Genomic DNA, 72,089 nt, shown 5'->3' on the forward strand with positions numbered 1-72,089 from the left:
TTCTGAAATACAGGTTATGAATTTCTAATGTTTAAATCCTTGGCCAGATGTATTTCAAATTCAAAATTTTTCACTTTAAGAAGGTAACATTATAAATATGTCATATATTACATACAAAGCAGCCCTCATCTGGGGTTGTACTATTTCTTCAGTGAAATTTAAGAATATTAGTACTGAGTGGGATAAATGGAAACCCATAAAGAGTTTTAACTTAGTTTAGGTGAGGTTTTCCTACTCAATGAGTTTGTGTCCAGTTTAGAAACTTGGCTTGTTCAGACCTTCGCCATTTTTGAATTGTCTTGAATGGACTGGGATTTAATGCATTTCCCTTGGTTCAGCGTATCCTCTGGTTCGGTGTATCCTCTAACACACCCCTCTCCTCTGCAGGGCCTGCAGTTGCTCCCGAGGGGCTGGGCTGTGGTGGGTTCAGACCCAGCCTCTTACTCCACCTGGACCCCTATTCCCGCTGAACTCCAGGCCCTGCTGCTGAACTCAACCCAAGCACTGGAACGATTTTGTTTCTGGTTTCCGTTTTTGGTTTTGGCTTCTTAATTTTTGCCTCCACTTTAAATAAAGAAGCACCTGAAGAAGTTTGAACTCCAGGCCCAGCACACCCTGGATCAGAGTACCCTGATTTCCCTTCCTGCTATACTGTGAATCTTGTCAAGCCAGCAAGATGAGACCTCCCCATCCTCCCGGAATACCTTTTCCCGCCCTATTCAAACTCAACCTGCAACACCGAGCTTTGTTGGTTTCCAGATGTACAGGTTTATACTCCCACCAGCAAAATTGAAAAATATGAAGTTTGGGGGTGGAGTCTCCTTTTCTCATATGCCCAGGTGGTGCTCCCTGAGATCAAACCTTGACCTTGACCCTGTCCCCACCCCGTCTACCCCTCCTGTCTGCACTTCAGTTCTGCATGGCTCAAGCGCCCTCCCTCAGGATGCCCAGCGTCCAGGTATGTGTTCTGTGACGGCTATGTGATTTCTGGTCTGCACAGCAAACCTCTGGGGTGGGGTGAGAAGTACCTTTCATCATCAGCCTACATTTTCTAATGTCATCCTCAGCGTTTCCAAGACATTTTTCTATGTAAGTTTTGGGGTGACAAGATTTATTCAAAGTGCACTTAGATGTGTAAGAAAGGAAAATAGTTTCCTTATTAACTAATGATGTGATTTGAGTTTTCTCATGAGCTCCCTAACCTGCTGGCTAGAAATGGGGATTAAATAAATTTTGTCCAAGTTGATCAACCCTTCCTATATTCTAGAAAGCCTGTTTAAGAAAAGTAATCCCTTGTGGAACTATGTCCCCAGTGTTCCAGATCGTGGCCTTCTCTACTCCTGATCCCTGAGATCGCAAATCAGAGTATGCGGGATGCTCACCATGTGCTTGAGATAGTGGAGCAATGGGCTCTCAGAGCCATGACACGTTCTCTTGCTCCTCTGGTTTTTGTGGTGTCCTTTGTCAGCCTTGCTGCTGTCCCTCTGGCTAGGTTCGCAGTTGACAGTAGCAGCTGGCACATGTAACCTGTGGTTTGGTCTCTCTCACTTGGTCAGGAAGAATGGCGTGTGTTGGCTGGGCTGGCCTCATCTCGCCTCTCACTGAAGCTGTAGACCTCCCTGGGTCTGAGGGATCCACGCCTACCTGTGCGGTGCAAGTCACTTTAGTGCCCCTTGTGTGCCTGATGGCAAACCCACGGTGCTCAGATCATTGTCTTTAAAGGCCCCCTTCAGTGCAGGGAGGAGCTTCAGGGCCATGTCTGTGACACAGGTGCCAAAGAGACTGCTAGTGGGTAACCAAAACCTCTTCTCTCTTTGTTCTGTAATAGTAGTAGAATTGTAGCGGGCCCTTCTATTGTTACACTCATAGTTACAATTGTAACTGACTGCCCAGTTAAACAACATTTCCCAGCATTCCTTGTGGTTAGGTTTGGTCAAATGGCCAACTTCTGCCTTGTGAAATGAGATTAGAGGTGACATCTGCCACTTTGGTGTCACCGTCTTGTGACATTGGGTGTTCCTCCTCCACCTTTTCTCTGCCCTGTCTACCAAATGGAACCTGGACGAGGCAGTTACACACAGTTGCTGTGCTCTGGGCCCCACGCAAAGCACCTACTGAGAAAATAACCTGAGTCCCAAATGAAGTCCCACCAGCCTGGGAACTCACTTCGGATATTCTAGGAGAAGACTTCTTTCTCCTTCAAATGACTGTGTACTTGAGCCCCTTGGATGCAGCAGTAATTTTCTAACAGAAGCTACAAGGAGCTGACTGCAGTTGGGGCATGCCACACTCCGCCTTACGCAACTGAGATGTATCACTTGGGCCACACAGTCCTCTATTCTTGGGGTTCCTCTCATCCTACTGATCGTGGCCTTTTCTATTCCTGGTCCCTGAGACTGAGCTCCACATGTTCTTATCAAGCCCCTTTTCCCTCCTCTCCCCATAATTGATATACACGTGAATGTGGGCTTTGGACTTCTTTTTCCTCTCACCTACATCCCCTCCCCTTCAGTAGCAAGTCTGACAGTCTAGCCATCCTAGGCGAAATAAGGAATAGCTTCTTCCCTTAGCGAAGGGGCTCCTTAATCTGAACTGTTTGGGCTTGGTTCTTACTGGCTACAAAAATTTAGAAAATCCTTTCTCTCCTGACAAAATCTGGCTTTCAAGTTCACTGTCTACAAAATCCTATTGTGACCCCTGAACCTGCAAATGCAAAAAGAAACGCTCCTTAATAGTTTTTGAATGATCACTTATCATATATACAAAAAAGAGGAAATAATGTACAGCAAGAAATTTACAGTGGTTATCACCTTATGATAAAATTGTGTAATCCTTAAAAATCTTCTTTGGATTCCCTTTCTTTTCTAACTTTTCTAAGACATCATAGACTATCTGGTTAGTTTTTTTAAAAAAATAAATAAATAAATAAAAGTTATTTTAAACATATGCCTGTAGTATTATCATCAGTCGGGAAAAGGCAAATTACAGTCTCTGTGGGAACTAATTTAAACTTGTCAGAGCAGCGAAATTAATTAGGTCTTACTGACATTTAACAGCCAGGGTGGCAGGCCTGATATAATTTAGCAAGGACTTAGAAAATTAGGGATAATAGCCTGCAGATTGTATCCCTGCAAAGCATGCTCACCTTGGGGGAAACTGCATCAGACCGTTTAGGGCTCCTAAAAGTGCCTCTGCATGTTAGTTTGTTCTTTTCCTGGAGAGAGGCATGAGGGACTTATCTCAAATGAAACACAAAGCCATTTTTGTTGGCTTTCCTCCTTTGTGTATTATGACAGTGAATTATTGCAGGCTTTGCTGGAATATTTCATGTACAGATCATTGTAAATAAATCCTGGGGTACTTTCTTCCCATAACAAAAAGGGACACAGAGCTCTCTTCTTTGGTAAGTCAAGTTCCTTGGCAAAAAAATCCCCCCAAAAAACAAACAAAAAAACAGAGTTTGATTTTAAATGTCCTGGAGAAAAGACGAACTGCAGAGTTTGCAGGGAGGTGTGAAACGAACTCCCAAGCTAGAGAGAAGAGAGGGGCTTTGTGGCCGTCACAGTGGCCCTGCCTGGCCTGGGCTGGGACAGATCTGGAGGAGAAGATGAAGGAGAGGGACCCAGCTGGCCTTGAGGAGTCGTGTGAAGCAAAGTGCAGCTGAACTGTCCCAAGTAAGAAACTTAAAACATCAGCTTTCTGGGGCGGGGGTGGGGGAAGGATTCACAGGAAACTCTGAACTCGGGACTTCTGCTTCAGGTAGGCCTGGAGGCGGCATCTTGTCCCTCGCACATGTGAAGCAAACAGCCCTGGCCCCCATCTCCCGAGGGCAGAGGACTCACTAAGCGGTTTTCATTTTTCACCGTGGAAACCTGCACAGCCCTGTCAGACAGCGAGTCAAAATACAGCAGAGGGGACTGCCAAACACCTCTGGGGCAAAGGTTTCTTTCTGCTGAGCTGCGATCCCAGACTATTACCTGTCTGCTGCCTTCCAGGCGGGGTCTTAATCACTTCCAGCTGCGCTGGCTCCCGCGGCCCCCTCGGGCCCCTCCCCGTCTGGCCTCCCTGCCCTCTGCCTCTGGTGTAGGAAAAATTAAGTATCCTACTTAAATCCCCCTGTAGGATTTGGGGATCCTGAGCAGGAGCCTCACCACAGCATCCATCTCCAGCCACAGATGACAGGGCTAGCTGGCCTCACAGCGGGGTGTCTGCTTTCCGCCCTGCTGGCTAAGTGCTTCTCCCTGCCCCTTCTCCCTGCTTCTCCCTGCCCCGCCTCAGTCACAGCTAAGCACACAAAGAAAAGTGGGTAAGTAGGTTCAGCCAAGCTCTCCTACAGAGAATGCTTCCCTGAAAAAGCCCCTCCTTCTTAGGGATTGGTTGCTGGGGCTAAATAAGCCCTCCCCAAGTTGTCATCTTTTGAATTGTACATCTTTCTGCTAGGGTGGCTGGATACCTCCAGCAAATGAATTCAACACAAAACCTTGGTGATCTGGGGGGTTAGGAAACCCAGAGAAGCGTGGATGGTGCCTGACGTTGGGCCACCATTACCCCATTCCCTATCCATGGGGCAGGTTCTCCTGCCCGGCAAACCAAGACTCAGGCTTTGTCACCCGCCGCACGGCGTGCCAGGTGGACACGCAAGCCTGGAAAGGCCTGGCGTCTGGTGAAATCTCGTTGCCATCTTTGGTGAGCAATGAGTTTGGGTCGGTGGACAGAGATTGCCTATATCCATGGTTCTCAAACTTGACCTTACATAACGATAGTCTGGAGAGAGAACTTGTTAACATACAGAAGCTAGACCTTACTGCCAGTTTCTGATCCCGTAGGTCAGGGATGGAGGCCCAGTCTGTGTCATACCAAAGAACTTGAACTTTATTCATCAGGCAGAGTAGGGTCCTTGAAGGCTTTAAATACCGAGGTTGGTGGTGGGGGGCATATGAAACTGAGTTCACGCTTTTCGAAGCTCAGACTGCCCTGCCGACTGCAGCCAGGAGCAGGAAGGCTATGGCACGATCCAGATAACTTTCACCAGGAGGCATTTTGTGTAATCTTACAGAACAAGACCCTGGCAGCAGAAGTGCACTAGGCCAGCCTCCAGAGCCCAAAAAAGGCGGAATGATGGGAAAGCCGGTTTAGAAGAAAACACACAGCAGGAGCTGAGAAGGCCTCAAAGACAATGTTGGCCGTTTCCCAATCTTGCCAGGGTCCGATCGGTTCCCAGAACAATCGGCTGATCTGGAGGGGCCTGCAGAAGGGACACTCACCGGGCAGGCCTGGCTGCCTCTCTCCCTCACCTCCCTCTCTCTCTTCTCTGCGGGAGATGTTCTTGGGGGAGTGCTGCTTAGGAAACAGGTGGTGATAATCACTAGGAGACCAGCAGTTTCCCTGCTTCATCTTTCCAAGTGTCGAAAAGACTGACTTATGAGATCATGGAGTGCTTTCCTGATTTGCGCGGCTCAGTAATAGTTGGCGCAGCCTGGTCGTTCTAATTTAGTATCTGATGTATAATTTTGGAAGGGCGTGAAAAAATATTTAAAGTCTACTAACAGTGCTTTGCTAGGGAGGCTAGGTCTAGGGTTACTGGCATACACACAGAAAGGGAGAGTTCAGAATTTTACCCCATATTCCAGATATATGAGTGAAGGTACGGCGGAATCTAGGCAAATTGCAATACTGACACCTAATAATGGCCTCACGGCAGTCTCCTGCTCATCAACTGTCTCTGGATCCCCCGGCTTTGATGTCCTCAGGCTTGCCTACCAGCTGTAGCGTTGGCTGGACTGGCCTATCTGAACCTGCTTGGTGTGTTTCCACCTTTGGCTCTGCCTAGACATTCCTCCAGCTATAGGACTCCTGAGTCTCTCCTCTCCGCCTTAAGGTCTCTCTCAAATGTACCTTTGTTTATAACTTTGCTTTAAACATACCCTCACCACCACCCCTCTCCCCTCTGACATTTCCTGGCTGAGCATGCCCTTTGGTCCTTTGTATTGGCTCTCTGGGTATTAGTCCTCTTTTCAGAAGTAACATCCTAGCTTTCCAGATCAATAATAAATCCCTTGAGGCCTATAGCAGTCAGGTCTCCGTTGTGTGAAAGTGAACACTGACACCCAGGTTATCCTTCCATGGCTGACATAGGCATGTGTTGACTCGATTTCTAAATCTCTGGGCCCTGGCACCAAGGGCAGGAACACTGCCGGCACATTCTCTCTTGCTCTTCATCTCTTGTTTCTGAAACTTGCGCCATTCTCTCACAAGGGAACCCTCAACAGTGATGGGAACTTGGCCATTGGCAGTTGGTAGGCTCATATCGGACAGTTGAGCCTCCAGAGAGGGGCTGCCTCCCTTTGTTGCTCACAAGTTAAAAAAAATCAGGTTGGCCTGGGTTAGGGACATTTCCACACTTGGACCAATTACTTAATTGTGACTGAGGTGATTTATTTCCTTACAGCTTCCTTCTTTCCAGAGAAGCCCGATTTTGACATCTCTTCACCGAATGGCTGTGCTTCAGAGGGACTAGCCCAGTGGTGGTAATCAGCCGGTTCACACCGGTTCACCAGAACTGATACTTATCTTGTGTTGAGTTCAGCGAACCAATTGTTAAAATGGCACTTGTAATCAGGGTTCTCTCTAAGGTGGGCACCTGGGCAGCTGCCCAATGTGGAAATCACAGATTTACATTCCTTACTCTTTTTTAAAGTTCATCTGTGCAACAGCGTATTCTGAGTGCCCGTAGTAATGTTCGTTCTGTTCACAGGTGAAAAAAATTGCGAGTGAGGACGCCAATCAAGAAGCAATATGGAAATATCTTAAATAACAGTTTTATTGTTTTTGTCAGGTATTATTTAATATTTTTAATTAATATTTTAAAACTCTTTCTTATAATCTAGTTCTGTGTACCTCTTTTACTGTCCTTATTTGAGTATTAAATTCATGAAATAATAAACTACCTTTTGGTATATCTTTTTTTATACTTAAAGTGGTCATTAGGTCAGAGAGCTGGTTGTTAAATTATTCGAATCTCACCACTGGGCTAGCCCCAGCTCCACCTTGAGGGGAGGTTCTGAATGGTCTCAGCTAGAGATTAGCAAACTTTTGCCACAAAAAAAAAAAAAAAAGAAAAAGGAAACACTTTAGACTCTGCAGGCCATATCTCTGTTGCAAATACTCAACTCTCATTATAGCGTGAAAAAGGCCATAAACCAGATTACATAAATGATCGCATGGCCATATTCCAACAAAACTTTGTTTATGGACACTGAAATTTTAATTTCATATACTTTTCACATGTCATGCAATATTATTCTTCTTTTGATCTTTTTTTCAACCATTAAAAAGTCATTCTGACTCCTTGTCTAGCCAAAGGTTTAGACCAGAGCATGTGCTATATATATAATTTGGGCCAATAGGAAGTTGGCTGGGCATCTTCTGGGAAAGATGTCTTTGTACTTCAAAAAAAAAATCATGGAAGACAGGACCTCTTTTCTGTTTCAGGATGATGTCTGGCATGCATACGGCTGTTGGATGTCCCAGGGTCATCTTGTAAACAGCTGGGAAGCTGGGCTGAGGACAAGCACACCACCTGCTGATGCTGGTCACGGTGAAAGGTAGACAGAGCCTGGGTCCTTGATGAAGTTTTTGAGCCACTGAACTGACCACCTTGGAATGGCTCTACCCACAGTCTAGCTGTTCTGCACTTTTGCAAATGCTTCTATTGTTTCAGCAGCAGCGCTGGCATTTTCTGTTTAATTGTAGCTCAAATCAGCCTCACTTCAGAATGCCCCAGAATCCACAAACCCCGTAGTATCTCACGACTGGAGTGAGTGGGAGAGAATACTCAAAGAATGGTCTAGAATTTCATTTTATATTTCCTCTTACTTTGTTAGACTACATCCTCAACATACCACTCACTTCAATGTTCTTCACTCTTCCCCTCAAACCCCATCCCTTTAACGTTCTTCTCTTTGTCTAGACACGGCAACACTGATGCTTTTAATTCCTGCTATTAGCTGAAAAATTTCCTGAGATTACTCCAATGCACACTGAAGAACCCTCAGGGAGGGCTCAGCATGACCTCGGGTCTCTCCTCAGCTCACCACAGGATGGTCCAGAGCACTCCCTCCTGTGACCTGTGGCTTCTGTTCTCTTTCCCTCTGTCCTCTGGATCCCGCCTCACAGCCAGGGTTCATTACTTTCTCGAGTAAAACTGTTCTTCCTGGGGGTCCAGCCCCGCCCCCTGCCCCCCCCCCCCCAGCACATCCCTCCACTCAGGGCCACTCTCCCTGCTCCTCTCCACACACTCAGGACCTTGCGTGTAAAGCTAGGGCAGTGTTGTTGTCCAATGGCTGACCACAAGAGATGGCACTGGCTCAAGGCCCAAGTAAACAGCCTTGAATTGACCTCAGACACTGAAGCCCTGAAGCTGCTGGGTTAGGGGCTTTCTCCTCCGTTTGCATTTCAAGCAGGCATCGGGCAGGCTGCCCGCACTCTCCCACCAGCAGCTGGGAAAGCCGGTCCTTTTCTTACTGGCTGCCTCTGTCTCCCTTTCCTCTCTGTTTATTTTCTCTGCCTGCGCACCTTGTTTTTCTTCAGGGGACCCTTATCCAGACCTGCCATATGGTTCTCCTTTAAACAAAGTGTGGAGTGTGCAGAGGCAGCTGGGGGGTCCCTGGCCTCCGCTACACCTGGGCCCCTCAGAGCTCGAGCAGCCGCCTGGCAGAGAGGGGCTCAACCCAGCTGCGGAGAGGGGAGGGGTGTCCAGAGAGAGTCCAAGGCGGGCCACACACCTCATTAGTTCATTTTGATTAGTTTCTTTTTTTCCCCCAGTTGTTAGAAATGGTGAACAGTGATCGATGAGGCAGGCCTGAGGTTTTTATCCCCTGAATTATATACAATTTGGCACGGTTAGACACACCATGGAGAGAGTCCATGGAAGGTGATTTGTATCTCACCGGGTTGACTTGTAAGATTACATAAGACTGCCTAAAACCCCGATTCCACAGACTTTCTTAATTTCTCCTGAAAATTCCTGAGGACTTATACTCTGATAGTCTTCTTTGCCTTTGGCTTCTTGTCCATCTGTGTAATTTCTTCTTCTATCAACCTGGGCCAAGAACAAGGCCAGCTGTGCACTTGACCGTGGAACCAGGCTAGGCCCTGGGCTCAGGCGCCCTGTCTCCGGGCAGGGTGGCAACTCAGTCTAGGTCCAGCTCAGCTCTCCAAGGCAAACCCGGGGGGAGGGGGGGTTATAGGTAATTTCTCTACTCAGAAAGTCCCATTTTGTAACGTGTTTCACCTCAGGCGCTGCCTTCTCTAAGTTCTACAAAGGTATGACCTAGAGTAGTTGAGTGTCCTGCATGGACCCTGACCCTTCATTGATTTCCAGGAAGGGAACATCACTCGCATTAGACATAAATGAGCTTCGAGTAAACTTAAGAGGCAGGAGGCCACTTTGCACAATATACAGTTTGTCACTGCTTTGTTCTGTCTTCCTTGTCCCTACCTCCTTTCTTTGACCGGGAGCTTTGAGTCATCCTTGATGCTTAGATCTGCCTCGGGAGTCTTGCCCACCACCTCCACTGAGCTATCCAATTATTTCTTTCTTAATAAATGCTAAGTTCTCCCTACAGGGATAACAGGTGAAGAACATTTTCTCTATCTCAATATGTTGGTGGTGACCAAAACCAGACAGTTTATCTTTGCTCTGCTGGAATTCACCGCATGTGCTACATGGTTAAACCGCATGAGTTATAGAACTAGAAGCAGAAAACGACTGTCCCCTGCCCCCTTACTATTGAATTTCACTCTGTGGAATTACATGTTCCTTAGGTCTCATGATATATCTGCTTATTGTTCCTTAGAAGAATAGTCACACTTCTGTGACTAAACTGTCCAGTTCACATAATAGTGAAAACGTGAACTTTCCTTTGAAGTGGAGGCTCCTCCCCCAACCCCACAAGGTTCACCTGCCAGTGCTCCCCCAGCCCCTTTCTCCCCGGAGTAGGCTGCCCTGGGTCCCCCAGGATTGGAACCGAGGAGGCCGGAGAGCCCAGGACAGGAGAGCTGAGTTTGCCTGGCCCCCAGGTAATCCGGCGTTGGTTCGCCTTGGCCCTGGCAGAAACTCAAAGCCAAATTTCTTTGAGCCTGATGGGTATGTAAATCCTTTTTTTTTTCTTTTTTGTAATGTGCATTTGTGGGTTCTTATGATAACCCTGGTCATGTCAGACCTCTCCGACTGAAACGTCAGCTGACAGCCGACACACCCCTCAGCCTCGCAGCGACAGTTCTTCTCCAGCCTCTGTTCCTCGTGGTTTCCCTGCCACCGGCAGGGCCCGTTCTAAGACGACCGCAGGTCCATCACTCTCCCAGGTGGCCCAGACTCGGGTCAAAGAAACATCATCTTTCGAGCTCAGACAATGGCCTGAGCTCAGTCCTCGTTCCTGCTGTCTGTCCCGTGTGCCTCACCCAGCCCTTCCCAGGCTGTCATTTCCCCAGCCGGGGTCCACTGTGTCCCCAAGCTCTCTCTGGATGCCGTTTGATCAATTTTTACATAAAAGACACTGGCTTTCGCTGTTTCTGTTTTAAACTTTTTTTTTTTACAGGAACTTTCATAATTCCAAAAGTAAACAGATTAGTATAATAGACCTATGATAAACCCCTGCGCCAATCCCTCAGCCAAACAATGATCCATAAAGAGTCAGTCTCGGCCCTGGCCGGTTGGCTCAGCGGTAGAGCGTCGGCCTGGCGTGCAGAAGTCCCGGGTTCGATTCCCGGCCAGGGCACACAGGAGAGGCGCTCATCTGCTTCTCCACCCCTCCCCCTCTCCTTCCTCTCTGTCTCTCTCTTCCCCTCCCGTAGCCAAGGCTCCATTGGAGCAAAGTTTGTCCAGGTGCTGAGGATGGCTCCGTGGCCTCTGCCTCAGGTGCTAGGATGGCTCTGGATGCAACAGAGCGACCCCCCAGAGGAGCAGAACGTCACCCAGGTGGATCCCTGTTGGGCGCATGCGGAAGTCTGTCTGTCTGCCTCCCCGTTTCCAGCTTCAGAAAAATGCAAAACAAAAAAAAGAAAGAAAAAAAAAAGAGAGTCAGTCTCGCTGGTACACAGATGTACTCCCCTCTCCACTTGTCCTCAAACACTGGGTTATTTCAAAGCGGTTATAACTTTTTGCATGAAATTCTTTGGTAACTATATCTAAAATTTAAGAACTCAGTTAAAAAAAACATACAATAAATTATTTTGATTTATTGACAGTAAATTAAGAATAATTTCATACCACTAAATAGGGTTCAAATTTCCCTTGTCACTTTTTGTTGTTATTGCTCTTCTATAGACTTTACTTTTTTAGAGAAGTTTTAGAGCAACAGCAAAGTTGAGAAGAAGATAAAGAGATTTCCCAGATGCCCCTTGGCCCCACACACGGGCAGCAGCATTATCAACATCCCTCGTCAGAGCAGTACATTCGTTACAACTGGTGAACCTATATCAACACGTAATAATCACCCCAAATTCCTGCTTTACCTTTGAGTTCACTTTTAGTGTTGCATACTCTCCAGCTTAGATAAATGTATAATAACATGTATCCACAATTATAGTAACACAGATTACTTTCACTGCCTTAAAAATTCCCTGTGGTCTGCCTACTCATCCCATTCCTCCTCCCGGCAATTCCTGCAAGCACTGAGTTTTGTTTCCTGCTTCCATAGTTTGGCTTTTATCATCATTTTAAAAAATGGTTATTTCTTCGACTCAGGATCAAAAAGTCCATATAATATATTTGATTGATATATTTCTTTTAATCTATAGGTTCCTCATTCCCCTCTTTTATCCCTTGAGATTATTTCTTGAAGGAACAGGGCCTTTGTCCTATACAGTTTCCTAAATCTGCATTGTTGCCGAGTGTATCCCTATTTAATAGGCGTTTTACCAACATTTATCATGTTCTTCTGTCTGCTGCATTTCCTGTAAAAAGCATATAGACTTAAAGGCTTGATCAGAATCCATTTCCATTTTTTTGCAAGATCACTTTTTAGAGCTGCTAACTTTCTATTGCATTGTATAATGTCTGATATTTTTTCTTTTTCAGAGGTTAAGATTAACCAGTGGGTTCAGATGTTATCAGCCCAATTCAGGCATCCACATTTGACATAATGCTTTTTGGCAGTATGATTATTACATAGATCAGTTGTTTCATGAGAACATCACCTTTTTATATCTGCTAATGAAATAATGAGTATATTCTTATCCTAATATCCATTTATTAACCTAATTTCTTCTATAAGGAAAGTTTCCCTCATAAATTATTTGGTTACCCTGGGATAGAGTAAGATAAATACTTAATTATTGTCTTTATTTACCAGTTTCTAGAATAATGAGTTAGTTCCCTATCATTCTCCAAAGACTACAAATTAGGGATTTATTTTTTTAGGGTTATCATTATAAGCTCGTAGATTTTAATATATTTGTTGTCTTTCAATCCACTAAAGTTATTATTTATTTATTTTGTATTTTTCTGAAGTGAGAAGTGGAGAGGCAGAGAGACAGACTCCCGCATGTGCCCAACCGGGATCCACCCGGCATGCCCACCAGGGGGCGGTGCTCTGCCCAGCTGGGGCATTGCTCTGTTGCAACTGGAGCCATTTTAGTGCCTGAGGGGGAGGACGTTGAGCCATCCTCAGTGCCTGGCCAACTTTGCTGTAATGGAGCCTTGGCTGCAGGAGGGGAAGAGAGAGACAAAGAGAAAGGAGAAGGGGAAGAGTGGAGAAACAGATGGGTGCTTTTTCTGTGTGCCCTGAACCCAGGACTTCCACATGCCAGGCTGATGCTCTACTGCTGAGCCAGCTGGCCAGGGCTTAGAGTTATTGTTTTTATTGCTGTTTATATTGTCCCATCTTTGGTCTCTGGGTACCACCTCAGGTTGGCTTGGATCAAGAATTATATTTGTAATAGGAAAAATAAAAAACTAGTAAAAAGAAATCTTTACAGGAATAAAAGAGTTTAGAACTACATCAATGCCCTCTAAATGTTTTTTCTCCCCCCAGGCTTTTCATGTGGTCATAGAACTAATTTGTCCTATTTCTTTCTTGGGACTTGAAGAACGAATATTTCAGATGTTCATAAGAATGATCCCTAGCTCAGAGAGAGGAATACATGGAGAGATGGCACACCTACTCAGTAAGTCAACAACTAGGGACTTTGCTATCCTGGCTACTTAGCTTGCCTTGGCTTTCACATTGGGAAATAGTTTGCCTATTAACCGCTTGTAACTTTATTGAAGTTTTTAAAAGGGGAACTATAGAGAATGTTGTGAAAAGTAGAGTGCCCTCTGCTATGACCAAGGAGGAAAAAAAAGAAAGAAGAGTGTGGGGTCAGCTTTAAATATTAAAAGTAATTCAATCAGGCTCTCTGTTTTCATTTGGCATAAATGTAGACGTCAAGCAGTGGAGACAGGGCTGTTTCCTCTTAGGTCTAATGCATATCGCAGGTGCATGTATCAAAAGATACTGAAATTCCTAAAAGCCCCACGAGAACCTAAAGCCACACTGGATTGGCTGCAGAACAGAATTCAAAATTGGAGTCAGCACTATAAAACTGAAGGGATTCGTTTTTAGATAGGAACTTTAGAAGAAAGATATTCCTGAAACTCAAAGTTTGCAAGCTCTGCAATTTTTATACATTTTAGAAGCAGTGTGTGAGAAGTCACAGACATCTCCTTTCAATAAGGTACAGCAGGAAATGTGCAATAAAACTCAAAACTGCACAAGTGCTTGCTCACAGGCACCCGGCACCCCAGCGCCTCACTCTACACCAGTTCTTCAAGCCACCTGCAATTTAAAACAGCCCTGGGGACACTGCTCACCAGACATGGGGAAGTGTCGTTTAAGGGAGGGATCTCTCTCTCTCGTATTTTCACTTACATACACATCACTTCAGCCTTCCACTCCCACATGCTCACTTCCCATCCCTCTGCTCCCCCTGTGCTGACACAGAGGAGGAATTCAGCACCTCTTCGAGTTCCCCCCCAAAGAATAGCCACTCACACCGAATCTCTAGTAAGTAAGCCAGCCTTTGCTAAACACTTCAAAGGGGAGATGGAGGAGTGGGTTTATGCTGCCATCTTACAGTGAGCAACTCAACAAATTCCTTTCTGGGTGTTTATGGTCTACAAAGTCCCTTCTCACAGTCACCCTCCACCCTGACCAATCTTCTTCCCCCTCTGCTTCTTCTACAGGAAGTGCCAGTCTACTCATTCTCTTTACTCTCTCACGCTAGGATTGCCCCAGGAAGTTCAAAGTCCTCTACTCTCTATTTGGCAGATCAACTTAGCTGCCTCTGTTCCTGCCCCTACTCTGGGAAAGTTATTGCAAGGGCTCCTCAAAATAAAGGAGTCTACGGTTAATAGAACCCATACCCCTTAGGAAGCAGATTCTGTCATTCAAATTCTTCCACTCAACAAATATTTACTGCATGTTTGCCATTTACCAAAAATTGTTCTAAGAGGTGAGGAAGAGTGTTATCTAAATAATGCATCACTTTGAAGCACAAAATTTTCTCTACCCTAGCAAAAAAAAAAAAAATAATATTTATTTATATTTATTATAAATAAGTTCAACTTAACCTATGCATATTAAAATACCAGTAGAAAAGCTACTCTCATTAAACAAAAACTATATATACTTATACTCATATGAATGTATATAACTATATGAGTGTCTATATTGTGTATTCTTTATTCTACTTTTCTATTTTTTTTCAAAATTTCTATAATGAACTTGCATTATTTTCATAAGAAAAATAATTAGGCAATCTTAGTTCATGAAAGAAATTTCATCTTCACACCCTACTTCTTCCATAAAACTTTTCTTGATTAATTTTATCCTCCTACTTTTACAGTTTTCTGCTGATTCTATAACTCTGTTTACTTTCACATTGTTTTCTTTGTTCACGGATGGTCCCTGTGTGTGTTAAAAATTGTCCTCCCTATTAGAGTGAAAGCTTTTCAAGAGGACAAGTTGGTCTTCAATTTCCTCTGTATTGTGTTGTCTACCTATAACACTACTTTTTGTGAGTAAATGCTTTGATTACATTTGACTAGGTCAGCATTTCTCAAACTGTGTGCCATGGCTCTCTAGTTCCTGGAGATGTTCTATAAATGAAGTTTCCTAGAAAAATAACTTCAGGAACACAAAATGCTTTATATCCCTGATGGAGATTCACCCTGTAGTATGCATGTTAACATACTAAAGGCTCTGAGATGTCCTGAAGTCCGTAACCATGCTTAACTACTTTAACTCATCACCTCCCAAACATATTTGATTTGAACAGTATATTTTTTTTAATGACTATAAAAAAAAAATCTATTGACTTTGGGTGTTTTCTGGGACACTTTATAGGAAATAAATGATTAAATTCTAGAAGACAGGGATAGAGATTATATCTTATTCATCTTTGGACTTGACATATCATAATATTGTCTGATATAACAGTGATAGACACAGTAAATGTTTTTGTGTGAACGATGAAGTACCTGAAAATGAGAGTCTATGAACTTATGCGATATGGGGTTGAACAGCTGTAGGCAAAGCATAGATCAATCAGGTTTTACAAATAAATTTTAGATTTTTTTAAACCTGAGTTCATATAAAACAACAGAGTAATGTATGAAAATGCCCAAACCCCAGGATGAAGGCTAAACTATAGACCTGGAAGGTTTTCTAAGGATATCATGGCATACCTGCCAAGAGTCATGCGGACACAGAGTATCCACCTGCCAGCAACCTGTAAAATCACCTAGCCTACTCTTCTCAAGCTGTGTCATGGACATACCCCCACTGGCCAGGGACAGTGAACTCACACTCTGAGGGAGAAGTCTGACTAGCCACATACAAGCAGAAAGTTTCTTTGAAGTTTCATACATTATCTTAAAAGAAAAATGTCCGTTCCACAATTGTTCCACAACATATCTGAATTTATTTGAATATAAAAACAATGCTTTACACTTTTTCGCTGAGAGGTACAACTCTTCCATTTGAGATGCAAGGACCCACTCCTCCTCTCCCATTTAACAATGATAGATTTCACGTCCAGAGAGAGAAAGTGACTTGTTCAAGACCACACAGCAAATCCCCCGCAAACCCGAGGTTGAAATCAGGTCTTCAGTTCCATGTTTTTTTCCTGAGTACATGTAGCCGTCAACCTCACACTACACCCACAAAATGCCATGTGCTCCACTAATGCCACTTCCAAGAATTGATCCTAAAGAAATAAGTAGACATGCAAAGAAAGAACCAAAGATGTTATTTATATTAGCATTAAACTAGAAACAACCCAAATTTTTAAAGATGGAAAATGGCTAAAGAAAGTCTACACGAAAGACCACTTTGTACCCATTAAAAAATAATGATTATAAAGAATTATACAATATTAAATAAGAAAACAAAATCTGGATTATTGACTCTGTAAAAATATTATATAGAATTTCTATGATTTATTTTCCTTTTTCGAATACAATACACCAACATATTAAGCACAGTCATCTTTGGGCAGTGGGTAATGGATGGTTTAAATTTTCTTCTTTATATGTTTCTGTGTTTTCTGAATTTTCTGTAGAAAACATGACTTTTATATTTAGAATCAAACAGAATATTCTTTTAAAATATAATTGTAATTCTTCTTCCTCCACACCCTCAAAATATCATAGAAAAATAAACATAATTTTTGGCTATTTTAGCCATGTGATGACAAATTCCTTTTCAGGTCCTTCCTTCTCTGTGTGAAAGGGTTGCCACAAATTGGGCCCCAGTTGTATCTGTTTTCACCCAAAGACTCTGAGCTGCTGGGAAAGGCTGGGAAGCTAGTAACGCAGGGTGCTCCCCACCAAGATAGTGTATCCTGAGCCGCTGACTATTCCCTTCCTGTGACGGGCTTTGTCCTGACGCTTCCTTCTCCCGCCTCTCTTCCCTGTTTCCCTGGTTGGGGTTTCACTCTAGAAGGAGCCCACGTGTAGATTGTGTCCACATGCTGTCGTTTCCCTTCGGTGGGGGTCCTGGTGGGTCTTGCTCTTGTGGCATTTGTCCGTGAAGACACATCATCATCCTGGGAGGCTGCAAATGCATGTGGAGTTTCACTTGCAAACTAATGAAACCAGACTCATTTCCAGAAAGGAGACAAACAGCAGCCTGGAAGGAAAGCGCCTCATGATAAACCATGATACACCATGATATCCGCGCACAGGGTATCAGTCAGAGCCTTGATACACCGTGATATCCGCGCACAGGGTGTCAGTCAGAGCCTTGATACACTGTGATATCCACGCACAGGGTATAAGTCAGAGCCTCGATACACCGTGATATCCGTGCACAGGGTATCAGTCAGAGCCTCGATACACCGTGATATCCGCGCACAGGGTATCAGTCAGAGCCTTGATACACCGTGATATCTGCGCACAGGGTGTCAGAGCCTTGATACACCGTGATATCCGCGCACAGGGTGTCAGAGCCTTGATACACCGTGATATCCGCGCACAGGGTGTCAGTCAGAGCCTGATCCACCGTGATATCCGCGCACAGGGTGTCAGAGCCTTGATACACCGTGATATCTGCGCACAGGGTGTCAGAGCCTTGATACACCGTGATATCCGCGCACAGGGTGTCAGTCAGAGCCTGATCCACCGTGATATCCGCGCACAGGGTATCAGTCAGAGCCTTGATACACCGTGATATCTGCGCACAGGGTGTCAGAGCCTTGATACACCGTGATATCCGCGCACAGGGTGTCAGTCAGAGCCTTGATACACTGTGATATCCGCACACAGGGTATCAGTCAGAGCGTTGATACACCGTGATATCCGCGCACAGGGTATCAGTCAGAGCCTGCACGACAGTCGCCCGCAGGGCTTGTGAAAGCACAGATGACTGGGCCCATCCTGAGTTTCTGAATCAGTAGGTAGGGGAGAGGTCTGGGACCTGAGAATTTCCTTTTCCACCAAGTTCCCAAATGTTGTGGCTACGTGGGGTAGGGGTAGGGGACGGGGAACACACTTTAGGAGCCACCGCTCTGCAGAATCGCAGGACTAATTAAAACAAGGGAAGGAGGGCACCTTGAACCTGTGGCATTTAGCCTACGAAGCTCTTGATTCACGTGCTTCTTTCTCTTCCTTAGCATAATTATTCTCTCCGCATTTCCCTGTGTATGTCATTCACTCATTTGGCATTTGAAGAGCACCTGTGATATCCTAGGGACTAAAGGTACAGCAGTAAACAAGACAGACAAGGTCTAACTCGGAGCTTCTACCCCAGTGGGAATGGTCTGCATTAACCAATTGTCACGTACATTTCCAGTATTGTTTGAGGACATTCTATTCTTTAGATGCCAAATTTGTGAGATTTGTCAAGTATAGGTAATGAGCAAGCTAGTAGTTGGTGAGGGTAGTCAGAATTTATAGACTATGTTAAAAATAGATGTGAGTAAGTAAAGCAGGTCAGTGTGAACACAGAAAGTGATGGAAGGACCAAGAGAAACCTAACTTTCACGAGGGACCACATATCTGTGAAACACGAGATAGCAGATGAGACATATAATATTTATAAATTTTTACTTTCTTATTAAATCATATTTGATATATAACACCGTGTAAATTTAAGTTGTGCAACATGTTAATTTGATACATTTATATATCATGGTATGATTTTTATTTTACCAGTAATTAGCACCTCTGTCACACTACATTATTGTCCTTTTTTTCTAGTAGTTAGAATAATTAATTTCTAGTCTCCCAGCAAATTTGGTGATTCTAATACAATACTGTTGCCTATATTCACTCTTTGTGCATTGTAACGATAGGGATCATTTTCTACTCATTGTGTTTATACCTTTAAACAATGTCTGTCCCTGTCCCCCTAAGCCCTTATCCCCTGCTGGAATTTTAAAAAGTCAAACTTAAAAAATCATGATTTTAATTTGGCCACCCATTGGAGATGCCCACTCTGTTCCTTTGTGTCCACTGCCCAAGAAACACAAGTACAATTCACAGGTGTTCACGGGCTCATTGACAAGCTACTGCTATGGCGAGGTACTTGTTCCTGCAACCGTCCCACAGAGCAAGTGTCTGTTTTGCCCCAAGTATCATCCACCATTGGGTCCCCTTGCTCAAACCTCAAATCTAGTCTTTGCAGCCACACTGTCGGTGAGAAAGGCGAACGTGGTGGAGAGGCAGTATGTGAGACTCTGGTCTTTGCAGCCACACCTTCGGTGAGAAAGGCGAACGTGGTGGAGAGGCAGTATGTGAGCGTCGCCTAACCCAGGGATCCAGAGCTGCGGGCCCTCCATCCCGCATGCACCCCCTCCTAGGCGTGTCATCCCAACCCACCCTTCCTTTAGCTAATTGCTGGGTATTTCCAACTGACTCAAGCCTCTTACTCTTGTCTGTGAGGCCTTCCATTCTGTGATCTCTGGGACAGTTTGTCTCACAACGCATTATGGAGTTATCGGTGGCAGCAATGTAATCTCTTACGAGAACCTAACAGGTATGCAACCGCAGTACACACACTATGTCTTTTTACATTTCCTTTCTTTCTGTTTGGCCTCACCTCATCTCTTTCACACAGCTTAACACAGAGCCCGTCTTTGGAAAGAGAACTGACATAAAACAAACCTGGCCAACAGCTACCTGGCAGGTCTGCTGAGAAAGGCAGCGTCAGTGCGTGGGCCTGGGCAGGCTCTGGTGGGGAGCATGCTCTTACAAAGGTAGCTGTTAGTATTAAGCTTCTACTCCCTGTGGAACATGACTGCATTCTAACACACAATGGAAAAATCCTAAAAGCCTCCCTTAATTACTGGTGAAGGATTTTCTTTCCTACCCACTAGCCCGAAATTATGTTGCCCAAGCTGTATCACCTAATGGGCCTTGTCACGGCTTTATTTCTGTTCCTTCTCAAGACCTCAGGATCTCCCTCTCTACCTAATTATTTCAGGAGAGAGCTTTTCATGTTGCTTGGGTATAATTAATATCCAACCCCATAAAATGAAGACCAGACCTGGGATTCATCCACTGACACCAGTATTTAGTCCTCTACTCACAACTACCAGCACTTAATGACAAATGCCATTTATTTTCTTCTATATGATCTATGTGTTGTAATTCAGCAGTCCCCCCACCCCAAAGATTAGCCCCCTTCTTGTTCACTGGAAAATCATAGGAACCCTCTTCCTATTCAAAATGTTCTATAGCCCTGACCTTCGTGAGTCTACAAAGCCACCATCTGTATTAGCACAGGAAAAACTGGAACACCTTTAGCAAGGTTTTGTTTTAGGTTTTAAAACGCAGCCTCCAGGGATCTGCCGCCTTTATGGGCTCAGAAACTAGGCTCTGGAACCTGGCTGAAAGCAGCAGTCAGAGGAGCAGCTGAAAGTTATTCTCCATGCAGCAGACCTTGGCAGGACTCACCTGTTCCATATGGTCTGGGCTCTGGCCTCCAGGAAGGACCCAGCTCAGTCTCCCCACTCGGTGTGCACTGTGTATAATCTCAGCATGTGTGTTTGAAAGACAATTGTATAGAAAAGATGGTTTGCTCTGCGTTTTTTTTCCCCTGTCAACTTTTATGTGAATAATTCACTGAGATGTAATTTAATATTTATTCTATTTATGTATTCTCTCTGTTTAGCTAAGCATGTGCTGAACTAAGAAGGACTCCAGGAGGCAAATGGAGCTGTTATTCTCAAGGGGTCAAGACATGGGAAAGACAACCCCAGCGCTGTGGAGGCCATCGAAGCACAGAGTCCTCCTTTATTCTCTGGCTCGCCACTTTGTTCCCCAGAAACCGCACAGACTCCTCTCTCAGCCCCAAATCCAAAGCCCTGACGCATCTAGAGACCAGCTCTGCCACCTCTTCAGAGCCACAGAAGCAAGCCCTGCTCGCTCCTGGCTCAGCCCAGGTAGAAGGCAGCCCGATTAGACACGGGTCTGATCTCGAGGTAAATGCTGATCCTGTAAATTTCCCTTGCGTGCGGCTGCTGTCACCTTTCTCACTTGATAGCAAGTAGAGAAATTTCAGTGCTCCATAACTGCTGAGGCACAGGATTTAGGTCCCTGCTGTTCAACCGAAATACAACACAAGCCACAAATGCTTGCTGGCTCTCAACAAATGTAATTTATGATGTCCAGGAAGCCGCATTTATCTATTTTAAATTTTTTTTAGAAGCCACATATGATAAAAGAAATAGATAAAATTAACTGTCATAACACATTTTATCTAACCCAATATATGCCAAATACTATCATTTCGACTTATAACCGATATGCATAATTATCAAGAAAAAATATTCTCTTTTATGCTAAATCTTCAAAACCTGATGTGTATTTTACACTTACAGCACATCTCAAGTTGGACTGGTCACATTTCAAAGACTCAACTGCAACACAGGACCAGCTGCTACCATATTAGACAACGCAGGTTTAGAAGGTCACACAGTGCGTGTGTGCGGGTGGGGAGAGGGGTATTGAGTGAGAAGTTTCAGTAGAAATCATGTCTTGTTTTACATCTCTGGGCATTCTCTCCTCTGCTGGAGAAGGAGTCTCCATTAAGTTCTATCCTCCCCCCTCCCCGCCCCGCCATGAGGCTGGCCCTTACCCAGGAAGCCTTCTTCTTCACCTGCCCACCCCCCTCTTCTGAGCACTGCTCCTCTCCCTCCCCCATGCATGCAGATCCCCTTGGACCTTCTTAAAATATTGATTCTGATTCAGTAGATCTAGAGTATTGCACTTCTAACAAGCCCCCTGGAGACTTCAGACCCCGGTTTGAATAGAGGCTCTGGAGGCTGATGCTTGTCCAGAGTCATGTATGTAATTAAAGGGGAGTGGTGTGTATCAAGGTGGAAAGTATATGCGCTTGGAGTCAGATCGCCAGGGTGGGGCACTTCTGCCCGCCACTTGTCTGTGTGAGCTGGGCAGGCTGCTTAACCTCTCCGGGGCCCAGTCTCCTTGTCTATAAAAATGGAGGTAATAGCCTGACCAGGCGGTGGCGCAGTGGATAGAGCGTCGGACTGGGATGCAGAGGACCCAGGTTCAAGACCCCGAGGTGGCCAGCTTGAGCGCAGGCTCATCTGGTTTGAGCAAGGCTCACCAGCTTGGACCCAAGGTCCCTGGCTCGAGCAAGGGGTTACTTGGTCTGCTGTAGCCCCATGGTCAGGGCACAAATGAGAAAGCAATCAATGAACAACTAAGGTGTCACAACGAAAAACTAATGGTTGATGTTTCTCATCTCTCTTCATTCCTGTCTGTCTGTCCCTGTCTATCCCTCTTTCTGACTCTCATTCTCTGTTAAAAAAAAAAATGGAGGCAATAACAGGGTTCCCATGCTGGGTGGTGCTGGCTCACTGGGAAACAGTCAGTGAGGGTCAGCCATTTGAGCTTTAGGATGTAAAAATATTTATATTGAGAAAGGAATTACATTTTCTTGAGTTAACCAGAAACAGGCCCAATGTTAACGTGTATCACCTGCTCAAAAAAGACTTCTCTAACCGATGGAGACAAATTTCTTGTTTCTCGAATGCCCGTATCTCAAACACGGCCTAATGCCATAATTATGGACTTAGTTCTCAGTCTCTCCCAATGGAGCTTAAATAATTTGAAGGCAGCAAAAGCAGCAAAGACAACATCTCACTCCAGTGCTGATTACAAGAGGACCAAAGCTGGTTTGACTCCATAAGAATCACTCTGGGAATTTATTAAAAATATAGATGTATAGTCTTCCTCCTGATATTTGGTTCAGTGGGTCTCATTTGGACCCAAAAATCTATATATTTTAAAAACTTCTCAGAGTTCGGCTGCCCAGCCAGGTCTGGGAACCACTGGATTTTTCCACTTTGTATTCTCAGAACCTGCCCAAGCCTGACATAAAGTCAGCTCCCCGTAAAATGTTTCCTGGATGAAGATGTCATTCTTTACATCGACACAATGAGTCAGTTTCCAAAGAGTCATCCCATATACAATCTACTGCAGGGTGGATCAGGCTTTGTGCAGACTGAGCCTATTTAATTTGCAGGCCTTCTTCAATAAAGAATTATAAAAGTTAGATGTGAACATAAATATTTGTTTAGAATTTTAAAAATCACAACAAATTCAAGTTGTGAAAAGCTGACCAACACTACATACAAAAGTCATTGGATACTTTATTAATTAATTGCCTGATATGCCTCTATATTACTTTTTCTCTAATTTTGTTGGCTGAATACTCTTTTGCTATATCTTTATATGACAATAGTTTTATAATATTATTTATAATATAACTTTCAATAGAGAAACAGCAATATAATTTCACCATTCCTCTAACATGGTTGATCATATTTTGTTTTTTATTATAGATGGTTCAGGATGTGTAAAACTTGTGGTTTTCCTAAGCTGAAATGACTGACAGTAACTTTACTACATTTGAAAGTGACTGAAAATCTAATAATTCTTGCATTAAACCCAAACTAAACTAACTCGGCTTCCCCTTAGCTGAATTTTCCAAATGTCTTTGGCCATTCCATTATTACCCAAGACAAAAAGAAATGTGATTGAATGTAAGCCAGAGTGGAAAGAAGCAGTGGTCTTAACCACTTGCTATTAAAGTCTTACTTGCGCAGTGTAACAGAAACATGATCCTGTGAAGACATTGCTGGGCTCGTGCCTTGGAAGGGGCCTCTGCAAGCAAGGGCCCCAGTGCCTAAGCTCAGGGAGCTTCACAGTGAATATACCATGCTCATTGTATTAGTTAGAGTTCCCTGGTTGCAAACAACAGAAACAACTCCGGGTGAACAAGCATTTATTAGCAGCATATTGGGGCCTCCCAGAACTCAAGGAAAAGCTGAATAACTATTTCGTGGAAAGCAGTTCTAGGATCCAGGAAATGAAAATAGGTAATTTTTTCATAGCTTCCTTGTTTGTTTAAACGAAATTGAAATGTTTTTCAGCCTTTGCTTTATTAGCTCAATAATGTAATTACAGACACATAATGACTAATTGGATTTCTTGTGTTCAAGTAACCCTTATTTTACTTAACCATGGCCCCAAAGCACAAGGGCAGTGATGTTGGCAATTTGGATATGCCCAAGAGAAGCTGTAATCAGGGCCCAGGGCCCATCCCTTGACCAGTGGAGGGTTTTGCGGCTTGATTGACACTTTCTCCAAGACTGGGTCCAATGGGAGAGGCCAAGTGACTTAGTGCCGATTTGGGTGCTGCTATCAGAAAATAAGGGAGGAGGGATAAAAGAAGATTAAGAAGGTAAGAAAAAAAAACCCATATATATCTATAGATATAGATATAGATTAGATTAGATAGATATAGATATAGATATATACACATATAGCCCACAGACAACAGCATGCTGATAGGCAGAGGGAAAGGGGGGGCAGGGGAGGTGGGCAGAGGGGGCATAAATGGGGACACAGAGAGACTTTGCTTTGGGCAAAGGAAGTATGATGCAGTGTGTAGATATGTTTTGTTGAATTGTACCCTTGAAACCTGTTCTGTGAACCAATGTCACCTCAATAAATTCAATTAAAAGAGAATAATGGGGAAATGGAGCTGGGCAGTCGCCTCCACACTTCCTCCTCTCGGCTCCCGTCAGACTTGGTGTGGCCGTCACCACATTACATTGGTAAACAAGTGTGAGTGTCATCTGTGTGTATGTGTTTATGTTTCCAACTGATTCTGTGCTATGCATCTTCAATTCTCACTTACAAATTTCTGTACCGCACTGTACATAGTAGGTATGTAGTACATGTTTATTGATGAATGAATATTGTGATTGAAGTGTTGGGGAGGTATTATTACTCCAGTGTTATTTCTGGAGCAATTGTGGTCAGAGAAGGTTAACTAACTTTCCCAGGGCGACGTGGTCAGAGACAGGACCAGATAACAGACCTGGTATGCAGAAGGAACTGACTGTATTCTCTTCCCATTGGAGTTTGAATCTGGACCTATTAGTAAATGTCTGGAAACTGAGAATCCTCTCATGAAAGGAAAGTCACAGGTCCTGGAAGCTTCCATACCTACCCACCCCCATTTCTGCTTCAACAGCATCCCTTGAGGACCTCCCAGATACAGAGAGGCCACCAGGCAGCAGAGCCATGGAACCTGGCGCCAGCCCCTCACCAGGGGAAGTTGCACTCACACTCTCTCTGCCTTGAGAAGCCATCATCCAAAACGCCTAATCAGAACGGATTGTGTGCCAGCTGGCAGCGCTGCTCCCCCAGGTGCTTCTCAGCAGGGCATCTTGTAACAGGAGGCCTAAGTCATAATGACATTTGCTTTTTGCAGCTAGAAGCTGCCTAGGCACCTTGAAGCATGGAGGAGCTGGCGGGGAGATCCCCAGGATAAAAATATGGCCAGGAGTCTCCACCGCTGGGCCCACGCTAATGCTTTTTCCAAGTGCAGCGTGGCAAGATCTGCATCGTGGCTACTGTTCAGTCAGCGGTTCTCATCGGCCTGGATCGGCATCACCAGGAGAGCTTGTTAATACACAGATGGCTGGGGCCCCAACTTAGCAGGTCTGAAGTGGGGCATTTCTAACCATCTCCCCATGGATGTTGATGCTGTTGGTCTGAAAACCACACATTGACCACCACAGGAGTCTCCCTCCATCCATGGGCGATACATCCCAAGACCCATAGAGGACGCCTGGATAGTACAAACCCTGTGTACACTGGGCTTTTTTCCTATACACACATACCTGTTCACTTAAAGGAGGCCCTTTACAGCTTCTCTGGGGCATATCCAAATTGCCAACATCACTGCCCTTGTGCTTTGGGGCCACAGTTAAGTAAAATAAGGGTTACCCGAACACAAGCAATGCAATAAGGCGACAAGTTTATTCCAGAGGGGATTTAATGCCAAAGTCGTATTAAGATAGAACAAAAACAGACTCTCAGAAACAAAGATCAAACTGATGGCTGGCAGAGCGGAGGAGGTGGAGGGGTGGGTGAAAAAGGTGAAGGGGAATGTTAGTAATGTCATTACAAGTTTGCACGGTGACAGATAATTAATTACTAGACAGTGAGGTGATCACATTGGAAGGTATACAAATGTTGAGTCACTTTATCGTACACCTTAAACTAACATAATATTGTATAGTTAAATACAAGAGACCATTACTCCAGGCAGAAAGTCTACTAGGTAATAGAAACTGGGGATTCAGGTGTCTCTATGTGTAGACAGTACATTGCTTCCTCCCACCATAACTTCCAAATTGCATTGCACTGCAATTTGTTGCTCTGGTTTGCTGAGTTGAGCATTTAGGCAAAGACCAACAGGTATCTATTGGAAGTATTGTCTCAACTCAGACTTCCTGCCTATGTAACTTGTTTACTATCCCAGAAAGACTGCAATTTGCACTTGAGTTTGAGCACATAACATGCAAATATATATTTCAAATAAGGACAAAACCAGGATTTTAAGAAGGTAGTTTAGTAAGATGTGAAACCAACCGCCTTTCCATTTTTATATGATAATTTGAAAGAGTCACTATTAAAGGAATTACGTGTGTGTGCTATATGGGTATATGTGTTGTGAATATGGGTACTGTATGTTTGTGTATATCTGTGTGTGTGTGTTGAGGGATTATTACGGAGGGATTATTATTACAGATGAGACTAATGAAAGAGACCAAGTTGTTCACAGTTTTCAAAGCCAGTCGCTGTTTATGCCTTTTGACTCTTTGGTTCAAGAAAAGCTTTCAGTACGAAGCTAACTTAGGAGGGTTGCTGAGTGAGCCAGAAGGGCATCCCAGAGAGAGTAATGGACTTCACCCCCAGTGAGAACAAAACAGAACTCTCAGCTGGAAAGGACCCCCCATAAGTCCTAGAGTAACCGAATAATGAGAGAGCTTGGATTCTCCCCTGAGGTGACATTGTCTCAACGTTCCAGCATGCTGTCGGATTTGCTGGTGAGGCCAGGCAGATGGAGTTACAAAAATAATCACCCGGACGGAACACTCCCTGCCATGTGGCAATGAGTTCGTGTCTTGACTGTACTTGCCGGAGGGATTTTACTTCCACACAAGATGAAGTGGTTCTAATGGCTCCCACTCAGCTCCATATGGCCTCTCGATGTTCATGTTCCCTGTGGTGGGCTTTTCTTTGGTAATGTTTCTTTCTCTGAAATTTATTAAGGGGAGGAAAGAAAGAAATAATGAAATAATAAACCCTTCCTTACCTGAGAGCCTGGCTGAAGAACTTTGACCACATCTTCAATAGAATAAGTGCTTCTGGAACTAAGATTGTGTGATGCTATTTTCTTCTAGTTATACAGAAACACACAACATAATGAGAAAGGCTGTGTCAATATGTATAGAGATCTGAAGTCATTAACAATATCAGTTACATTAGAAATGTTCAAATAATTAAGGCAAGAAGTTAAGGGTGTTGGGTTACCGGTTTTATCAGTTTCTAGCTGTAGGATCTAGCCCCAGTTACCTAAATTAAGTATTCATTCATTCATTCACTTATTCATTCAACAGACATTTATGGGGTTCCTACTATGGGTGGGGGATATAGTGGTGAACAAGAAAGACAGTGTCTCTAATGCATTTTACATTTCTGATGTGCTATAGAGACAATTAAAATATAAACAAATAAATAAATTAGAAAAAATATCAGCTATTGAGTGATTCTAATATCTTTTTTTGTCATTCAGATCATAGTAGAAATGTCGCCTCCATAAAGAAACTTTGCCTTTTCATTCTATAATTCCCTCTGTATTTGACCTAAATATAGTTGACCTAAGTACAAATGGAAGGACTGAATGATAAGAAAGAGCCAGCCATGAGCATATTGGAGGAAGAGCATTTGAAATCAAGGGAATGGAAAACACAACGTTGCTTAGGTGGACGAGAGCCTGGTGCACTCAAGAATGAGAGAAATTCAGCCTGGCTGGAGCCCAGAGAAGTGGGAAGAGGGTGATATAGGAGTCTAAAGGCCATGATAATGAATGAGATTTTATTCTGAATGTGATGGAAGGTATATGTCATCTATTGCGGTGTAACAAATTATGGATTGCTGCAATGGATTTGACGTTGGCCTCATACCATTTCTTAATCTTATTCTTGGCTGTTAGAAGAAGCCGAGAATTTCCAAAACCCTCAGGTTCAGGCTTCTTTTGTTTAACAATTCTTCCTTGATCATTATCACTTTCCTCTTATATTTAAATATAAGCAAGAAGTAGAAGGCAAGAGGTATCTTCAACAACACTCTACCAGAGATCTCCTTACCTAGACTGCCCAGTTCATTGGGCACATTTTCTACTTTCTATTTAATCATAGTTTAGTTGCTGCTTTCTGTCATGTGTATAAGGATCCTATTTCTTCTAGTTTCCAGTGCCATTTTCTTTTCTTTCTTTTTTTTTGCATTTTTCTGAAGCTGGAAACAGGGAGAGACAGTCAGACAGACTCCCGCATGCGCCCGACCGGGATCCACCCGGCACGCCCACCATGAGGCGAAGCTCTGCCCACCAGGGGGCGATGCTCTGCCCATCCTGGGCGTTGCCATGTTGCAACCAGAGCCACTCTAGCGCCTGAGGCAGAGGCCACAGAGCCACCCCCAGCGCCCGGGCCATCTTTGCTCCAATGGAGCCTTGGCTGCGGGAGGGGAAGAGAGAGACAGAGAGGAAGGCGCGCGGAGGGGTGGAGAAGTAAATGGGCGCTTCTCCTGTGTGCCCTGGCCGGGAATCGAACCTGGGTCCTTCACACGCCAGTCCGACGCTCTACCGCTGAGCCAACTGGCCAGGGCTTCTTTTTTCCCTTTAAGTCCTCTCTGGTAGCCTTCTCTATGGTTATTGAGATCATACAAACAGTCAAAACACCTTACGTTTCACTAGCACACTTTCTCAACAGTTCTTTCAGCTTTTATCCCCTTCCCAATTCCAAAGTTACACTTACACTTTGTTTTTGCTGTGGTAATACCCAAAGTCCACGTACCAAAATCTACACTGGTTAGCAATTGCCATGTAAAGTGTTTCTCAAAACCTAGTAGTGTAAAGCAATAGGTGTTTTTTTTTTGTTTTGTTTTTGACAAATTTCACATAGCTTCTTAGAGTCAGGAAACTGGGAGCCACTTAAGTGGATGGTTTCACTCAAAGTCTCTCATCAGGTTTTAATCAAGGTATTAGCAAGGGCTGAAATCATTTAAAGGCTTGATTGGAGCTGAAGTACCCACTTCCAAGATGGCAAATTGGTATTCGTTATTTGAAAAAAACCTTCCAGCACCTTGTCATGCAATCCTCTCTACAGGCTGCTTGAGTGTCCTTATAATATGGCAGCTGGCTTTCCCCAGAACAAGTGCAAGATGAAAGACACAGTGTCCCATGTCCTAGCTCTGGACTTTTCAAAGCATCAGTTCTCCAGTATCCTGGTGGTTGCAGAGGTCAGCCCTATTCATTGTGGGAAGGGAATGCATAAGGCATAAAAACAAGAAGCCAGATATCATTGAGGCCATCTTGAAGGTTTGCTACCACAAAAAGCCATTGGGTTTTTAAGCAAGGTAGTGACATGATTTAATGTATATATTTAAGGGTCTGCCTGCTGTTATGGCAAGAATGGATTTTAGAGGGGCAAGAGTAGGAGGTAGGAGATTAGGTCAGACCTGTGGTGGCGCAGTGGATAAAGTGTTGACCTGGAAACACTGAGGTCACCAGTTCAAAACCCTGGGCTTGCCTGGTCAAGGCACATATGGGAGTTGATGCTTCCTGCTCCTCCCTTCTGTCTGTCTGTCTGTCTGTCTCTTTCCTCTCTAAAAATGAATAAATAAGAAAAAAAAAGTATTTAAAAAAAAAAAAAAAAAAGGCCTGACCTGTGGTGGCGCAGTGGGATAAAGCGTCGACCTGGAACACTGAGGTCGCCGGTTCCAAACCTTGGGCTTGCCTGGTCAAGGCACATATGGGAGTTGATGCTTCCTGCTCCTCCCCCTTCTCTCTCTCTCTCTCTCTCTGTCTCTCTCTCTCTCTCACTCCTCTCTCTCTTAAAAAAAAAAAATATCAATAAATAAGGAGATTAGGTCAGAGCCCAGCGGAGTAGTCAAGGTGAAATATGTTTGACTTGGACTATGGAGGTAGAAGGAATAGAAATGGAGTCAGGATATGTTTTGGAGTTGTGTAACCAAGACTTGCTAAGAGATGTGGGCAGAAAGCTTGTAATGAGGATGGCACCTTGGTTTTTAGTTTGCCCAGTTGGGAGAACAGTGATTCTAATTACTAAGAAAGAGGTAAGCAAAGAAGAAGCAGATTTGAAGGAAACCAAAAGTTCAGTTCAAAATATGTATGGTTTGAGATACCTATTGAAAATTCAAGCACAAAGTTGCAGACAAGAATCAGGAAGAAATTACTCATCTTTTCACCCTTAAGTGTCACATCAGTTGTTGGTGCTGTGTGATATCTTACCAATTTGAGGAAGTTCCCTTTTATTCCTAGTTTGCTACATGTTTTTACCATGAAAGGATGTTGGATTTTGTCAAATGCTTTTTCTTCATCTGTTTAAATGATCACCTGGTTTTTGCCCTGTAATATAGCCTATTATATGAATTGATTTTCAGATATTAAACCTACCGTGCATTTTTAAAAATCTAAATCTCATTTGGTCATGTTGTATAATCCTTTCTATAATACCTTGCTAGATTAACTTTATTAGTATTTTACTGAGGACTGTTGTATGTTCATAGGAGTGTTAGTCTGTGGTTTTCTTTTCTGTGATGTTAACAGGACTATCCTTGTCTCAGAATGAGTTGGGTAATATTTCATCCTCTTCTATTTTTCAGAAGAGTTTGTGAAGAATTGGTATTAATATTTCTCTATATGGTTAGTAGAAGTCAGTGGTAAGTCATCTAGTCTGGGCTTTTCTTTGTGGAAAAATTTTAAATTATTAAATCAGTTTCTTTTCTTATTGTAGAGCTATTTAAGTTTTCTATTTTTTTTTTTTTAGTTAGTTTTGGTATTTTGTGGATTTTAGGAATTCCTTAATTTCATTTCAAATAATCCGGTTACTGATAGTATTTCTTTTTTATCTTTTTTACTTCTGCCAGCTCAGTCCTAATATCCCCTCTTTCACTCTTACGATTTTAATAAATTGAGTCCTCACTCTTTGGTTCTTGTTAGTCTAAAGTTTTGTCAGTTTTGTTGATTCTTTTTTCTAAAAACCAAATTTTGGTTTTGTTGATTTTCTCTATTATTTTTATTTTTTCATATACTAGGAGAGGTTTAGAGACTCCAGTCTTTGCCTTCCAGGAGAGAGCCAAATATACAACATCACATTGTACATAGCACTGTAGAGTCAGCAATCAATTTTCTATGGGTTCTTCCTCTGTGTTAAGTATGAGGTCAAATCCAAAGAATCTGATACAGTCCACTACAAAGGTCAAAAAAGATCAGGAATGTCAATGGGGAGAAATGGTTGTCCAATTCTTGTGCTGACTTCATTCCTTGCATCTTGAATACCCCGTTTTAACAATAAAACATTTCCACTGGGGAGTCTTACTCACTTCAAGGTACTCAAGACAATGGCTGTAAAATTTCTCCTTGTAAAAGTGGAGTTCCATCCAACATGTCAGAGGAGCTCAAGAAGAAACAAAAGTCTTACTTAAGATTTCCAGGTGCATATTTTAACAGTAGGTGCCAACCCAGAAATCTGAAGTGCTGGGAAAATAATTGAAATTACGATTATCCTCACAAAAATATAAGCACAGTCACGCCTCTTTGCACACCAAGTGTTTCTAATTACCTCATTCATGTGCCGACTGTCTGTCTACATAGTTCTCTGTCCTCCCCTCAGCAGTGATCGTCAAGACAATATGTCATAACACCCACACCTAATGCTTTGGATTTGCCTCTTTCTTCTACTACTTGCTGAATTCTTCGTCAAAACCCTGAAATCTTGACAGGAGACTGGAACGTTTATCAAGTGCTTACTGTACACATGCAGGGCATTGGGCTAGGCACAGTAGAAAGAAATCTCAAAGAAATGAAACCCCCACAATAAATGCAGAGTTTGGGCAAGATGATATACTGGAGGATGAGCTGGACACAGACCCTGCTCAAAATCCAGAAAGGGGAAAAAATCTGCAACACTTAGAAGCATGAGCGAACTGTCCAAAGTACATTCAGTTTCTGTATGTGCTGGTATAGGTGTTTTTTTTATGTTTCTTCTATAATGTAACAGTCAAAATTACTCTTGGAGATAGAGGAAGAAAGCACAGTAAATACAGGTACTCTCTGCTAGGACAACAGACAATGAAACTTCTACTGAGACGCGTTCTTCTGACAAGTGTGTGCCCCCCAGTTCTCTTTGTCTCCTTCCCCAGTCCCCAAGCTTTCTAGTCTCTGTTGCTGGAGACAATGCCTGGGTAAATACACGTGCCTGGAAGAACTCACTTACGATGCAGCTCCTTGCTTCAAGTCAGTTCATATGGCATGGATGCCGGCTCTCCATTTTAAACAAGCATTCGTATAATTATGACGTAGCCGATCCCAGGACCACACTTGGAGTAACGTGGATTCTATGAGGTCCTGCTCTGTGTAAGGCATACTCTCTGTCCTAGAGGAGCTTAAAATTTAGTTGGAGAGCCGAAAACACAGTAACAAAACAAACTATGAAGAGAGAGGGAGAGCAATATTTATTCACTCAACAAAATGCTTTATGTGTTTACGAGCCTGGCAACTTACCAGAAAAATAACACGGTGTTAAATTGGGTTCTTCTTGTCTCCGTTGACCTGGCGTGTCAAGATAGAGATGCCACCTTCCAAAGTGAGATGCAAGGCCAGTAGGCAGGACTGGCAACAGGAGTTGTGGGAAAGTGGGATTTTCCCGTAACTGACCACCAGTTTGCGACCTCCGACGCAGAGGGAAGTGGTTGGGGTGAGAAAGACTCTGTGTTGCTGGTGTGCTGGGAGTCCTACCTACCTTCACCTCCAGGGAGGAGGTGGGCGCTTCCTCTTTTACCAGAAGTCAGAGAGAGAGACTGTGAGGCAAGTTAATGTGGGGTGCTGCAACCGGCGGCCTAGGAGGACGGGGTTCTGGGGAGTGCCTGAGGAGTGGAGCGAGTAGGAGGAGATGCTGTTTGCGGGAGGGCCTCTCCTGCCAACGGGGGTTTCCCTCTCCTGCCTGGGTTTCAGGGCACTTTTCAGCCAAGGGCTTGAAAGTGATTAATTGCAGAATTCCTCAATGCCCTGGTGAGGTAGTTAGGTATCATTATCCCTAATGTCCAGCTGAACAAACCGAGAAGGTTGGCTGCACTGACCTAAATCACACAGGGGGCAGGTTTGGGAAGAGAAATGGGCTGTCACCTCCTGCAGCCCGAGAGGGAACTTGGGTGAGGTCTCCCTAGAAGACTCCTGGTGACGGGGACAGCACTGGGAGCATGCCTCCTTCAGGTGCAGCGGCTCCCGGGGTCTTCTGTCAAGGTCGCAGCATGCAAGCTGGGAGCAGCTACGTGAGGAAATCTGACGGAGGGGAAACTTCTGCTGAAATATCCTGTTTCCAATTTGCACCTGGTTGGCAGTCAGAGATGAAGAAAATTGTGCTGCTTTAATTGGCAAGGGAAATATGCACACAGGAGACTGAGGTTTCCTGGCTGTGTTTTAATTTTTCAATGAAACAGAGAACTGTATGTTGGAAGGACTGCTTATACACCTTAGCTTGCAAGCCTTTGGCAGCAGCAAACTATGTCCCTGGAGCTCTCTAGAAATGCTGCCCAGGCTATGAGGTGCTTCAGAACTGCAAAACAATCAAGCAAACACTGACCTAGCCTGGGAGTGGAGTGTGTGTGTGTGTGTGGGGGGGGGGGGGTGGACACAGAGATAAATATAATCAAGTCTCTAACCTCCAGAGTTTTACTTAACAGATTCTAAAATCAGTGAGATAATAGAAAATCTTATTTAATCAATACTACCTGTGAAAAATTATTGAACTTGTCCATAAAGTATTGCATCCGTGAGTTTTATAAACAAATCTGTGAAATAATTCTAGTGCCTTTTAAATTTTACAAACCCTGGGGTTGGCCATGTGAAGACAAAAGCAAGGTCATGGGCTGTGTGAATGTTCAAACTTGCCCACCCGTAGGACAGCCATCAAAGACCTAGCTGTGGATGGCAGGTGGGGTCGGAGGGGAGTGTGACATCATACCGTTATCTGCTTAGATCTGCTGCATGACAAACAAACCCCAAACCCAGGGGTTGAAAGTAACCGCCATTTATTCTCATGTAGATGCTGGTCAGTTGCATGTCAGCTCTCTTGCCCAGGCTTGGCTAGGACAGTTCAGCTCTGCCCCACAGTTTCTTCTTCCTTCCCCTGATACTAGCAAGCTAGTTTGGACATGTTTTTCCATGGCAGTGACAGAGGCTCAAAATCACAAGACCATAGAGCAGGGGTCCCCAAACTTTTTACACAGGGGGTCAGTTCACTGTCCCTCAGACCGTTGGAGGTCCGGACTATAAAAAAAACTATGAACAAATCCCTATGCACACTGCACATATCTTATTTTAAAGTAAAAAAACAAAACGGGAACAAATACAATATTTAAAATAAAGAACAAGTAAATTTAAATCAACAAACTGACCAGTATTTCAATGGGAACTATGGGTTTGCTTTTGGCTAATGAGATGGTCAATGTGCTCCTCTCAATGACCACCAATGAAAGAGGTGCTTCTTCCAGAAGTGCGGCGGGGGCCAGATAAATGGCCTCAGGGGGCCGCATGTGGCCCGTGGGCCGTAGTTTGGGGACCCCTGCCATAGAGTCATAGAAATAGAGAGGACAGAAGTATCAGGAAGAGCTTTTAGTTATATGAAAATAGGTAAACTTACCTCTAACCTACAATTACCTGGAGGTCAAGAAACTTCTCTCATTCAGCAATGGATTCTTACCCTTGCCTCACCTTGCACTTGGTTGGTGCTCAGTAAATAATTGTTGACTGCTGCGTGTTAATTACCTTGGACACAATTTGTGTTGCTCCTGAGGGCCAGGTAAAATAACATGCTGAGGCCGTTTATCCAAGCTGGGGTGGAAGCAGATCTGACCAGCAAGAAGCGTATATCTCAAAGGATCTTGTGGATCCTATGACATTTTTTGAGAACAGGGACAGGGACATCTCTTAATTATTATATAAGGTCTTTCCAGAGACCACACAATCTTGCAGGCGACCTAGATCTTTACTTCTGTAATTAATCATAAACTTGTGTGATTAAGGTCAAAGTTGCTTGAAGAACAGAACCCTCAAGAAGCAACAGCATTCATGTTAATCCTTCTTGAGGACAGGAACTGTTGGTCAAATAAGTATGTTAAACGTGATTTTTATGTTTGCTCGCTTATAGTTTGCATTGGGGGCTGGGCAGTGGGAGGTAAATGTGGTCTGTGAAATTTCAAATTACCTTCCTGCTTGGGAAGGGCCATTGTTTTGCTAATGTTTGCTGGAGGAGAGGTTTTTGTGCCAGAAAGATTTGAAGGAGAAGAAGGAGGAGGAGGAGGAGTGAGAAGCCATGTTTGCAGAGAGAGCAGAGAGAATGCAGAATGCTGAAGGAGAAGCCATGTTTGGCAGAGAGAGAGAAGGTGTGCAGATGGGGAACCAGAGCTGAGGGGGTTTTGCGAGCTCCACTGAGACTGGTGAGGCCTTTGATTCTAGGAGGAACCAGAGAAGATTCCCCTGGTTGTAGAATCAGATAATGTACTAGGGCTTTGTGAGCTCTGAATGAAGAGGGAAGTGCTTTCCTTGTATGTTTGCTCGTCGGCCGGTGCGAGACTTTAATAAAAGAATGGCCTGCCATTTTTTGGCTCCACTGTTTCTTTACCACTTGTCTGAATCCTGTGAGAACCTGCAAGTGAATGGCCATGATGGTGGCAGCCCTTCGCCTTACAGGAACATAAAGTTGAGTTATTTGGAGAGATTCTAGAGAAAGGTGAAGAGTTCCTCTTCTTTCCTTGTCAAAAAGGAAGTCTTTTGTTTGTTTTCTACAAAAACATCTTAGCTTTGACCTCAAATTACTTCTGTAGAGTAAAAATGAGAACTTTACAAGTCCTCAACAGGAAACAGAGAGGGCTAGTGGTACTTGTCAATACAGTATCATTGTCTCCTGCAAATGCGGCCATGTTCAGTCCCATCAAGCCTTCCTCTCAAACAGCACATGCAGAGCAGTCATCAGACAGCATGTACATCAGCACTGAAGAGACATGGAAGTCGTTTCACGGCACCACTTCATACTGTTGGGAAGCACAGTCTGGCTTTCAGAGAGCCTCAGTTTCCTTGTCTATCAAACAGATTGTAAAGTGCCATGGGCTTGACATTGTTGGCTCAGCAGGGAAGCTGGTTCCCAGGTTAAAACTGGGACAGCCACCTACTGATCAGGATGGGGACTTAAGGTTTTCAAGTTACTTCTCGATTCACAGTATTTTATAGAGAAACTAAGAGTGAAACTAAACCTTGAAGTCTGTAGAATTTTAATAGAATTTAAACAAAAGAAAAAATAGCTCTGGGAGATGAAATAGATAAAGAAACTCAAATGGATAGGTGGGGAAAACGAGGAGGTAAGGGAGGGACATGCTAAGGGACAAGGATTTAGCAAACCAGTTGTGGGGATTCATTAAAGGTTTTTGAGAGGCCCTGGCCAGTTGGCTCAGCGGTAGAGCGTCGGCCTGGCGTGCGGGGGACCCGGTTCGATTCCTGGCCAGGGCACATAGAAGAAGTGCCCATCTGCTTCTCCACTGCCCCCTCATTCCTCTCTGTCTCTCTCTTCCCCTCCCTTAGCCAAGGCCCATTGGAGCAAAGATGGCCCAGGTGCTGGGGATGGCTCCTTGGCCTCTGCCCCAGGTGCTAGAGTGGCTCTGGTCGTGGCAGAGCGACGCCCCGGAGGGGCAGAGCATTGCCCCCTGGTGGGCAGAGCATCTCCCCTGGTGGGCGTGCCCGGTGGATCCTGGTTGGGCGCATGCGAGAGTCTGTCTGACTGTCTCTCCCTGTTTCCAGCTTCAGAAAAATACAAAAAAAAAAAAAAAAGAAAAGGTTTTTGAGAAAGGGAGGTTATAAATTCTGTGCAGACTCAAAATGTGTCTGTTTTGGCCATTGTATGTATATCTATATTTACATCTAAATATTTATATACATCTATAAATAAATAAGATATTTATTTATTTATATATAATTATTTTTATATAATTATTTATATAAATAAAGTATTTATTTATTTGTATTTATCTATAAATAAATACAAATAAATAAAGTATTATAAATAAAGTATTATATATTATCTATCTATTTATCTTCATTCATGCATTGTAATTTTCTTTTTTATTCAGTGAGAGGAGGGAAGGCCGAGAGACTCCTGCATTCCCCCTAACTGGGATCTATCCAGCAATGCCACTAGGGGACGATGCTCTGCCCATCTGGGGCTGCTGTTCCATTGTTCAGCAACTGAGCTCTGCTTGGCGCCTGAGGCAGAAGCCATGGAGCCATCCTCAGTGCCCAGGCCAACTCTCTCCAATTGAGCCATGGCTGCAGGAGGAGGAGGAGGAAGAGGAGAGAGAGAGAGAAGCAAGAGGGAGAGGGGTGGAGAACCAGATGGGTGCTTCTCCTGTATGCCCTGACTGGGAATCGAACCCAGGATATTCACACTCTGGGCCAACGCTCTACCACTAAGCCAGTCAGCCAGGGCTTCATTCATGCATTTTAATGTGCAAGATATATATGTATATATAAACATATTTTTAATCCTTTAATTATATAAACAGTACTTGAACTGATTCTTATGAAAAGACAAACAATAAAGAAGTATATAAAGCAAAAAGTGAAAACTCCTCTTCACTAAAACCCCCAGTTCCACTCTCTTCCCCAGATATAATTACAGCTGTGAATTTGGTATGTGACCTTCCAGATAGTTTTCTTTGAGATTACAAAAATGTATTTCTCTACACTAACACGTATGTCTTATTCTTTTACATAATGGGGCTATACTGTATTTATTGTGTTGCAATGTTCCTTCCTCACTTCACATATCTTGAGAATCTTTTAATTTTAACATATATATAAAGCTTCCTGATTTTTTTAAAATTTAAGACAAGAGTTCCATAATATGGGTGCATGATGATTTACAATAATTTGCTGATAGTATGTTATCAACACATCACCACTAACCCCCCTTCTTGAGACTACATTTCTGAGAATACTCTTGCCAAATGGTTCCAGGTAGGGACTTGCTGATAAGAGACACTCAGGATGTTGGAAAGCTGAACTAGAAGTATAGACCATTATGCCCAGGGGCAGCTGCAGCCAGATGAGGAGGTAGGTGTGCACTGTGCAGTGGTTTTAGGGGAATGAGCCTTTGAAAACCAACCATTTCACTGCTGCAGACTAAAACAGCTTGCCACAGATTCCTGGTTATTCTTGAGATGTTCAGAGGCTTCCAGGTGAGCTTCTGGGAGCCACCTGCTTCAGCAATGCAGGCTGAGATGATCAGGATGGCTGAAATTGTCGTACAGAGATGCACAGGAGAACTACATGTGAGGTGAGGGACCTGAGGGGCTGGAGGGACAAATCAAAGGACAAAGAGGAAAATTCACCAGAGTCTCCAGGCCACATCTAATCTACTCTGTGAGGCTTCTGTGATCTTAAATGCCGGTATTTAAAAAGGATAAGAACAAATGGTTTTATTTATACATTGGTCCAGTATCTATTCTGGGAAAACAAAAGTAGATGGAAGGACTTTGATGGGCTAATACCTGAGGGAACAGCATCTTTGCCTTTTCCCTCATTTTAGGGTTGCTGCCTCATTAGCTTTTCTTCTCATGAGGCTCTATTACCATTACTGGCTCAAAGTGTGTGAAATGTACAATTTTAACAGGGACAAGTGCCAAATCATTATATTTGTGGGGGAATCCAGACATTGGAGGCAATAGCTATGTCCTGTGTTACAGATCAGTGGGTCCCAAATCAACTTTCCCAAGCCTCCCAGGGAGGGGAAACCCTGCTATTTTGAAAATGTGTCTTGTGTTTTGTAATTAAAACAAATGAGTACCTTCTGTCTCCAACGGTTTTAAATAGCAGTGAACACAGGCTGTGTGCTCACGCTCGCCTATATGCGTACTCACATACACTTTATTTTGCCCCGAGGCTTTTTTTCTGAAGACATTATCACCTGAATCAAGAAAATAGCTGATTGATTAAGCTAGAGAAAATAATTTCTCTATTTCTAGGTAGAATTTTAATCCTGAAATGTCTATGCAGACTTTCTAGAATTATTACGTTAATGTAGAGAATTAAAACCAGAGAACTATAACTTAAGTAGTCTTTCTTCAGTGGTTAAATGGATTCTGCCTACATATGAAATATTACACAGGGCTATAAGAAACCAATAACCTTGAAAGAGTTAAATAAAAAACCCATAAAGGCCCTGGCCGGTTGGCTCAGCGGTAGAGCGTCGGCCTGGCGGTAGAGCGTCGGCCTGGCGTGCGGGGGACCAGGGTTCGATTCCCAGCCAGGGCACATAGGAGAAGCGCCCATTTGCTTCCCCACCCCCACCCCCTCCTTCCTCTCTGTCTCTCTCTTCCCCTCCCGCAGCCAAGGCTCCATTGGAGCAAAGATGGCCCGGGCGCTGGGGATGGCTCCTTGGCCTCTGCCCCAGGCGCTAGAGTGGCTCTGGTCTCGACAGAGTGACACTCCGGAGGGGCAGAGCATCGCCCCCTGGTGGGCAGAGCATCGCCCCTGGTGGGCGTGCCGGGTGGATCCCGGTCGGGCGCATGCGGGAGTCTGTCTGACTGTCTCTCCCCATTTCCAGCTTCAGAAAAAAATAATAATAATAAAAAATAAAAATTAAAAAAAACCCATAAAGTTTCTAAGCATCTAAATCAATCCAAATAAAAACAATAAACCTATTGAAAAGTATTTCAGAGAAAAATAAGTTTAGAAATAATAAGAAATGGAATAAAAATAAAACAACCTTTTTCTGGCTCACTTTTGGAAAAAATTTCTAATTGTTAAAATAATACCTCTTTAAGAAGCACTAGTACCAGATGGCCTTACAGGTGACCTTGAAAAGAATGCTCCAAGCATGTGTAAATCCCACGTCACAAAAATTATCTTAGAATATAAAAAAGAGAGAGGACATTTCAGCTCAGTTTTCTAGTTAGCCTGACACTGACTCTGAAGCCAGACATGGATGCTCTTACTTCTCTTCAGAGAAAATATATCTTTTGCCTTTACCAACACCAGATACAGAAGAAAAGTAGCAGACTAATTTCACTTTTTAACGCTGTTACAAAAATCCTAAATAAAATAGTTGGCAGATCAAATCTTAAATAAAATGTTGGCAAATCAAATTCAGTAGTAGATAAAAGAAATTTACATCATAACTAAGTAGGGTTTAAAAATGCAAAACTACAGTTAAATTTTTTTTTAAATCTTTTAATGTTACTGTGCTAATGGATTAAAGGATACATGAAAATATCACAAATACTCAAAGGCATTTGCTAAAATTGAGCAGCCATTTCTCATTAGAAAAAAAAGCAATAAATCATTAATTAGGAATAGGAGCAACTACCAGAAAATAGCAAAAAACTTCATGACAAAATACTAGATATAGCAGCAGTCACCTTAACCAATATTCTTATTCTTATTTTTATTATAGCCTGAGATATTAAGATATCCTAAAATATCTATTATATCTTAAGATAATTTATCCTAAGATATCTAAATATGACATTAGTTCCTATGATAGCTTAAGATTCTGTATTTTTTCCTTTTTTAATCCTTCCTTCTCCTATGATTAAGGGAAGTGGTTTAATATTTCTTTGGCTCCAGGAATATAGAAAAATTTGTGGGGGAAGATTATATTATTGCTTTCTACTCTTTGCTCCTCTTTCCTATAAAGACATTACACTTCCTGCTTGTTGCCATGACTTCCAGTGACTGTTCTGAGAGTAGGAATAGCTACAGGGCTTGGCCATGTAGCTAGCTTTGGCTGATAGAATGAGAGTGCGAGTGACTTAGACCACAGTTAAACAGAAGCCCTTTGCCATGGGAACAACATGGTACAAATAAGGGCTTCTCCTCCAGCCTGTATCCGAAATAAAGATGACCCAAGGAGCAGAGCCCGACAGAACTGCAGTCACCAGAAGTAAACTTCTGTTGTTGCAAACCACAGAGAACTGGGGTCATTTGTTCCCACAGTAAAGGTAACCAATATACCTTTTGATTAACCACCTGCAGTCGTCGTACCGTTACCTCCACAACCTGAAGGTCAGAGATACAAAAGTCCTGTTCTTCCCTCCTATGACCAGCAACATGATTCTTCCTTGGGAAACATTGTTCCATGAAATGGGAGTTTAATTCTCTTTTATGAATGTACAGATTTGCCTCCTATGACATCCTTGATATCAAATTTGATTCTTCTTTGAGTCCTTAAAATCCTAGCTTCCCTTTCTGCTTCCTTCTTGGATGACTCCTTTCACCTTCCCAGAAATACTCAATATTCTCAAATGAGCTGGAGCAGAGAAGGGCGGGTGAAGGAATACCATAGTGACAACCAGACAAGTTCCTACCATCATAGAGCTTACATTCTAGTGCGGAAGACAAAAAGGAAACAATAATCAAGTAAAAATATAACACAATGTCAAGGATAACTGTGTAGAAGAATAAACTGAGTACGGAGAAAAGGATGGCAGGGAGTTTTACCTTAGCTGCCTGGTCTGGAGTGATGGGTGGTATAAACACACTTGGACACAGGGCCTCCCAGGTCCACCCGTGACTCTGGCTACACCACGTGATGTCACTAGTTAGCACTCCTCAGCACTCACCAGTGTCAGCTCCTCAAGCGCAGTCAGTCCCTGTCCCACCTGAGAATAGCCTCCTTGATTCTACTTGTCACTTTGAAAACTTGAGTGGGCTCCTTTCTCAACTGTAGTCCAAGGTATCAGCTACTGAATGCAGGGTTTGCTTATCATGTTATTTTAAAGTATTTCTCTTTATGCCTCAGATGTAGAATGGAACTCAAGAGGGTGCTGGGGAAAAAGTAAGTGGGAGGAAATAGTTTTATGAATTGGAAAGACAGCACCCAAAAACAGCCTGGACCATGCCTTCGTTCACAACGTGGCCCCTGTGATTGGGATTCATTGACAACAGGAAGCAGACTGATAAGAAACAAGTGTGATTAATCTGTAATATTTTATTTATTTTTAAAAAGAAATACTAGATACAAATGTGACTGTGGGGCAGCTGTGTTAGGCTTGCTCTCTGGTTTACCGGCTGCAAGCTCTTTGCCTGATTAGTGCGTGAGCACATGACGGAGGCACGTGTGTGTGGTCTATGTAAGGCTGTGGGTGCTTGCGCTCCAGAGAGATGGGCGATTGTGGATGGCGGATTGCTTGCCCACCACTGTGGGGCCATTTTGCTGTTTGTTTGCCTGAGAGGCAGTTTCCCCTGCCTGTGTGCTTGTCCGCCGTCGTGAGACTCTATTGAACAGAACTGCCCAACCTTTTCCAGCTCCACAATTTCTCTACCATCTGCCCGAATCCAATGTGGGCCTGCCTGGCCTTGGCCACCGGCATTACAGTGACCAAACTTGAGAATTACTAACTTTGCATAGTAGGAAGGTGAACATTTATTATGATCCTTTTTGCATTTTGAAATTTTGTTTAAAAAAATTTCTTGCCTGACCTGTGGTGGTGCAGTGGATAAAGCGTTGACCTGGAAATGCTGAGGTCGCCGGTTCGAAACCCTGGGCTTGCCTGGTCAAGGCACAGATGGGAGTTGATGCTTCCAGCTCCTCCCCCCTTCTCTCTCTCCTCTCTCTCCCTTTCTGTCTCTCTCTCTCTCTCCTCTCTAAAAATGAATAAATAAAATAAAAATAAAATTTATAAAAAAGAAAAAAAAGAAAAAAAATTTCTTAAGGAAAAAGAAGAACATAAGATTTAGGGTTCAAAATATTTTGGTTCCTGCCCTGGCTCTCCCCTCTCCTGGCCGGCTGTCCTTGAGCAAATGACTAAACTTCTCTAGGCCACAGTTTCTTTGCCACGTAATGACATTAAGGCTCATCGGTTAGGGTGTGATGGGTACCAAGTGAGAAAATGTATGCAGAGCACCCAGCATTGGACTGAGATTGGTCACTCCCTAATATAAGATGGCCACGTGGCTACTCTGTGCTCTCCTCAAGTGTGTCTGCAAGACACTGATACTGTAAGACGTCCCCAAGTAGAGGACTCCCTGGTCCAAAGAGTTTGAGAAACTCTACACATTATATTCCCTTCTTGGGGACTCGGGTTAACGACATTAGGATACAAATGGCACTAAGAATTTCAATAAAAATTTCTGGAGTTTTTTCCCCTTATTTTTATTTAAATTTGTGTCTTCCAGATTCTGAGTATGAAACACTGGCCTGCAATTCTCTCCTGAAAGGCACGAGCAGGGAGACACCAGGGGTTCCTGAACCTGGAGAGAGGGGTCACTCCTCTTGTCCTTGGCGATCGTGGTCAAAGGTGTGGTGTGACAGCAAGTAAGTTCTTCTCTCCATGGCGACATGTGGCAAACTGGGGTGGGGGAGGCGTGACACGAAGCTGCACCTGACGTGGGGTCAGCCACAAAAGTTTTGAAGTCTACTGAGGGAGACCCACTACTAAATATACTCCTCACAAAATTTAGGGGATATTTCTAAATGAAGATGCAATAAAAAAAGGAAGCATTTGATTATTTTTTATTAATTAAACAAGAACATCAAAAAAACAAATGACAAGTCAACTTAAAATCAGCTCAAAGTCTAGAATTATATGCCATGATCATGGCTTTTCAGCATTCACCATATTCCCCCTTTAATCTATATACAGAGAGCAAATATTTACTTATGGTGTTTCCACTATAAAGACTGCTGTCTTAGGGATAAATGCTGATGCACTATTTTAGCAGTTCCTCCTTCTTCAAAAACTTGTATGTCAACATAGAGCTCCATGTTTTATAGGACATACTCGAGCTCACTCCATGCTCCCTGGAGCTTTAGCACAAGGGAATGCCACCCCCTTCTTTTTTTTGTATTTTTCTGAAGTTGGAAACAAGGAGGCAGTCAGACAGACTCCCCGCATGCGCCCGACCAGGATCCACCCGGCACGCCTATGGGGGGGGGGGGTAGGCTCTGCCCATCTGGGGTGTTGCTCTGTTGCAACCAGAGCCATTCTAGCGCCTGAGGCAGAGGCTGCAGAGCCATCCTCAGCACCCAGGTCAACTTTGCTCCAATGGAGCCTTGGCTGCGGGAGGGGAGGAGAGAGACAGAGAGGAAGGAGAGGGGGAGGGGTGGAGAAGCGGATGGGTGCCTCTCCTGTGTGCCCTGGCCAGAAAGCAAACCTGGGACTCCTGCATGCCAGGCTGATGCTCTACCACTAAGCCAAACGGCCAGGGCCTAGGAATGCCCTTGTTGATCAAGCTACCCAAAAGAAAATTATTTGGAGCAACCATGACAGATCGAGTAATTCAGTCTCATACTATTCATCCCCAGAATGCTGCAGCCCTGTGTAAACAGTTTCAACTTTCTCAGGAAGCAGCACGGCAGATTGGGAAATCCTGTCCAAGGGGTCCTATACTATAATCCGTCCCTTCATTTGGAGTTAACCCTCAAGGACCCATACCAGGACAACTTTGGCAAATGGATGTTACTCATATATCTTCATTTGGCAAACAGTCCTATGTCCACGTTACAGTGGATACATATTCTGGATTTATAGTAACCTCTGTCAGAATAAGAGAGGCTGCTAAGCATGTTATAGCCCATTGTCTGTATGCATTGTTCTATTATTGGATTTCCTAAACTGGTTAAACTGACAATGCTCTTGCATATGGAGCAAAAGCATTTACTGTATTTTGTCATTCTTACAATCTTTAAAGTCAAAGTATTATTAAAGTATACCCAGCAAATATTTTAAGGTCAATTAAAAAAAAAATTTTTAAGGGGAGAGTCATAATCCTGGAATTCCTACAGGTCTACCATATCATGCTTTTTACTTAAAAAAATTTTTAATTTCTTTTGAATGCTGATGAACAGGAGACGCCAAATCTTTTTTTCCTGCAAACTACTACCTTCTTTATTTGATCCAGCTAATAACACTGTTTTGTCTTTTTCCAGATATATGGAAAAGATTTATATAGGCAGATGGGGATCCTCAAACCCCTCAGCGAGATCTTTTGAGCATGGCCTTTAAGATACCAAGAGGCAGAAAAAGCCCAATAGAGATCAGGGGAACTACCAGCTTTTAGGATACGCCCTTAAAGGCTCCAACGCCCCAAAGGGGTCTCATAGGATGCCATCTGGGTCCTGCTTCAATAGTGGAAAGGAAGGTCATTGAGCTAAAGCCTGCCAGACTTACATGCCTCTGCTGTGAGGAAACAGGGACACTGGAAGGTAGGCTTCCCCCTCGCTCCTCTAAGGGAGGGTTCAGTCTCTTCCAGCCCTGCTCCAGCCACCTATGACCTAAACTTGCCCAGAATGCTGGGTTTTGCCACTGAAGGCTGAAGGTGCCCAGGGCCGTCGGCCCCATTTACGACACTGTGGACGAGCCTAGGGTATTTCTTCCAGGAAGCAGGTAAACTGATCTCATTTGCACAAGGGCCACCTAACTATGTCTTGCCTGAATAGTCAGGTTTTTTATTCTTCCCTCGAAGATCTCTGTTGTGGGTGTTGATAGTCCTATTTTCTGCTGTTCTGTTTAATATATAGTGTTTCCTTTATTCCTCCTACCTCAATGCCCCACTCATATTTCAGGCTGGGACCTACTCCTAATTTAGAGCTCTCTTTCCCAGCTTAGTATATCCCAAGGTTCTCTTTACCAAGCCACAGTCGCAGAGCTCCAGGGAAAAGCAACCTGGTCTCATCTCTCCAGGCAGAGGAGAACAGAAGCTCCATCTCCACACATGCTGCAGATGGCTTTTCCAGTCTATCTGAATCATTACCAGCTAGAAGCAGCGGTCACTGGGACTTGGACATGAGCTGCAAAGTATAGAATTGTGACAACAATTCCAGTGCCACGCGGACTTTTCCTGGATGTGGACTTTTCCTGGATGTGGACTTTTCCTGGACTCCTGCTCCTTGTGACAGCTCATAACAGACTGAACTTGGGTTGGGTTGCATTTTTCAGGGATTTGGCATGGTGTTGGGTCCAAATTGGACTTGGTGAACATGTTAAGGCCACTACTCTTTTATGGATTCTTGCTGTATTGGCCAAGAGTTTGCTTAAAGGCTTTAATCATTGTAAAAAAAAAAAAATTAGAAGACTGGATAAAGAAGATGTGGCACATATACACCATGGTATACTATTCAGCCATAAGAAATGATGACATCGGATCACTTACAACAAAATGGTGGGATCTTGATAACATTATACAGAGTGAAATAAGTAAATCAGAAAAAAACAAGGACTGCAGGATTCCATACATTGGTGGGACATAAAAACGAGACTAAGAAACATGGACAAGAGTGTGGTAGTTACGGGGGGTGGGAGGAGGGAAGGAAGGAGAGGGGGAGGGGATAGGGAAGGGGCACAAACTAGATAGAAGGTGACGGAGGACAATCTGACTTTGGGTGATGGGTATGCAACAGAATTGAATGACAAGATAACCTGGATATGTTTTCTTTGAATATATGTACCGTGATTTATTGATGTCACCCCATTAAAATAAAAATTTATTTATAAAAAAAAAAAAAGAGGCCCTGGCCGGTTGGCTCAGCAGTAGAGCATCGGCCTGGCGTGTGGGGGACCTGGGTTCGATTCCCGGCCAGGGCACATAGGAGAAGCGCCCATTTGCTTCTCCACCCCCACCCCCTCCTTCCTCCCTGTCTCTCTCTTCCCCTCCCGCAGCCAAGGCTCCATTGGAGCAAAGATGGCCCGGGCGCTGGGGATGGCTCCTTGGCCTCTGCCCCAGGTGCTAGAGTGGCTCTGGTCGCGGCAGAGCGATGCCCCAGAGGGGCAGAGCATCGCCCCCTGGTGGGCAGAGCATCACCCCTGGTGGGCATGCCAGGTGGATCCCGGTTGGGCACATGCGGGAGTCTGTCTGACTGTCTCTCCCCGTTTCCAGCTTCAGAAAAATACAAAAAAAAAAAAAAAAAAGAGTGAGTCTTAGACTGATGTAACAAAGGGAATCTGGTCATTTTTTAGAAATAAAACATTGTTCAGACTTAAATATAAAAAAATAAAAAATAAAAAACAAATGACAAGTCAAAGAAAGTTGTTCAATTATGCAAATAAGATGCAAAACAAACTTTTATTTCATTGGTGAAAATGCTCTATACAGAAGGCTGAAAGTACTGGAATGTCTGCATGTTCCCTGATCCCCTCATTTTTGTGAGCGGTTGGAAAGCTCATCCTGATATTGTTCTGGTTGGAAAGCTATGGGACTTTTTGAAGATCCCACAAAAAACAAACAAAAAAGCCCCACATTTTTTGGATGGCTATGTATTTCTAGTTACTACCAATTACCCAACAGGTGAGAAATAGCTTCAACCCAAAGTATATATATTTTTTGTGCCCTGCTTCTCAGGGAGGATAGCTGTTAATAACGCCCCCCCCACACACACACACACACACACGTCCTATTAGCCTGGTGTCATTCAGCATGACAAGGCCAAGTATAGATGGGCGTCAAGCTTGGAACTCATTTTTATGACTTGTTTGTGCACTTACAAGTTTTCCCATGAAGAGGCTACGCCTTCCCTGCTCTGGGTAATGTATCCGGGAAGAAGACATGGGCCAGGGAGTGGAGCAGCAGCTGAAAGGAGCTGCGTTATTACTGGCAGCGGGCACCGGGGCCCATCCACTGGGTGTGACCCCAGAGGAGGCAGACGGACCTCCAGAATGGAAGACAGCACGTCTCCAAAGAGGACGAGCAGGCAAGGAGAAAAAGCAACACACCCCGCAGCCCAGAGGGGAAAGGGATGCCGGCAGCCATACTCCTTCCCAGAAAGGAGGGCTTCTCATGTTTCTTTTCTTTACTCTTTTTTGTATAATTTAAATTTTATTTTAAAATTTTAATTTAATGGGGTGACATTGATCAAGAAGAGTGCCTAGGTTTCAGGTGAACATTTCTTTTTTTTTTTTCTTTTTTCTTTTTCAGGTGAACATTTCTATAGCATTTAAACTGCTGATGATATTGTATTCCCATCACCCAAAGTCAAATCATCTTCTGTCACTGTATATACTAAGTCCCTCTTCACTCCCTTCCCCGTGTCTGTCTTTCGTAAACAAGGCAAAGTGGAGAGCATGGATGGAGTGAATGGGGACCTGTCCTAGTTAGGGAATTGGAGTCAGGTGACTGCAGAACAGGGAGCATAATATTATACTAACCCCTTAAATGGTTGTCACTCAGACTAGATAAGAGTAAATCGAAAATCTTAGCTTAGTACCTGGCCTATAGGAAGGGCACTATTCATGATGCATGCAATTGAGATCGTGACAGAAAACTTAACTGTTGGTCCCATGTCATATGCTGGCCACATTTCCCCTGCTTTTCCCAAGGGGGGCCTGAGTCCCAGCAGGCACTGGGCTGAAGCACGCTCATTGTAAGTGAATCTAAGGTCTGGTCCTGCTGGGTGAAGAATAATTGCTATGCAGACACTCTGAAACATGCTCTGGGAATCACACATCTGGTTTGGAAGGTGGCCTTGTAGGCCAGCCCCCTGTAGACTAGGGTAGGAGAGGAAAACAGGAAGTTTTATTCATCTTACTTTCTTGGTTTTTCAAGTGACGGTCTCCAGCTGTTTACATCAACTTTGTTTTTCCTGAAGAAAAGAAAAGAGAGAGAGCCACTGTAAAGCACCATCAGTCACAATCTTTCCATGAAGTAGCCCTTTGTGGAAAATCAGAGTATTCTTTTACTTGGCTAGCTCATCTTTTATTTTTCTCTTCTTCTCCCAAAGCAAATATCTTTTCCCTGGCTTCTTTTCAGGACTAAATAAGTTGTGGAGAAGGAAGAGAGACAAGAACTTTAGGGAGGAGAAGATGAAGAGGAGGCAGGAATAGGAGGAAAACCCTGGAGAGGAGAAAAGAAAGAAAGAGTTCATGCCTCTGAAATTTAAGATGTTTCCAGAGTCAAAGGACTGCCACCTGGTGAATCTTGAGTCAGTGGGGCACCGCAGATGTGGCTAATTGTCCTCAGAACTGCAGAGGAACGAGGGGAAAGTAGCCCTCAAGGCCAAAGCAGAGTAAAGACTGTTGTTGTATTTCTTGAATATAAATGATCTTTAAGATATTGCCCCGAGGTTAGCCAAACAGCAGTGCAAACATTTCAAGGGGTATTTCCTAATCTGCCTGTTGCTCTCCCTTCTAGAGTAGGGGTGAATCAAATGATTTCCTGCCCTCAACCACAGGGTCTCAACCCCCAGCTGGTCTACTAGCAATCTTGGTGACCTGGGATGAGTCACTTAACTCTCTGGGTCTCAATTTTTTTTTTTGTCTGTAAAATGGGGGTGATGATGATGATATGCATGTCTTTTATTTGGTTGTTCCTCAGTAGTATCCTTTATAATAAGCAAGTAATAGTAAGTGAATCACTGTCTTGAGTTCTGTAAGCTGTTCTAACAAATTATCAAATCCTAGGAGATGGTTGTGGGAACCCCCGATTTATAGCCAGTTGGTGAGAAGCTCAGGTGACAACCTGGTACTTAAGTTGGCATCTGAAGTAGGAGGCAGTCTTATGGGACTCAACCCTTGACCTGTAGGGGTCTGCACTAATTCCTAGTGGTTAGCATCATAACTGTAATGAATGTCATCCAGTTGGTGCCTGAAGAATTAGAGAATTGGCTGGTATTAGCAAAGCCCACATGCTTGGTGTAAGAAGTGTGGAAAGTAAGAGACACAAAAGTTTTTCTTTAAATATAGTTGGCATTGTATACTGCTCACAAACATTAGGGGATATTTTAAAATGAATATGAAGCTATAAAATATCCTCTAATGTTTGTGAGCAGTATATTATAAACCTTTGGGGACCATATGAAAATGTGCCTTTTAGGGACTTACAACATTATAAGCAAGACCAGATAAATAGTTGTGTAACTGAGAAAAATACAGAAATGATTGGGACCACTTAGAATGGCTCGTTTAATTTGGCCAATTGTCTTCAAAGAGGTCCAGTCAAGGAGGGACATCAGAGCTTTAACAGCTCATTTGTGAAAAGGTGAAGCCTGAGGTTCGAAAGAGCAAAGGTTTCTTTTCCAAGGGGGATGTTTACTTTTGCTTTGACTTCCCTCTAGGACCTGACTCAGTATTATTCTTTTATTCCTCCCTCCTTGTATATAATGTTTCAGTAAAGGGTCAAACTCTGGCCCCATCCCCCCTGACACCAATGAAGGAAAGAACAAGGGGAAAACTTGGACCTCGAGGAGTCCAGGGAGACCCCACATAACTAGGAAATGTGCCATTTGCATTTATTTATTTTATATATGGCTTTGAATTCTTCAAGATCCTCAAGGACTTTGGTTTGGCAGACTCCGGGCACATCAAGAGAAAGTTTATATGGTCCAGCATTTGGTTGGCTACTTTTCCTGATCTTTTTGCTCTTCTTCCTGAGACCTATTTTGTGTTGTAGACAAACACAAGTGGACATTTGGGAATTTGGCATCAGGATGGATTCCGGGGATTAGGTGAAAGTTAAAATGGATGAAATGTTAAAAAACGATGAGCCATTAGTCTTGATGGCAGGCACATGCCTCATTAAAGAAGAAAATATTTTACAGATGAAACTGCTTCAGTAGTAAGAAAGATACAGTACCTGGAGATGAAATTAAATTAAAGCAGAGCACAACTACTTCTTAAAATGGTTTTGTAAAAAAATAATGAGAAAGTCATTGGAGGTATTTTCTGTATGAAAGACATTATGTTGTATTTAGTGTAAGTCCTGTAAGCAGAAGAACTGTTATGTCTACAGGATTATTTCAGCCTCCTCAACCATTTGCACCCTGTCATTATACTAATCTTCCAGAAAGTTGACTTCCATCTTAACATGCCAGAAATTATTTGCTCCACTATCTCATTACAGATTTGAGAAACCAGAATGCGGAAGGGTGATTTGGCCAAGGCACACAACTGCTTCATGAACTACAGCCCAGATCAGCTCATTTCCAGGTGAAACAATATACTTCCTGAAGACAGAGACATTGAGAGGCAGTAGAAGGGAGGAGAAGGAAGGGAGGTGGAGAGGAGCTAGAAACCAAAAGATCTGAGTTAGCACCCAGGTTCTGCCATTCCTTAGCTGCATTTTGGGTAAAGTCTAAAATCCTTAGCCTGGAAATTGATTTTCACCACAGTCTAATCTCAACTTCTTTTTCACACCACCTCCCAATGAACTCTCAATTCAAGCAATGCCTATCTATTTATTGCCCTATGGATCATTTCCCTTGTCCCTCTCCCTGCTTTTGCTCATTCAGTTCTCCCAGCACTTTTTCTTCTCCATCTTCTAGAACCTTCATTCTCTGAGACCGCACTCAAGTGTCCCATATCTAGTATGTCCTCCTGCAGCCCCCCAAAGCACCAAAACCTAACTTTCACAGCATTTTTATGGAAGACCTGAACAGACACCATATCAATTTCTTACCTGATCTACATCAGCCTTGTGACCTTCAGTGATGCTCTAGAAAGTTTATTGTGTCTGAGTGTCTGGAAGGGTGTTAGTATTCTTTATTCATGCTAGCATAGAGGAACAATCAGGATTATTCAAGAAAGGGCCACTGGGCTCCTTCTGGGTTGCTTGTCAAGAATGTGTGTGTGTGTATGTGTGTGTGTGTGTGTGTGTTTCATTGTTTTTCTATTACTCAAGACTAATAACAGCATTTTTGTCAATCGTCTTTGTTTTTTAATAAAAAATGAAAATCTCGTAAAGTCTCTTTTATAGATGCTTCGAATGCCGTTCCCATCATTACCATGAGTTTGTTGTATATTCTTATAGTTGCATTTTATAGTTTTACATAAATATATGTGTATCCATTAGCAACATAGTTTACCACATGTACATTTGGCAGTTACATAAATGTCATCAGAGCAGATGTATCTTTCTCAGAGCCTGTCTTTCTCACTATCTTGGTTCTTACCAGTTGTCACCTCATGCGGCTTCACACAGCAGTGTGGTGATGGGACACGTGGACAGACAGAGGCTGTTCTTAGATGGCTGTGCCCACTGAGTGGTGAAACTGGTTTTGCTGCAGCCTGCCATCCCGCTGGGGCTCTGTGTGTTCCTGCTGTTTGTGCACAGGTGACTTGAAAAATCTCCAATTCAATAGGATGCTACTGGTCAAGGTTGAAAAAGGCTTGGTATTTATTCTAGGGTCATCTTGTGCAAGATTCTTGCAGACTTAAACCTGTTTTTATGAAGTCACTGTGGTTCCATTTGCAACTTTTATCTGTAAGGCAGGTGCTGTGACGAATAAAATTGCCAGATGTGAGTCTGGATTCCAATAAACAAATAACTTTCAGAAGTATAAAATCTATCTTTTACCGATTCATTGGTTTGAGTTACAGTTCTTAGGGTGATTTTTTTCCCTTATTAACAAGTCATGCTTCAATACTAAAAATGTTTTCCCATGAAATAGTGAGCTGTTGCAGTGTGTCCCTTTCCTTCCAAAGTTGCTGGGCAGTTGTGGGAAGGCTCCAGCCTGCCTCAGGTGGGCTGGCTCCTGGCCCTGCTGGACAGCAGCCATCTTGTTTTCCAGGGCAACTGTCAGCTCACTCTAGGATCCAAAATATGGTTAGTCATGAACTGTCCTTGCTGGATTTTTGTTTGTTTGATTCCAAAGCTTACTTAAAAAATATGTGATATCAACTTTCCCCCTAAAACCCAGAGCTAATAATATTTAACTTGACACTTAATGTGTGTCCATTAGCAATATAGAGTTTACCGTGTTTACATTTAAAGATTACAGAAAATGCAAAGGTTGCAGAAAAAAATATATAGAATGTAATCTATACTGGGTTTGGATTTTAAATTGTACATAAGGGAAATCACAAGAGCCATGTTCTCATTGGATCCAGCTTAAATAATGTGTAAAGTACAGCCTGGAAAAGTGACACTCAAAAATGTCAACAACAGGTCCATCTAGCACAGGCACTGACCAGTGGAATGGACACCCTGGTAGTAAATGCCTAAGGGGGTGCAGTCATAGCTGTGGGCACATGTGCACCTCTGCATGGCACAGGGTGACAGGGTACATCAGTGGTCTTGGTTAAGAAGGATCATTCCCACCCCTAAGGGGCACTGGGATGTCTAAAGCCATTAGTTTATTGTCATGACTGCGGGTGGGGCTGCTACTGGCATCTAGTGGGTAGAAGCCATAGATACTGCTAAACACTTTGCAAAGCCCAGAAGAGCCCCCTTCAACAAAGAATCACCTAGTCCAAAGTATCAGTAGTGTTGTCATTGAGACCCCCACTGGTACATACAACTTTGTGTGCAATGATGTGTTTGCATAAATATACCATGCTCACAATAATATATAGCTGAAGAACTCTAAACACACAGTCAGATGCACTAGCATGGAGCCCACTACTGGTCAACCTCATTGTTTCCTGCTCTGCTCTGTGAGGCATTTGCTCATAGAACTGTTTGCACTCCTGACTTTTCCGTGTGCGTGCATGTGTGTGCTTGCCCTTACAGCTTCTTTCTTCAACTCTTACAGACTCTCGCATGTATCCAACTGGGATCCACCTGGAAAGCCCCCTAACCAGGTAATGCTCTGCCTGTCTGAGCTGCTGCTCCGTTGCTCAGCAACCAAGCTATTTAGCACCAGAGGCAAGGCCATAGAGCCATCCTCAGTACCCCGAGACAACTTTGCTCATCCAAGCCGTGGCTGTGGGAAGGGGAAGAGAGAGAAAGAGATGGGGAGAGAAGCTGATGATTGCTTCATCTGTGTGCCCTGACTGGGAATCAAAACTGAGACTTCCACATGCCAGGCAACGCACTACTGCTGAGCCAACCAGCCAGGGCCAGAGTAGGGACTCTCAAACTTGTCTTTGGAGAGGGAACATCTAAAGGTCATGCAATATTTAGGGAATAGCCTAAAACATTGACATACTTATCTTAAAATAAGTTTGTGCTTGATTAGTTGCTATATTTTCTTACAGTTTAGTTCTGAAGCTTTAAGAAAAATTTGAATAAAATCTTTAACATTGAAAAAGTGCATCCTATTAAGTCACTGTGTCCATGAACTGGGGCAAAACATATCTTAGACAGTTATTTTTAATGAGAACAAACTGATGTAAAATACAAACATCCCACAAAAACCTAATTTTAGATATAATGAGCCAGACAGTCACCAAATCCTACACATTCTACTAGAATGGAAATGCCCTGAAGGCAGGGATTTTTGACTGTTTCAATCACCACTGGCTTCTCAATGCTCAGAACAAGACAGGCACATAATAGTTGCTCAATAAATATTTATTGACCAAATAAATTCTGCCTCCCTCAGGAGGCAGTGAGGTGTCTTGGAAAGAGCAAGGTCTTTGGGATTAAATATAATTGTTATAGAAATCAGATGCTGGCCGTGAACTTGCTCCAACTCTGATAGTTGTAGAAATAACTGCTAAGTTCCCCACACCTACTGTTCTCCACTCTCTGAGCTACGAAGGACGGGGGCTCCCTCAGGGATTTCTGGGAAAGCTTGCCCTCTGAATCAGCAGCTCTGTCAGGGAAGAAGAAAATATTTCCCATATAAAACTTAGGATATATAGTCCCCTCCTGATTTGAGTACAGTCTTTTGTAAATTCCCAAAATACTTGTAATGAACCAGATTTTTTTTGTTTTATAATTTTATCATCACAGAGCAATACTTTTGTAAAATACAATAAACATGAATTATAAGAAAAATTAAATAAACATATATATGGCCAAATTTTTTATTATTAGATTCAAAAAATATAAAATTAAATTTCAATAAATGTAGCCAGAACAAACATAGTATAGGGGGGGGAAATCAACAAAACTATAAATGTTAATTGAAAGAGTAAGTAATGGTAATTAAACAGATTTTGCAAATAGACTTGAACATTTCTGTTTTCTGCATTCATAATAGAGAAGTCATGATTAAATAACTCATATCACACTTCTATATGCGCATTTAGAACAAACCTCATGTATATCAATTTTTAAAGTTTTAATATGAGCCAATGAGCTTGCTTCTTTCTGAATAATTGATTTCATTGAAGTTGTATGTTGGCAAATGATCCTCACGGAGAATTATATATATCTAAATAGTTCATATGTTTTGTTTTCTTAACATCTATAGTAGAGAAACTAATTGCACAGAGGCATGTTAATAGGAATGAAAAAAAATTTTTTTAAGCAATTTCAGAAAGCTCAAAATATTTATTTGAAAATTAAGCAAGTAGGGCAATAATTTCAAAACTTTCATCAGTAACCAGTTCTCTCTCTCTCTCTCTCTCTCTCTCTCTCTCTCTCACACACACACACACACACACACCTTGGTTCATCTTAAGACCCTCCAACCACCACCCAGGTCTAACAGAACAAGAGCTCAGAGTCATAAATGAATCTGAGTTACGGAAAATGTACAGAGTTATATTTCTTTTATGCTGGAGTTTGTGAAACAAGATCCGTATCCATTCAATATTTCATATATCAAGAAAGTGACAAAATCATACCTTGAGAAACAAAATTGACCAGGGACAACTGCTTTACTTGAGTAAATCAGGAAACACAACCCCTCTGAAATGTAGCATCTTCAAAAGACAGTCAGCTTTGGTAACACATCTTCCTTTATTTGAACCTCCTTTTTGTGTATTTAATATAAAGAAGAAACATATGTTCCAGAGAAAGATATTTTATAAAGCGTTAGATTGGGTCCACAGCCAGAGGGAACAGGGCGAGATGTAGCATGTGCAGCAGCAAGTGTGAGGGGCCTGTGGGTCTTCCCAGGCCCCCTGAACACCTTCCTCTAGGTCTGTTCAAAGCCCAGAAGAAGCCCCATTGCCAAGCATTGGAAAAAAGAGGGCAACGCATACTGTTTTTCCATCATCTCTTTGGTTACAACTAAACTCACTTAGCTAACAATGGGAAACTCAGTTGAATGAGGTTTGCTCTCTTTAAAAGCTGACATGGCTATTTTGATCTTTTCTCATACAATAACAATAAGGCCAACAATGGGTTTTATTCTGTTCAGTGACTTTTTCTTGAAGGAGTCCCAAGTTTAATAAAGTGAAGAAAGGTTTCTTCCAATCGACATAAAACTTTGTGTCTGTAAGTAATAAAATCTAGGAGACACCACCTCTAATATTTTGTCCCCCAAGGCAGTTGATTAACAAACACATGAAGCTAACCGTAAAATTCAACGGTGGGTTTACCAACAAGACAACAGTCATTGCTGAATCTGCTGTAAGAAGTCATTAGTATAAGGCCAATAATGGCACTGGTGGTCTAAGAGGAGGGAACAAAACATTAAAATACTCTTGGTTTACTTAAAGGAATTTGCATGTTCAAGTGCATTTCACTGGAGAATATTCACCCTCAGCATCTGTTTTATTCTCCACTCAGAACCCATGTGAATACCTTGGCTAACCTCTTCCTTGTCTGCCGGGGTAACCACGCCAAAAGACGGGTTGGGTTTGGCCAAGAATGAAGCATTCTCTGCTCCATCAAGCATTTTTTCCCTTTGTCGTGAGGGAGCGCTCAAGTGGTATTCCAAAGGCACACGTGCAAAATGGAGTCATCTCTGCTGGTCGCGGGGACCCCTCCTGCCTCGTGCACTTTCTTAAGAGCCGCCTCTTCCTCCTGCAGAACTGGGCTGATTTACAGCCCTGGAGAGGAGCTCACTCTCCATCTTGTTGGGTGGTCAACATTCGGGTTCAATTTTGAAATTCTTTTTTTTTTCTGCTGTCCTTGTAAACTAAACAGGATGAAACAAGTGTAATTAATTTGGATGTGTCTGGGCTTTAATTTACATCCATCTGTACCTTGCAGCTTAAATTAAAAAAACAATGAAGCCAGCAGAAGACTCTTGCTGTCTGGACTCTAGTAAGCTTCTGGAGGGCATGGGCTCATTGTATTCCATTTTGTATCTCTCCTGTCCCTCATTTAGTGCCTGGCACCTAGTGGGCCCTCACAAAATATTTCAGTCATTTTTATCCATTCTTTTAAACAACAGATATTTACTACTCCCAGCACTATCAGTCAATTGATAAATGAATCAATAAACAAGCAAACAAATATCAACTTCAAGGCCCTCAGCTTCCTAGCCTTAATATGCCTCTCCGACATTATATGCTCTTGTCTTTCATGCCCTGAGTAAATACACAAATTTTTAAAAATCTCTTACACTCCACACACTTTATACTTGGGAGATACAAAAGAGCTCTAAATGTCATTTATATCAGGAAAAAATATTTTAATGTACAGCACATGTAGCTTCGTGGTAATCAATGATCCACTTGAGTACCTCTTTGATTTCCATACACTGTAAGTACTCCAATAATATCAGTTACCATTAAGCCTTTGCTCTGGATGAAGGAATGTTCTGAATTTATGTGTGTTTTCTAATTTAATTCTCACAACAGCCCTGTGAGGTAGGTACTATTGTCCCCACTTCATAACCGGGGAGCTGAGATGCAGAGAGGTTAAGTAACTTCCTGCATGTTGCACAGCTAGTGAGGGAGTTCTAGCGGTCTGACTCAAGCACCTAGGCTCTCAGCATGCCATATTTCCTCCCCTCTGCAGTACCATGGACCTGCCCACACACAGGGAGGGGTCGGGCCTGCTGCAAGGGTTCTTTCTGCTTAGAGTTAACTTTGGTCTTATCCACAGTCATAATAAATCAGTAATAAAAACAAACAAACAAAAAACCAGAGGGTTTCTTTGAGCTGTACTGATAATCAAACAAGCAAAAGCTTCATGAACAATGATGCAGGCACGTGTTCCGGAGGTCGGGACCTGAGTGTCCACAACCCGCTGTGGTCTCTTGGTTTCATGCAGGTAAGAATTCAGACGCCAGCCAGCACAGAGTTTAAAGTGAAAGTGAGTTTATTAGTAAAGCGGTGAGACCGAGCATGGGCTACTCCACAGACAGAGCATGCCCCCTTGAGTGGCATTTTCTTCCTTTATGGAGGTTTATTTAACCTGGGGTGGGGTGGCATAGGGCATTCAATGAGGGGGAAGAACATGCAGGATCCTTCTGGGACATGGAGTGGAGACTTCTGGAAGCGCTCCGTTGGCCATGTTGTGTCCTCATATGGGCTTTCCTCCTCTAATCATGGCAGTTTTAGGTGCATCATTTAGCATGTCAGTGTATTACAATGGGCGTGTATAAGGCCAGGAGTTACTGTCAGGTGAAGTGAGTCGCCATGTTGGATGGAGCTGGTGTCTGCCAGTTTCAAGTCATAAATCCTGTGTGGGCTGGTCTGACATTTCCTGTAGCTTTTACCAGTTGCAGCTGTTTTGCCACATTGCCCATTTCACCAACCTTAGATAAGGATTTCATTTGTGCAACACAGCAAGTGCCTCTATGTGTGTGTGTGTGTAAACTGATGTACAAAAGAATAGGTATGAACATATAAATGTTCCTTGTCTCAGGGTGATGGAATTTCAGATGAATTTGACATTTCCCTTATATCTTCCTGGCTTGTAGGAAGTTCTATAATTAGTAATATAGAATTTATATAATCAGAAAGAATATAATACCTTATTTCTATTGGGAAATAAAGAGCGTAGCCATGTAAAAACGTCATTTCTTTCATATGACCTTTTCTCCTTTTTTCCCTTGAATTCAAAGTGGCCTCCTCTAGTGTCCCGACCCACCTGCCTTCCTCTCCCTTGCATGTCCATGCCTTTAATCAGTAAGCCCTCAGGACAGAGGGGTTTGGATCAGCATCAGAACATCTCAGGAGCAAAGCCTGGGGTCTACTGACCACAGAGACAGAGTGTCAGTCAAACTAGAGGTAACATCTAGGTCTCAGTTGCGTTTCAGCTCCAGGCTCAGAGAAGCATCAAGAACAGATGAGGTGAGGGCAGGTGGACACCAGGGCCAAGCGCACTGAGCAGTACCCTTTACCCTAGCCCACGGCCTGACTCCTGCGGTCACCATGATTAATGACTTCTCCCTTATGATTACATCCCCTGGAAGCCATCCGGGAGCCAGGTCTTTTTGAGAATCAGCTCACCTGTCTCTGAGAATGGGCCACTTCCTAATAAATAAATCCTTGCTCTCTTTGCTGCAAAATCCCGTTCTTGTCTATTGGGCTTTGATGCATGCAGGCAGATGGACCCCTTTAGTCCAGTATCAGGATTGTATGGCTCTGAAGTCAGCTTGGGTTTCTTTCAATCACCTTGTTCCTAAGTGTGGGCAAGCTCCGTATCCTTCCTACCTTGGATTTCCTTATTTGCAAGTAGGGGCTAATAAAAGTAGGTACCTGCTATCACAGTAGAGGGAATGGATGATAGAGCAAAGTATAGCATGGAGTCCCCACAGGGCGTGCCCCTCTCATCAAGCCTGCAGACGAATGACAAAGGAAGACACACCCTGCTTTCACAGAGCACACAGGGGCCGTTTCTGGTGAAACAAAGGAAATGTGAACCCCCGAAGACCTGCCATTGGCTCTCAATTCCAAGGAAGTCCAGACCACCATGTGGCCACCGCTCCAGCAGTTAGACATGTTCCAACTCCATTTGGACCGTCCAAACCCCTGTCCTGTTTTGTATCAGGGGTTCAGAACAGCCTCAGGCGGCAGCACGCCAACTGGCTCTCCCCTAGGTGCTGGCTGCGTGGGAACCAGCATGTGAACAACATTCTGGAGGGTTTTACCCAATCGGCTCCTTTTGTCTGGCCAAAGCAGAAGCATCCCACAGACAGGTACAGTAGTTCCTGCCTTTAGTGCTGTCACAATGCTTGTCTGCTCTCTGAAAAGAGCAGCGGTTGATAGTAAAATTCATCCGTGAAAGTCACAGAAGACGGAGAGGACAGGGAAAGCTGGTCTGGCCGCTGTTTGTGGGGTCAAAGTCCCTTCGGAAGAAGGCCATGTAGCTCAGAAAATAAAGATGCAAGAGCCAAGGGTCTAAGCGGTAACAACCACGCCATGTCACCTCCCAGGCTGCAGAGGAACTTTGGAGTTTTGGGAAGGATTCCCAGAATTTCATGTCCCATTTCAGTAAGCACCTGCAACCCTAGGTGTCTCAGCCAAGAAAGGTCATGTGACAGGGCTCCTGTAATCCTGCTTAGCAGAGGGCTGCTTGAAAACCTCTTTTTTTTTCCCCCCGTCTTTTCCAAGTGAGAGGAGGGGAGACAGAGAGACAGACTCCTCCCGCAGGCAGCCCAACCGGGATCCATCCAGCAGTCCCAGTCTGGGACTGATGCTCTGCCCATCTGGGGCCATGCTCAGAACTAAGCCGTTTTTAGCACCTGACGTGGAGGCTCCATGGAGCCATCCTCAGCGCCCAGGGCTGATGTGCTCAAACCAACTGAGCCATGGCTAGGGGAGGAGAAGAGAGAAAGAGAGAAGGGGGAGGTGGATGGGTGGAGAAGCAGATGGTCACTTCTCCTGTGTGCCCTGACAGAGAATCAAAACCAAAATATCCACGCAAGGGGCTGACACTCTACTACTAAGCCAACCAGCCAGGGCTGAAAACCTGTTCTACTGTTGAGGGCAAGACTGAACGTGTCTGGCCTCCAGAGGTGCCAGAGGTTTATAGTGTCAAGTTCTTGGTGAGGCCTTAGCTTGAGCAGGTCTTCCTGTGTCTGGTCAAACAGCAAAGGCAGCTTCCACATTAGCCAACTCTAGCCTTGGTTTATGCATTGCTTATGGAAGCTTAACCTCAAATCACTAGGTATCTTCTTACTAAACACCTATCCTATATAGTTAGCATCAAGCTTCTTTACATAGAACTTACAGCCCTAAAAGATAACACCTGCTGAATAGTACTGAACTCTTTTCAGCCTTCCTGGAGCCTGAAAACCAATTCCAGGAAAAGTGGCTACTAACAAGTTACGCACTTTGAGACTTTGAGCACAAGCCCACCGCTTGCCCACCTGCTGACCGCCGTCCAGGACAACGGTCACCTGAAGGAGACAGCCTACCCCCACACATACTCTGGGGCTCCAAGCCCTCGTTGTTCTTCACATGTGAGTCTTTCCCCCTTATCGGTTGTGGATGAAAAAGGGGCCACATACTAAACCCGACAAGCTCAGAGGAGGTCTGCATGGCAGCCTTACAAACTCAGAGACCGAAAGTAATCGCTTAAGATAGTCTAGAGTGAAACTTTCTAACGAAAAGTGAGTCATGGTGGGTAGTCATGTCCTAGGCTGGTATCTTCCCTGGCAAAGGACCATCTTTATCTTAACTGAGCTTGTCTACGGTCTTTTTGCATCTGCAATAGCATACCTTTGGAATGTCAGGATAATTTTTTTTTTCTGGACCCTTAACTGTACCAGAGCAGAGACCACAAACCCCGTCCTTGTTACTGTTACCGTGTTAATTGTTAACTGCTACTTTATACCCACAAATGTAAAAGGAGTATGTGTCTCTCCATTTCACTTTTCACCCAGTCACAGAGTTCCCTGCATTGCTTTCTCTTGCCTCTCGAACCTGTCACCAATGGATTTCATGTATATTAATTGTAATGTACAAATAAGGTGCAAAACGGACCCTCTCTGGAGCATTTTCTCAATCCATTAAGATTTTCTTCCCTGCAATTGTTGTCAGTTTGGCTCAAATAAACTCACAAAAATTCTCTACAGGTTTAGACGTTTCTTATGTTGACATGGTGGTTATGAAACTTGGCTGCACATTACACTCATCTGGGGAACTTTTAAAACCCCCGAATGTCCAGGTTAGGCCTCATACAATTCAAACCAGAGTCACTGGAGGTGGGGTCCAGGCCTCATTAATTTTTATGTAGACAAGTCTCAGAACCAGGGACCTAATAAGCAGTTCTCAAAGTGTGTTTTCCCCCAATCGGCACCACCTGGGAACTTGTAAAAAAAAAATGCAGATTTTTGAGCCCCACCCCAGACCTATGAGTCAGAAGCTCTAAGGAGGGTCCGCCACCCCGCAAGCGGCAATCTGTTCTAATAAACCGTCCAGGCGGCTGTGACGCACGCCGCAGCTTGAGAGTAACTGGACGAAGGCCCTCTCGAGCGGCCATGTCGGCCTTTTAAAAACTTACTCCTTCAGGTCTCTGCTGAAGAAAACTTTATTCTTGTAATTAATATGTCATGATACAAATTACTGCGTGGGGAGAAACGGCCGTGTGTCTCAGGGCAAGTACAGATTCCAAAGCAACTCTGCTCCTCCCACTCAAGTCTAGAGTGACTCCATTAAAAAAAAAAAAAAAGCCTACATCTCTATTTCATTATGTTTGTTCAATCGGACTGTATTTACTTCATTTTGAAAGGTTGAACGAGAAATAAAACGAGGGGAGACGTTAGCAAAAGGGATACTTACGCAGACTTGAACTATAGCAACTACACCCACCCACACACACATACACACATACACACACACACACACACATGTGCTACCTACACATGTGCATACGAATGCACACACGCACACACTCGGCTCCGTGAGAGGTGAATTGCCTGCGCCTAGCACTGCGCCTGGATCTGAGGACAGGAAGAAACTGGTGGCTGACCAGGAGAGACCTAGTGTGAGTTACTGCGGTGCTTGGCACAAAACCATCCAGCCCTGGGTGAGGAAAGTTACCCGGGGATGTTTTCTATGCATTAGAAGACTAGATTTACTTCCAAGCCAGCAGTGAAACAAGAATAGCAATTTTGACCCTGTAAGGAACAGTGCTCTCAACAAATGCTTTACGGCTGCGAATTTTATTATTGCTCTCATCGTCATCATCACGGCAGTGGGCATCTGAAGTGCTTCCAAACACAGTCACCCACTCGAGTCTGGCAAGCTCGAAGTGGAAATCGAAGGGTTTCTACATCAAACTCGCTGTTTTGTCCAGCCCTGAAGAGAGAGCCTTAGAGAGAGCCTGAGGAGAGGAGAGGTGGGTCAGCTCGAGTATGATATCTGTTATCCACAGAGTACGCTCATACTTGCTGTTTTTGAGATAACATAGTGTTTAGCAGCTAATTCTCTTCCATGAAGGCCCACTAAAGACTTAGCCGGAAAAAGATGTTTATGTACCATACACACCATGTTTTGTGCAGCAGGAGCCCTTAGAGGAGGTGGCAGCAGCTTAGAAATGAAGAAAGCAGCAAGCCCAGGGTCTCCGAAGTAATGATTAATAATCTAACCGATATTAATTAAACAATTAATGCAAATTAAGCATGAATTGTCAGGGCCTGGGATAAGAGCTCTACCTCATTTACCCAGGTGAAGTCATGAGCCCCATGTTACAGACGGAAACTGAGGCACAGAGAAGTTACACAAACAAAATCACCCAGCTCACAGATGTCTGGGTTTGAACCTGAGTTTGCCGCATTGACAAGCCGAAGAGTAAAACGTGACTACCTTCCTCTCCATGATTAAAATCTTTAGAGTCCCACCCACCCTGTTACAAAGACACCATCACATTTACTGCCTACCAATTATGTGACAAGGAATGTCTTAGTTTGTGGTAGATGTAATGGTGAATAAGGTAGGCAGAGACCCGTCTTCAGGTGGGCGCTCAGGGCGATAGTGGCAGTAAGATATGACTGGTGTCATTCTGGGGGCTTCTTAGTGGGAATTAGAGCTGAGCTGAGACCAGCGGAGTTGCTGCTGGCCAAGGAGCGTGAGGAGAATCACACACGAGGGAACAGCCTGGACGAATGCCTGGAGGCTAGAAAGCATGGCCCTTTAGCGTCTGAGCCGGAAGAGTCCAACGTGGCTGGAATGAAGGTCCAGGCACTCACGGTTTCCTTCAGGGCTCTTGATTTAACCCTGACAACTCATTGACGGGTCTTAAAAGGGAAGGGTCTTCATGAGATTTGCATTTTAGATTGTTTTGTGGCATTAAAAAAAATTAGTGTATATGGTTCAGGTAGTTGCACTGAGACCATTAACATATATGTATTGAGTGTTTTCCTATGTGCCAATCACCACTGGAGCTTTGTGTTCTGTGAGAAGCGAAGCAGCAGGAGTGGGGCTCGCCCTAGACTCACATTCTAACGGGGGAAGGAATGGAGTAAGAATGAGTCTCCACACACAGGGGGACCATGGTGGCCTCCCTTCAGGGGGAGGTCATCACTCCGATGCTCCGCTAAATGTCTGTGGTGAAGGATTGCATTTCCCCCCAATTCATACCGAGTTGCCTCTACTCCATTCTGAAGACAAGTCCATTGATCTTTCAGGTAGGTGTTTTGGCGATGTAAAATCACAACAAACATTTCTGAAGTCTTACTCTCAATTACTCACACTGGCAGTGTGGGGGAGGAGGCGAAGTTGGGTTATGAGACAGAAACAGATCTGGGGGAAGGTTCCATGTTAGAGATGACTGATTATTGCGGTACCTGGTGGAATACAAGAGATGTCTGGGCAAGCAGGTATGTGGGCTTGAATTTTAATCTACAAACTCGGGTGGGCAGAACAAAATGCACTGTCATTATCATTAATGCCTTCAAATAAGCTTGAATCTGATTCTGATTCACTGTCCCAGCGTCTTGGATCAACTAATTGAAATGACAGAGCCCATTTTAACTGAGACACTATAAAACAGGAAGCAAATAATATTCTAACCGGATTATGTTGGGATGCCTACTGAGAGAGAAGGTGGTAGAGGGGAACCAGAGTGGAGCAGACTCAGAAGCACAGTTAAGGTAGGTGGTTAGTTAGACATGAGCTGGGACAGGCAAAGAGGGGAGGGATGACTTGCCCCTATGCATTCGTGCACATCTGCAGGATCTAGGGTGAATCTTTAAGCTGAAACAGGCCTCACCACACCCACACTGGGGGGGTTCCAGTGCCCTGTTACAGTATTAGCCACATTGTAATACAATGAAGACAGATAGATAAACAAGAGGCAGAAGCTGGAAAGGAAAAAAAATAGAAAAAAAATAAGGGAATGGAAAAGTCCAGGAAGTAAAGCCCGTAAATACTTAAATTCTGTAACTGATGGAGCGAGGTCCGCATTCTCGCCAGTGAGTTGCCTGCTCAGGCCTCCCTGCCTGTGTTCCTGCACAGCCAGTAAACCCTTGCTTTGCTTGCTATGCTTTGTCTCTTGATTGAATTCTTTCTCTCAAGCAAGAATGAAGGTTTCATCATGTCACTGGTAAGGGCATGATTCTTAATATATGCACACAGTGAACCAGCCCCTGCATGTTGGAAACTGTATTTTCCCAAGAGGCTGAAGTTTGTGGTCTCAAACAGAAACTCTGGTCCCTCTGCTGCAAGAAGCAGAGGTAGCCAGCCTGACTTTGTCATGTGGGGCGCCTGCACTGGGGACATCGTCTCAGGGGCCTTCCTTCTGCTCTTGCAGTCAAGTTTTAGGGTCAGGGCTTGGCTCCAGACTCTTCCGATGGCCCTCTGGCCCAGGGCAGTGCCCAGGGGTAACCAGTCAGCCCAGAGAAGCTCTCAACAGGGGCACTTCAGAAGTCTTCCTGCCCCAAGAGAACCTTTCTAACAAAGATGGCTTCCGAGAGGAACAGCTCCCAGCCTTTCCTCTTGCGGGGGGCGGGGGGAGGTGTTGGGAAGACTGACCAGGCCAAACCACCAGCAATGTACTTTGGATTTGTACTTTCACAAATTGAATTATTTTGCAGAAACACAATTATAGTACACTATATTTATGTGTGTTTAAAAATGCCAGTCAGCTAAATATAAATATGCTTTCAATATCACCATTTCCATTTCTCCATTTTTTTTAATAAAGTGAGAACTTCAAATAATGGAAATTATCTGACTCTCTTTCTCTCTAAGACACTGCTTCTCCCTGACCCATCCACCCCTAGGAACCTGTCAGTTCATTTCCTTAATTAAAAAAGAAAAGAAAAGAAAAGAAAAGCAATGATTTTCCCAGCAGGGGGCAGCAAGAGACAAAGAATGAGATGCCGCATTTAGCTTCCCCAGCCCCCAACGTGTCTGAAACCCTGGATTAGAAGGGTTTAAATTGGGAGGAGGGTGGTGGGGGAGCAGGGATGGAATCCAAACCACAGAACCCTAATTCATAAAGTTAAGTGGATGCAGAACTTGCTGGAACAAGGTTTACTAAGGACAATAGCCAGACTGCCATTTTTTTGGAGCTCTGTGGAAGAAGGCCGCCCAGTGGAATTTTTAAAGAAATAAAGCTTTCAGTGGTGATGTCCACAAACGTGATAATACGAATTTTATTTAGGAAACATCCCATAGATAAGATGATGGATCCCTTTGAATAAAATCCTACAAACTATATTCACACAGTGGATTGGAAACGTAGGTCTGACAGGTCAGGAGTACCCGGATGTCTGGCACTGGTGGAACCTAGAACTGGGCCTCTCGGGTACAACTCACCTGATCAGCTGAAAAGAAAAGTGGGCTTCAGGAAAGAGGGTGGGCGGGGAGGCATTGTAGTTCAGACTAATCAGTGGCCCATGAATCCTGGAGGTGTGTAGAAATGTGAACGCTGATACAAAAACGAAACAAAACAAAACAAAACAAAACAAAAAGCCCGCTGGACCTGCAGGAAGCATGTGAGGGGGAACAGAGAGGAAAGGATTGTGCTGGGAGGGTTCTGCTTGGTAAGTGTGTGTCTGGGGTCCTGGGCTGTACATGATGTAATTAAAGGTTCTGGCAGCAACAGTATAGAGCACATGGGCTTGTGTTTATTTCAGGGGATCGATGTTCCTTTCCTAGAGGGGCCATAACAAAGCACCACCAGTGGAGTGCTTATAACCGTAGAAACGTTACTCTCACGGTTCTGGAGGCTGCAGTCCCAAGCAAGGTGTCGGCAGGCTGCATTCCCTCTGACGTCCCTGGGGAAGAGCCCTTCCTCTCCTCTCCCTGGTGGCCTGTCTGCATCTCCCTCTTTTCTCCTATAACACCTCCTGTCATCGGACTCAGGGTCTACTCTAATCCAGGATGACCTCATTTTAACATAATTAATCATATCTGCAGAAACCCTGTTGCCAAATATGGTCACACTCTGAGGTTCTGGGTGGACTTGAAAGTTTGGGGGACCACTGTTCAGCCCAGTATACACCTCAAATAGTAGTCACGCTGAGGCAATAAAGCTAGACAGTGCTGCTCTCAGATCCTGTCCCTCGGTCTCCCTACCCTTGGTTTTCTCATCTGTAACATGGCAACAGGAATGCCTAGTAAGATGGTGAGACTCTCCCAGATGATGCACTTCCGACAGTTGGTGCACAATGGGGGTGGGGGCTGGCAGAGCTGCGTGGAAGCTCCTCCGCCCCTTCACAGGCAGCCCCAGGGGAGTTAGTCGGACCGCCAGTGTCCAGGCACCTACCCAACTCCTCTGTCCCCAAACTTCCCTCTCAGGAGCTGTGCTTCCCAGACTTCAGCTCGGCATGTGATACACTGATCTGACTTTAGGAGTTGGCGTGTGTCTCCTCTCGGGGGACATACACTTAAAGGGGTGTCTCCTACTTAGACTCTGCTTCATTGTCAACGAGCGATGACAGGACTGTCACACTGACGAATATGATTGCAGAGTCTGTATCTTTATTCCACCTTCTGGACATCTCTACCTGGACATAGTACCCAAGTGGCTTCTCAGTGCAACATGTCCCAAACCAGCTGGCTTAAATCTCTGCACAGGGGCCATCTTCCCCTGGGAGCCCTCTGGGGGTCCCCTTACCTCCTACGCTTTCCCTCAATCCCTCTCCCCTTAAATTGTTTTATTGTCAGTAATAGTGCTTACCAACACTGAACATTATGAATGTATTTGTTTGTGAATTCTCTCTCCCACACTAAACTAGAAGCCCCATGAGGCGGGAACTTTGCCTCTATAATTCCTGATGTAGCCTTACCTCCTAAAATGATCCCTAACCATAGTAAATGGTCAGTAAATCTTTCCTGATTCATATTTTTTAAACCTGTCATGACTGGATTTTAAAAATTCAGCCAATTATTTTGAGATAATTTTAGATTTAAATGCAGTTGTAAGAAATAATACAGAAGGGATCCAATATACTGTACCTGCTATCTCATTTCTAACAGTGATAACATGTTACAGAACTGTGGTACACTATCACAACCATAGTACGGACATGGACAGAGTCAAAATACAGACCATTCCCACCACCACAAAACCTCTCGTATAGCCCTTTTAAAACCACACCCACTTCTTTCTTTAACCCCTGACAGCCACTAATCTCTTGTCCATTTCTCTAATTTTGTCTTTTTGAAAATGTTTTCTAAATGAAATTATATAATATGTAACCTTTAAGGTTTGATTTTTTTTTTCACTCGGCATAATTCTCCAGAGACTGACCCAGGCTGTTATATGTACCAGCAGTTCCTTCCTTTTTTATTGATGAGCAGTAGTCAGTTGGGATGTGTCACAGTTTAATCAATGAAGGACATGGGTGCTCTTTCCACTTTGGGGCTAGTACAAACGAAGCTGCTATAACTATTCATGTACGGGTGTCCGTGTAAATATAAGTATTCATTTCTCTGGGGTAAATTGTCAAGAGTGTAATTGCCCGGTTGAATGGTAGTTTGTTGTATGTATTCAGTTTTTTTAAGAAACTGTCCAACGGTTTTCCAGAGTGGTTGTTCCATTTCACATTCCTACCAGCACTAAATAACTTAGGTCTGGGTTCACTTCTTTTTGCCTATGAATATTCAATTGTTCTAGGACCATTTGGTGAGAAGACCATCTTTCCTTCATTTGATTACTTTCATACCTTTGTGATAACACCAGATGGACATTTTTTTGGGGGGGAGCTCTGTTTCTGGGCTCTCTCTTCTGCCCCACTGATCTGTTCTAGCAATACCACACAGTCTTAATAACTATAGCTTAGATAAGTCATGAAATCAAGTAAACTGATTGCTCCCACTTAGTTCTTATTTTTCAAAAATGGTTTTAGCTATTGTAGGGTGTTTGGGGTTTGGGTTTTTTTTGTCTTTCCATATAAGTTTTAGAACAATGTTGCTATATCTAGAAAAGAATCTTGCTGACATTTTGATAGGAATTACATTAAACCTGTACATTAATTGGGGAGAATTGACATATTTAAGTCTTACAATCTATGAACATGGTACACTCTCCATTTATTTAGATCATCTTAGATTTTCAGCATACAAGCCCTGTACATGTTTTATTTGATTTGCATCTATTTCTCCCTCTCTAATTAAAGATGGCATTATATTTCTAATTTTATTGTCCATATTCTATGTTATGTGAATTTTATTTCCTAATACTTTGTTAAGAATTATTTGGATCTATATATTATATTAATAAGAAATATTGGTCCGTAGTTGTTGTTTTTTTAAATGTACTGTATCTGTTTGCTTTCGTTATCAGGGTAATACTAACTTCATAAAATGAATTAGAAAGTAGTTTTTCCTCTTCTGTTTGTTGGAGGAGATTATACAGAATTGGTGTTCATTTTTCTTTAAATGGTTGGTAGACTCCTGCAGTGAAACCATTTGTGCCTGGAGATTTCTTTGGGGGGAATTTAAAAATTACAAATGACATTTCTTTAATAGTTATAGAGCTATTCAAATGATCTATTTTTATATTTGGATGAGTTATAGTGGTCTGTGTTTTTAAAGAAATTGACCTGTTTTATCTAAGTTTATCAGCTTGATGTCAACAAGATGTCAAATTTATCCGTGAACATCAAATTTATATGTGTAGAGATCTCCAGAGTGTTCCCTTTCATCCGTCTGGTGCCTGCAGAGTATGTGGTCGTCTCTGTTTCACTTCTGATGTTGTTCTTCTGTCTTTTTCTGTGTCAGTCTCGCTAAAGATTTGTCACTTTATTGATATTTTCTAAGATTCAGCTCCTTCTCACTGATTTTCTCTATTGTTTTTCAGTTCCATTGATTTCCACTCTTATTTTTATTTCCTTCCTTCTACTTACTTTGGGTTTAGTTTGATCTCCTTTTTTAGGACATTGAAATGGTAGCTTATGTTATTTACTTAACACTTTTCTTCTTTCCTAACATATGCATTTAGTGCTACAAATTTCCCTCTGAGCACTGCTTAACTGTGTCCTACAGGTTTTCTCCAGTTGTTGTTTTTTTTTTGAGATATAATCGACAAATAATGATTGTATTTATCTAAGATGTACAACTTGATGTTTTGAAATACATATACATTGAAAATAATCACCACATTAAGCTACTCGGCACATCTATATCAACTCACATCATTACCATTTTTTCCTTTATTCTTTTATGTGTGTGTGTGTGTGTGTGTAGTGAAAACAGGTAAGATCTACCCTCTTAACACATTTCATATATACAATACAGTAGTACTATCAACCACAGTCACATTCTTGTGTGCCTCAACCAGCTCAGCAGTGGGTGTGCACGAAAGGAAGGCACTGCAAGACTGAAGAAAAACCACACAAGACATAACATACAGAAAAGATGGGTACAGGGGACTCCCAGCCTCTAGGACTGAGAGCCCAGATCTCTGCAGCCTCATCATATTTATTGGTCTCTTTGCTCATCAAGCAAATTAGCAGAGCATGGGTCAAATTGGTCTCCATTGGATTCAGGTGCAGAGAAATATGACCAACCAATGCCCCAGGCCTGTAGAAAAATGGCCATAGGGATCAGCTGCTTCCTGTGAACAATCATACAATGGTAGTGCTTGCTGGAGCAGCGTTCTGCCCCACAGGACTTGCAGGACTTGGCACTCCGAAGTCCACACCGAAGACTTGTGTCGAGGCTGCAGTTTAATTTCCCAGCCATTTTCCTACAGCTGCTCATTAGATAGATATCCAGAACTTATTCATCTTGCATAACTGAAACTGTCCTGAAAATTTTTTGATACATTTTATTTTCATTTTTGTTGGGATCAATATATATATATATTTTAAATTCGCTTGAGACTTCTCTTTTGATCCCTGGATTATTTTAGAAATGTGTTGTTTCTAAATGTTTGGAGATTTTCCTGTTAGCTTTTCTTTTTTTAATTGACATCTAGTTTGATTCCTGTGGGGTCAGAGAACATATTCTATTATTTTAAGTCTTTAAATTTATTTAGGTTCGTTTTATGGGCTAGAATGTGGTCTATCTTGGTACATATTCTGTGGACATTTGAAAAGTATAGACATCCTGCTATTGTTGGGTGAAGGGTTGAATAAATCTCAATTAGATCATGATAAATGATCGTGTTGTTGAGTTCTTCTCTCTCTTTGATGATTTTATTCTGTTCTATTTTTGAGAGAGGGCATTAAAGTCACTAACTATAATTATAAATTTGTCTATTTATTCTTTTAGTTAATCAGTTTTGCTTTACATATTTGGTGCCTCTGTTGCATACACATTTAGGATTACTGTGTATGCTTGGTGAACTGGCCCTTTTATCATTATACATGTTCCTCCCTGTCTCTGGTAATCTTCTTTGCCCTACAGTCTACTTTATCTGCCATTGAAATATCCACTCCCACTTTCCTCTCATTAATGTCTTATGATGTAGCTTTCTCCATTCTTCTGCTTTCCAGGGGCCTAGATCATTATATTGGAAACAAGTGTCTTATACACAGCATGTAGTTGAGTACTACTATTTAATCCACTCTGTCAAGCTCTTTTAATTGGTGTGTTCAGGTAAGTTCTATTTAATGTAATTATTGACGTTAGTGTGTAAATGTGCCATTTTAATTTTTGTCTTGTCTCTGTTTTTAATTTCTCTCTTTTCTTTTTCTCTGTGGATTACTTGAACATTTTGTAGCAGTCCATTTTGATTTATTTATAGCATTTTGGGGGGTATTTTAATACAGATTTTTTTTTTTTTTTTAGTGGTAGCTCTACTGTTTTATCCATACATAAGAACATAATCTCCTGGCGTTGCTATTTAGCCTGTTTGAATGAAGTGCAGGAAACTTAACTCTCTTGTGCCCCTTTACCCTTTCGCATTCATAATATAAGCATCATAAATATTTCCTCCCCTCACATGTCCAGCCTCAGACGGCGTTATCCTTTTTGCTTCCCACCATCAAAGTACTTCAGTATTTTTTCAACCCCACATTCTTTTTTCTCTTTCTGGGACTCTGATGACATGAATGTTATTTCTTTTATTATAACCGGACTGTTTTTT

General features: G+C 43.3%; 1 non-coding gene across 1 annotated transcript; it reads right to left on the reverse strand.

Annotated features, from left to right (window-relative positions):
- Nucleotides 1-37,571: 37,571 nt before the first annotated feature.
- On the reverse strand, nt 37,572-37,647 carry TRNAS-AGA (transfer RNA serine (anticodon AGA)). The gene has a single exon. It is a non-coding gene; the product is annotated as a tRNA-Ser (tRNA).
- Between the last annotated feature and the right edge of the window lie 34,442 nt (nt 37,648-72,089).

The sequence above is a fragment of the Saccopteryx leptura genome, chromosome 5 (genome assembly GCF_036850995.1).
Source record: "Saccopteryx leptura isolate mSacLep1 chromosome 5, mSacLep1_pri_phased_curated, whole genome shotgun sequence".
In the NCBI taxonomy this organism is placed as follows: Eukaryota; Metazoa; Chordata; class Mammalia; order Chiroptera; family Emballonuridae; genus Saccopteryx; species Saccopteryx leptura.